Source organism: Hordeum vulgare, chromosome 5H (assembly GCF_904849725.1).
Source record: "Hordeum vulgare subsp. vulgare chromosome 5H, MorexV3_pseudomolecules_assembly, whole genome shotgun sequence".
Taxonomy (NCBI): Eukaryota; Viridiplantae; Streptophyta; class Magnoliopsida; order Poales; family Poaceae; genus Hordeum; species Hordeum vulgare.
Window position 1 is genome coordinate 177,993,205 of NC_058522.1, and position 72,089 is coordinate 178,065,293.

The 72,089-nt window shown below is 43.8% G+C and overlaps 1 protein-coding gene across 1 annotated transcript; it reads right to left on the reverse strand.

Annotated features, from left to right (window-relative positions):
• Window positions 1-18,291: 18,291 nt before the first annotated feature.
• On the reverse strand, window positions 18,292-41,215 carry LOC123395495 (phosphatidylinositol 3,4,5-trisphosphate 3-phosphatase and protein-tyrosine-phosphatase PTEN2A-like). The gene is made up of 13 exons (XM_045090498.1): window positions 41,114-41,215; window positions 39,975-40,559; window positions 38,935-39,036; window positions 38,798-38,854; window positions 35,223-35,288; window positions 34,891-35,067; window positions 34,695-34,781; window positions 34,556-34,620; window positions 34,386-34,462; window positions 34,211-34,257; window positions 23,554-23,684; window positions 23,297-23,366; window positions 18,292-19,063 (listed from the first exon to the last, which is right to left on the reverse strand). The coding sequence occupies exons 2-13, from the start codon at window positions 40,506-40,508 to the stop codon at window positions 18,512-18,514; spliced, it is 1,965 nt and encodes a 654-aa protein (XP_044946433.1). The 5' UTR covers window positions 40,509-40,559; window positions 41,114-41,215; the 3' UTR covers window positions 18,292-18,511.
• Between the last annotated feature and the right edge of the window lie 30,874 nt (window positions 41,216-72,089).

A 72,089-nucleotide genomic window follows, 5' to 3' on the forward strand; every position in this document is an offset into this window, starting at 1 on the left:
ATTTATAGAAACAAACACTTTGCTTCCGGATCTGAGATATGAGATGTACCCAACTATTTTGGGTATCATATGAAGATGCATTTATCCGCTTCGGGTTCGAGCTTATCAGACTGAAACTTTTTCACATAAGCGTCCCAGCCCCAAACTTTTAAGAAATGGCAGCTTGGGTTTCTCCAAACCACAGTTCATATGCTGTCATCTCAGCGGAATTACGTGGTGACCTATTTAAAGTGAATGCAGTTGTCCCTAATGCATAACCCAAAAACGATAGTGGTAATTCGATAAGAGACATCATAGTATGCACCATATCCAATAGGGCGCGGCTACGATGTTCGGACACACCATCACACTATGGTGTTCCAGGTGGCATTAGTTGTGAAACATTTTCCACATTTTCTTAATTGTGTACCAAACTCGCAACTCAAATATTCATCTCTACGATCATATCATAGACATTTTATCCTCTTGTCATGACGATCTTCAACTTCACTCTGAAATTACCTGAAGCTTTCAATAATTCAGACGTGTGTTTCATCAAGCAAATATACTAATATCTACTCAAGTCATCTGTGAAGTAAGAACATAACGATATCGACTGCGTGCCTCAGCACTCATTGGACTCCATGCATCAAAAATGTATTACTTCTAATAAATTACTTTCTTGTTCCATCTCACTAGAAAACGAGGCATGCAGTCATCTTGCCCATGATTTGCATGTCTCAAGTGATAAATCAAGTGAGTCCAAACGATCCATCTGCATGGAGTTTCTTCATGCGTTTATACCAATAGACATGGTTCGCGTGTCTCAAACGTTTCAAAAACGAGTGAGTCCATAGATCCATCAATATGGAACTTCTTCATGTGTTTTATACCAATATGACTCAAGCGGCAGTGCCACAAGTAAGTGGTACTATCATTACTACTTTGTATCTTTTGGCATCAATATCATGAACATGTGTATCACTACGATCGAGATTCAATAAACCATTGAAGGTATTTATTCAAGCAAATAGAATAACCATTATTCTCTTTAAATGAGTAATCGTATTGCAATAAACACGATCTAATCATGTTCATGCTCAACACAAACACCAAATAACATTTATTTAGGTTCAACACTAATCTCAAAAGTAGAGGGAGCGTGCGATGGTGATCACATCAACTTTGGAAACACTTCCAACACACATCGTCACCTCGCCTTTAACTAGTCTATGTTTATTCCGTAGCTTTTATTTCGAGTTACTAACACTTAGCAACTGAACCGGTATCTAATACTCCGGTGCTACTAGGAGTACTAGTAAAGTACATGTCAATATCATGTATATCCAATATACTTTTGTCAACTTTGCCAGCCATGTCATCTACCAATTAACTAGGGTAGTTCTACTCCACTAGCCGTTCCCCTCATTATAGAAGCACTTCGTCTCGGGTTTGGGTTTAACATTGGGTTTCTTCACTAGAGCACCAACTGGTTTGTTGTTTCATGAAGTATCCCTTCTTGCCCTTGCCCTTCTCGAAACTAGTGGTTTTACTAACCATCAAGAATTGATGTTCCTACTTGATTTCTACTTTCGCGGTGTCTAACATCATGAATAGCTCAAGGATCATCATCTCTATACTTGATATGTTATAGTTCATCACGAAGCTCTGTAGCTTGGTGGCACTAACTTTGGAGAACTATGTCAATCACTATCTTATCTCGAAGATCAACTCCCACTCGATTCAAGCGATTCTAGTACTCGAACAATCTAAGCACATGCTCAACGATTGAGCTTTTCTCCCTTACTTCACAGGCCAAGAAACTTGTCGGAGGTCTCATACCTATTGGCATGGGCACGAGCCTGAAATCCCAATTTTAGCTCTTGGAACATCTCATATGTTCTGTGACGTTCAAAACGTCTTCGACGCCTCAATTCTAATTCGTTAAGCATTACACACTGAACTATCATGTAGTCATCAAAAACGTGTATGTCAGATGTTCGCAACATCCACAGACGACGTTTGGGGTTCAGCAAACCGAGCGATGCATTAAGGACATAAGCCTTTTGTGCAGCAATGAGGACAATCCTCAGTTTATGGACCCAGTTCGCTTAATTTCTACTATCATCTTTCAACTAAGTTTTCTCTAGGAACATATGAAAAACAGTAGAGCTACAGCGCAAGCTACAACATAATTTGCAAAGATCTTTTGACTATGTTCATGATAATGAGTTCAATTAATCATATTACTTAAGAACTCCCAATCAAAATGACATCCCTCCAGTCATTCGAGTGGTACATGATCCAAATTCACTAACTCAAGTCCGATCATCACGTGAGTTCAGTTTAGCTTCAATGGTGAACATCTCCATGTTGATCATATCCACTATATGACTCATGCTCGACCTTTCGGTCTCCTGTGTTCCAAGGCCATGTATGTACATGCTAGGCTCGTCAAGTTTAACCTGAATATTCCGCGGGTGCAACTGTTTTACACCCGTTGTATGTGAACGTTGAGTCTATCACACACGATCATCACGTGGTGTCTCGAAACGATGAACTGTCACAATAGTGCACAGTCGGGGAGAACAAATTTTATCTTGAAATTTTAGTGAGGGGTCACCTTATAATGCTATCGTCGTCCTAAGCACAATAAGGTACATAAAAGGATTAACATCACATGCAAATCATAAGTGACATGATATGGCCATGAACTTGTGCTTCTTGATCTCCATCACGAAAGCACCGGCATGATCTCCATCGTCACCTGTGCCACACCATGATTTCCATCATTGTGATGCCATTGAGGTTGTACCGCTAACTATGTTGTTACTACTAAAGCTACTACTAGCAATAAAGCAAAGCATCACCAAGCGCAAAATAATTAAAGACAACCCTATGGCTCGTGTCGGTTACCGTAGCATCGACGTGCAAGTCGATATTTAACTACTACAACACGAACATCTCATACATCCAATATATCATATCATGTCTTTGGCCATATCACATCACGTGCATACCCTGCAAAAACAAGTTAGACGTCCTCTAATTTGTTGTTGCAAATTTTACGTGGCTCCTATGGGTATCTAGTATGATTGAATCTTACTTACGCAAAGCCACAACGGTGATATGCAAGTTGTTGTTTAACATTCTCCAAGGACCCCCAAGGTCAAATCCGATTCAACTAAAGTTGAACAAACATACACCTGCCTATCATCTTTATGCAACAAGTTGCATGTTAGTCGATGAAATCGGTCTCTCGTAAGCGTACGAGTAATGTTGGTCCGGGCCGCTTCAATCCAACAATACCGTCGAATCAAGAAAAGACTAAGGAGGGCAGCAAATTAAACATCAACACGCACAAACTATTTTGTGTTCTACTCAAGATGTCATCTACGCATAGGCCTAGCTCAAGATGCCGCTGTTGGGGAGCGTTGCATGGGAAACAAAAAAATTCCTACGCACATGCAAGACCTATCCATGGTGATGATCATCTACGAGAGCGGAGATCAGATCGACATACCCTTGTAGATCGTTAAGCGGAAGAGTATATAACACGGTTGATGTAGTGGAACATCTTCGCGATCCAAATCGAAGTCCGTCCCCGATCTCATCACGATTCGTCCCGCGATCCCATCACGATCCATCCTGATCTAGTGCCGAACGGACGGCACCTCCACGTTCAGCACACACACAGCTCGATTACGATCCCCGCCTTCTTGGTCCAGCAAGAGGTGCGGAGAGGTAGATGACTTCTCCAACACGACGGCGTGGTGGTGGTGTTGGTGAACTAATCCACCAGGGCTTCGCGAAGCGAAGTTGAACTAGACTAGAGGAGAAACGGGTCTAGATGAAGTAGAGGGAGCACATGGCAATTAAGGTTAGGGGCTGCCCTCAAAATCCCTCAATATATATAGGAGGAAGGGGATAGGAGGCAACCTTGGCCCCTACTCCAAGGAGGTTCGGCCGAACCAAACAAGGGAGGTGGAATCCTATTAGGACTCCTTCCTAATTTGGAAACTCTTTCCACCTTTTGGCTTTTTGCCTTATCCCTCCACTCTAGCAGCATGGGCCCTTAGGGGAGGCTTCGGCCAGCCCACCAGGGGCTGGTCTGCCTCCTCTCACAGCCCATGAAGCCCTTGGGTCGTCATACCCATCCCGGTGGTCCCCGGGTACCCTCTCGGCACTCCGGATACACTACCGATGAGCCCGAAACCTTTCCGGAGACCAAAACAGGACTTCCTATATATCAATCTTTACCTCCATACCATTTCGTAACTCCCCCTGACATGCGAGATCTCATCCCGGACTCCGAACAAATGTCGGTTACCAACACACATAACTCAATAATACCGAAACGTCACCGAACCTTAAGTGTGCAGACCCTCAGGTTCAAGAACTATGCACACATGACCTGAGACACTCTCCAGTCAATAACCAATAGTGGGACATGTATGCCCATATTGGCTCCTACATATTCTATGAAGATCTTTATCGGTTGAACCTCTATGTCAAGGATTCAGTTAATCCCGTATGTTGTTCCCTTTGTCCTTCGGTGTGTTACTTGCCCGAGATTCGATCGTCGGTATCTCTATACCTAGTTCAATCTCGTTACCGGCAAGTCTCTTTACTAGTTGTGTAATACAAGATCCCATGACTAACTCCTTAGTCACATTGCTTGCAAGGATTGTTGTGATGTTGTATTACCGAGTGGGCCCCGAGATACCTCTTCGTCATACGGAGTAACAAATCACAGTCTTGATTCACGCCAACCCAACAGACACCTTTGGAGATACGTGTAGAGCACCTTTATAGTCACACACTTACGTTGCGATGTTTGATACACACAAGGTATTCCATCGGTGTTTGGAAGTTACATGATCTCATGGTCATAGGAACAGATACATTGATATGCAGAAAACAGTAGCAATAAACTGACACGATCATACGCTACGTTTATAGTTTGGGTCTTGTCCATCACATCATTCTCCTAATGATGTGATCCTGTTATCAGGTGACAACACTTGTCTATGGCGAGGAAACCTTGACCATCTTTGATCTACGAGCTAGTCAACTAGAGGCTCACTAGGGACAGTGTGTTGTCTATGTATCCACACATGTATTTGAGTTTCCAATCAATACAATTCTAGCATGGATAATAAACGATTATCATGAAAAAGGAAATATAATAATAACTAATTTATTATTGCCTCTAGGGCATATTTCCCACATATATATCATCAATAATGATTGGGTTGGATAAGTTACCTCTCGTGCAAGAAGAAGCAAAGTGACCCTTCTCGCGACATAAGTAGCAACATCTACCCTTTACTTTCTTCCCAATTGATTTCTCAACTTGAGGAGTGTTGGATTGGGTGGAAGTGGCCTTTCATAAACTTGAAGTTTAGTATGTTATTGAACTTGTGGCCGATTCCCTTGTTGCTTGTGTCATTGGGGCTACTTCTTTAATGGGCAAGATCTAACATGGTGCCCTTCAATGTTGCACTTGAAGCAAACAATCTTGGCCGAATTCTTGACTTTTTCTTGGCCCTTCTTCTTGAAACTTTTGGACTTATTCTTCTTGTTGGAGTTGAATACAAGTACACCTTTGTAATTTGGGGATTTTTGCCCACACAGGACATTGTTGAGTGTGGACATCCCTTCATGACCCTTTTCCAAGTCTTTCTTCAAAGAACTGACTTGGGCCTTGAGCTCTTCGATTTCCTCTACATGGTTAGTATCAACACAAGTACTAAAGGAAGTATATGCTTTACTGTTAGAGCAACAAGGAAATGAAAGTAATTCATCACAAGATGTAGCAACATTATGAGTAGATGAATTATGAGGACTAGCACATGGCAATATGGCATTTTGACTAGAAGTAGTGCTAATGTCCACATGAGGCTCACTTGATGTTACATTGGTAGTAATAGCCTTATGAGCTAATTTTAGCACATTATGGGATACGAGAAAATCATCATGAGAGCTTGTGAGCATTACATGACTTTCTTCCAATTTCCCATAATTGCTAGATAGCAACTCAAGTTTAGCCCTTAGCTCAACATTCTCCTTTAATATGGGTGCTTCACAAGAAGTAGAGTTAGAAGAACAAGCATCATCATTAACAACAAGAGGAGAAGGCCACTCGGCAAGCTTTTTATCATATGAAGCTTCAAGTTGAGCGTGAGACTCGGTGAGTTCGATGAGCGAGCTCTTAATAGCCCTTGAGACATTTTTGAGGTGCTCATAGTCCTCAAGGAGTTTAGCATGTGCAACTTCAAGCTTATCATTTTTAGTTCTAAAATCATTACCCACCTCGAGAGCTCTATCATGGGATTCCTTTAATCTAGATAATTCTAGAGCAAAGGTCTCTTCAAGAGATTCCTTGGTGGCTTGTTCATTTTCAAGAGCTTGAGATTGCTCCGTGATCTCATCAGCGTAATCATCCCCATGACCTTCCATTGTCTCAATGCTGGCCTCATGCTCCTCGAGATGAGCTTCCAACTCCTCAATGTATTTCTTGCCCTCAATGGCAATAGACATGATTTCCATGAAGTTGGAACAAGCAAATTTATTCTTATAAAGAGATTTAAAAATCATTTCACCCTTAATTTCTAAGGATGCAATATTATCACTCTCTTCATATTTATCATCATCCTCATTATCATCAACGTCATCATCATGAGATATATTGGAATTCAAAGTAGGAGATACCTTTGAAGCCTTAGCCATAAGGCAAAAGTGAGAAACAATAGATGATGATGTAGGATCCCTTGAAGCATCATTCAAGGACACATCTAGTTCCATGGAGTGATGGATTTCCTCTACATTTTTAGCATGACAACTTGAGGAAATAGATACATTTTTATCATGGCAACAAGGTATAGCAAGCATATCATCATAAGATTTAGTCATGCAATTTCAACATGATATGCAAGGAGTATCAACACAAGCATGTAAAATATCTATAGTGCTCGAAGTGTTAACGCCCAAAGATGAAGCATTGTAATAATATAGCGATGAAGGATCATCAACAATAAGCCCACTATCATCATTGCAATGATCACCACTACTCACCATATCATTACCTTGTGTCAATACACATGTAGGTGAAGTATATGAAGTTGAGCAGACCACACAACCGGAGATGAAGGGAGAACGATCATCCCTACAAATCTTGGACACACCATATTTATCTTGAAGCTTCCTCCACAACTCATGATCATCCCGGAATGGCATGAGTTGAAATATAACTACATTGCTCCAAGCATCAAAAAGCACATTAGAAGCTTGAGAATTGAGATAAGAGTTTTTCTCATCCTCTGAAGATATGTTTTGAGAATCTTTTGGAGGAGAAAAACTCATATCTACTATTCGCTCTAAATTTGAGTCCATGACCCTAAAGAGATTAAGCATGCGAATTACCCAAACAACAAACTTCGTGTCATTGAAACTAAGAGTGTCAGAGAATCCTAATCCCCTAGTCCACATCCTTACTCTCTAGGTGGTCAAACCTAATAATAAGATACCTAGCTCTGATACCAATTGAAAGGACATGGATGTCACCTAGAGGGGAGTGAATAGGCGCTTTAAAATAATTACATTTTAGGCTTGAACAAATGCGGAATAAAACTAGAATTCAATTTGTCAAGCACAAAACCTAAAACAACTAGGCTCACCTATGTGCACCAACAACTTATGCTAAGCAAGATAAACTTGCTGTAAAAATAGGGTTTTTATTTACCCTAGATGGCGCGCACGAAGAACAGAGAAGAGTAGCAGGGAGAAGCTCTTAAGGTGCGTGTCCAATGCGCCCTAACCCGACAGCAGTGGACGTCTACGGCGGCGGCGGACGGGGATGGTCCGACTCCGGCGTGGTTTCGGCGACGGAAAAGTCAAGGCAGTGAAGCTCTTCTTCACCGGCATCGAGACTTCCCGCGGTGGCGCTAGGGTTTGGAGCTTTGCTGTAGCAGGAGAGCGATGGAGCGAAGAAGTGTTTACCAAGGGGGATGGGGACATATTTATAGCCAGGCAGTTACTGTTGGCGCGAGGAAATCGGACCAAATAGCCCCTACCTCTACGTCTCCGCGGGACACGTGTAGCTTACGAGCAAAGCGGTGGAGATCGTGGAGATCGTGGTTATCCGAACGAGGAAAGTGGGGTTCAGTTACTGTTCATTAAAAATATTTTTGAAGATTTGAGGATTTTGTTACAAAATCATCAGCTGACAAGGACGCAGTGAGGATTTCGAACAAAGTTTCAAGTAGAACGCATATGAAGAATTGAATAGAATGGATGAGAATAGCATAGAGGGAAAGTAGGGTCCGATCACATTCACTTAGATGAAATATCAACTTGAAGAAATAGATATAAGTGAATGTTGTTGAGGACTTGAAATCACAGTCTATCTAGGTAAACGAAAGTCCTCAAGTGTTTTTGAAGATTTGACTAACTTGAGGATTTTGTGATAAATCGTCACAATGATGAAATTCAGTTTTGAAGAAAAATAATTTTGAAGAACAACTGTTTTGAAGAAAATCAAATTTTGAGAAAATGGAACCTTGAAGAAAATCAACTTGAGGAATTTCACGTTGGGCGGTGGCGTGACCCACCATATAAGAATGTTGATTACAGACGCCGCGTACAATTATTGTAGGGCCCTGAGAATCAATTTCTTCGTTGATTTCTTCACACTCGCAATGATATTCTTCATTAGTTGAAGAAAATCAATTCATCATGTGTTGCACATCTAAGTCATCAATTTTGCATAAGTGTTAGGATGTGTGCATGTTTTTACAAAACATTTGAAGATGCTAAGATATTTAGCTCACACTGCAACTTGCAAAACCTTTTCTCATCCAAGGTCTTAGTGAAGATATTTGTCAGTTGATCATCAGTCTTCACATGGTCGATGAGGATATTGCCCTTGAGGACATGGTCCCGAAGAAAATGATGACGAATCTGGATGTGCTTGGTCTTCGAGTGTTGTACTGGGTTGTATGCAATCTTGATTGCACTCTCATTGTCTCAGTAGAGAGGCACATTCTTCATGTTGATGTCGTAGTCCTTGAGGGTTTGCTTCATCCATAGCAATTGAGCACAGCATGAACCAGCAGCAATGTACTCATCTTCGGCAGTGAAGAGTGATACGCAGTTCTACTTCTTTGAGGACCAGCAAACTAGTGATCTTCCGAGGAAATGACATGTGCCAGATGTTGACTTGCGATCCACACGGTCACCAGCATAGTCAGAATCAGAATACCCTACCAGATAAAGATTTGAGCCCTTGGGATACCATAATCCTAGTGTTGGTGTGTGAGCTAAGTATCGAAGAATATGCTTCACAGCCTTATGATGTGATTCCTTCGGTTTTGCTTGAAAACGTGCACACATGCAAACACTAAGCATGATATATGGCCTAGATGCACATAGATACAATAAAGAGCCAATCATAGAGCGATATACTTGCTGGTCAAATTCTTTACCATTTTCGTCAGTGCCGAGGTGGCCGTTGGTAGGCATTGGAGTCTTGGTACCTTTGCATTCATGCATGTCGAATTTCCTCAGAACATCCTTGAGGTATTTTTCCTGTGATATGAAAATTCCATTGCGTTGTTGACGAATTTGAAGACCTAAGAAGAATTTCAGCTCCCCCATCATAGACATCTGATATTCTTCACTCATCATGTAAGAAAATTCATCATTGTATCGTTTGTCAGTACAGCCAAATATAATATCATCGACATATATCTGGCACACAAATAGCTCATTATCATAGGATTTAGTGAAAAGAGTTGGATCGAGTGAACCAGGTTTGAAGCCTTTCTTCATGAGGAATTCCTTCAATGTATCATACCATGCCCCAGGGGCTTGCTTGAGACCATAGAGCGCCTTTTTGAGTCTGAAGACTTTGTCTGGATTCTTTGGATTCTCAAAACCTGGGGGCTGAGCAACATATACTTCTTCCTCAAGCTTACCATTGAGGAATGCACTTTTCACATCCATTTGATATAAGATGATGTTATGATGATTAGCATAAGCAAGTAGTATTCGAATAGCTTCAAGTCTAGCAATAGGTGCAAAAGTTTCATCGAAATCTATTCCTTCAACCTGGGTGTAGCCTTGGGCTATAAGTCGTGCCTTATTCCTCACCACTTGACCATCCTCATCTTCCTTGTTTCGGAAAATCCACTTGGTTCCGATGATATTGTGCTTGCGAGGATATGTTTGTTTGACGAGCTCCCATACGTCATTCAGCTTGAATTGAAGAAGTTCGTCTTGCATAGCTTGGATCCACTCCGGTTCCAGGAAAGCCTCAGCAACTTTTGAGGGTTCTGTGATCGATACAAAGGATAAATGCCCACAAAAGTTAACTAAGTGTGAAGCTTTTGAGCGAGTGAGAGGACCTGGCGCGTTGATGTCATTGAGGATTTTGTCAAGTTCTACTTCATTTGCAATCCTTGGATGAGCTGGTTGAGGATTTCGTCTGGGCTGAGGAAGTGGTTCTGGAGCAATTTCCTCAGGAGCACCTTCTTGATTTTCATCAGTGATGGGGATGGTTTCTTCATCAATTTCCTCAGTGGGAACAATGTCTTCAATAGGTTTGAGCTTTATTGCTTCCTCAGGAGACAACTTATCTGGATCAGAAGGCAATTGTTCTCTTTGCGAGCCATTAGTTTAATCGAACTGCACATCTACAGTCTCAACAACTTTGTTGTGATAGTTGTTGAAGACTCTGTAGGTGTGTGAGTCCTTTCCATAACCGAGCATAAAACCCTCATGTGCTTTAGGTGCAAATTTTGAGCTATGGTGAGGATCTCTAATCCAACATTTTGCACCGAAAACTTTGAAATAACTTACATTGGGTTTCTTATCAGTGAGGAGTTCATACGAGGTTTTCTTGAGGAATTTGTGAAGATATACCCTGTTGATGATATGGCATGCAGTGTTGATTGCTTCAGTACAAAAGCGACGAGGAGTCGATATTCTTCAAGCATGGTTCTTGCCATCTCAACCAGAGTCTTGTTCTTCCTTTCGACGACACCGTTCTGTTGAGGAGTATAAGGAGCAGATAATTCGTGAGTAATACCAAGTTCATCAAGATAATCATCAAGACCAGTCTTTTTGAACTCTGTTCCATTATCACTCGTTATATGTTTGATCTTGATGCCTAAGTTCGTCAAGGCCCTTGAAGAAAATCATTTGAAGATTTCCTGCACTTCAGTTTTATATAAGATGATATGCACCCATGTATATCTGGAATAATCATCAACTATGACGAAGCCATATAAAGATGTTGCATTTGTTGGTGTGGCATAGTGAGTAGGTCCAAATAGATCCATGTGAAGCAATTCGAATGGATGAGTAGTGGTCTTGATAGTCTTCGAGGGATGCTTGGATCTGGTCATTTTCCCAGATTCACATGCACCGCAGAGATGATCCTTGAGGAATTTGACTGATTCGACGCCGATGACATGCTTCTTCTTCGCGAGCGTGTGCAAATTCCTCATGCCTGCATGACCGAGTCTTCGATGCCACAGCCACCCTTCTGAGGTTTTTGCTAGTAAGCAAGTGGCTGGTTGAGGACCTGTAGAGAAATCAACAATGTACAAATCCCCTCTTCTGACACCTTCGAAGACTTTGGATTTGTCAGATTCCATGATGACAACACATATATATCTACCAAAGATAACAATCATATCAAGATCACAAAGCATCGAGACTGACATAAGGTTAAAACCAAGGGATTCAACTAGCATCACTTTGTCCATATGCCTATCCTTGGAAATAGCCACTTTGCCAAGTCCCAATACCTTGCTTTTACCTTTGTCAGCATATGTGATTTGCTTGAGAGGTGATGAAGTTAGTGGCATATTCATCAGCAAGTTTTTATCACCAGTCATGTGATGTGTGTAGCCACTATCAAGAACCCACTCAGTACTCTTGGGTTTGTCATCCTGCAGATGAATTAGTACAGTTTACCATCTAATATGCTTCAGACTTGAAGAATATGATATCAATTTCATCAGATAGGAATTTCATCATAACAGAATTATAAGGACGTGTGAAATATTTTTATTTCATCAATATTAGCTTGCGTCCTATCAAGTATTTCCTCAGGTCTCCAGCAACTTCTTCAGATGATGATTTTCATCTGGAGACCTGACCTGCAGAAGTGATTAGTTCAATTTCTTCACCACCCACATCTAAAGGGGTGGTAAAGCATTCATCATCCTGCGAGCACCATATGAGAAAGGAGGCATTGAAGCTAATGCACTTCTCTTAGCGGTAGGGGGGTTAAAGTACTCATATGAATATGCAGAGAACTGGTTTGAGGATTTATGAACATAATGATTTGAAGAGTAACGCTCATATTCATATTCCTTGTAGTTTCCCTGCATGTTAGAAGCATTAGCACGGGTACGAGCATACTTTTGACCAGTTGAGGATTTTGATCCTCTTGAAGACTTTGGTCCTCCTAAGGAATTTGATCTGGGGTTCAGATTCTTCATAGGTGGTGTCATGAGGACATTTACCTGAAGATTTTCAAGACAACTTTTGGGAACCCAGATTTTCCTTAGGGGAGGGCCATTCCTGCAGTTAGTTCCAACATATCGAGCAAATACTTCACCAGCTTGATTTATGAACAGTTTATAGTTGGAGTCAAATGACTCATCTGAGGAATAGGATAATTCATATGAAAAGCCAGTTAGATTGGATGGAATCAAAAGGAGGCCCAGTAGCAGCAACCCATGAGGTTTTTGGATACTGCTCAGGTTTCCAATAAGATCCATCAGCATTCAATTTCCTCTCAAAGGCAATTCCTTCTTTCCTCGGGTTCCTGTTCAAGATCTGCTTTTTGAGCACATCACAAAGGGTTTGATGTCCTTTGAGACTTTTGTATACGCCTGTCACATACAATTCCTTCAGCCCTGCATTTTCATCAGTGACATGTGTGTTTTCCTCAAGTGAGGAATTTGACACTACAGGAGCAGTTGAAGAATTTGTAGCAATAGATGCATTTGATGATTCTGGTGAAGAATTAGCAGTTTCACGTTCAATGCATTTAAGACATGGAGGAACGAATTCAGCTTGAGCAGCGTTGATCTGTTGAGCTAGTAATGAATCATTTTCCATACAAAGATCATCATGAGAAATACTCAACTGCTCTAGATCAAGCTTCCTTTGAAGAAATTCATAGGAAAGTTTTTCATGATCAGCCAGGAGTGTATCATGACGATCTTGAAGATTATCAAATATAGACTGAAGACTTTTCACATCTTCAGTGAGGATTTGGGTAAGATTCATTTCATCATTCAATAGATCATCGCTTCTATCTAGCAGTTTCTGAAGCTTTTCCAGGGCAGTTTGTTGTTTAGTGGCAATGATAGCAAGTTTATTATAACTGGGTTTTTTATAATCATCAGGTTCACAGTCACTTGAATCAGAGGAGGAAGCATCATTCGGTACCTTTGAACCTTTTGCCATGAAGCAATAGGTTGGAGCGAAGTCATCAGCATAGTCATCAGTGTGGATGGTGTTATCATCTTCTTCAAGGTTGAAGATTGACTTGCTGACGAAAGTGGTTGCAAGTGCAAGACTAGCCTGTCCGGATTCTGAGTCTTCATCAGAACCCTCCTCTTCATCACATTCCTCTGATTCTGCCTCGGAATCCATTTCCTTGCCAATAAGTGCCCGAGCCTTTCTGAAACTAGTCTTCTTGTGCGATGAGGGCTTTGAAGATGAGGATTTTGAAGATTTCTTCTTCTTCTTCGAGTCATCAGAACTGTCATCCTTGCATTTCTTCTTCTTTGATTCCTTTCCCCAACGGGGACAATCAGCAATGTAGTGACCTGATTTCTTGCATTTGTGGCAGGTTCTTTTCTTGTAGTCCTCAGATGAAGATTCTGATTTCCTCATATCTCTTCTTGAAGATTTACCGAACTAGCCACGTCGTGTAAACCTCTGGAATTTCCTCACGAGCATTGCAAGCTCCTGTCCAAATTCTTCAGGATCACCAACGCTATCATCCGAGTCTTCTTCTTCAGATGAGGAACTTGCTCTAGCCTTCAGTGCACGTGGTCTATAATATCTTGGTCCATATAGATCTTTCTTTTCTTCTTGCTGGAATTCATGAGTATTGAGTCTTTTGAGTATATTAGCTAAATCAAGCATCTTGTAGTCTAGTATTTCTTGAATCATCAGGACTAAAGTATCAAATGAAGAATCCAAAGATCTTAGCAGTTTCTTCACAACTTCGTGATCAATAATGTCTCGAGCTCCCAGTGCTTGCAGTTCATTTGATATGTCAGTGAGGCGATCAAAGGTATCTTGGCAACTTTCATTGTCAAGCCTCTTGAAGCGATTGAAGAGATTGCGAAGAACATCAACACGAGAATCACGCTGGGTTGTTACTCCTTCATTTACTTTGCACAGTCTCTCCCAGATAAGTGTCGCTGAGCCCAAAGCACTCACTCTTCCAAACTGGCCTGGGCTCAGATGGCCACAGATGATATTCTTCGCTTGAGAATCAAGTTGCTTGAATTTATTCACATCAGCAGCAGAGACACTAGCAGAGATGATGGGGACGCCATGTTCCACAATATACCAGAGACCATTGTCAATAGCTTGTAGATGCATCTGCATCTTGGTCTTCCAGAAGGGAAAGTTCTTTCCTTCAAAAGTAGGACATGCTGCAGTAACCTTAATCATGCCTGCAGTCGACATAACTAAAACTCCAGGTGATTAAACCAAAATCACAGAGAACAAGGGAGTACCTTGCTCTGATACCAATTGAAAGTGCGTTATATCGACTAGAGGGGGTGAATAGGAGATTTTTAGAATTTCATCACTGAGGAAATTCCTTTTGAGCAAATTCCTCACTGATGACTAACTTACAGCGGATACAGTAAAGGATCAGGAGTGCAAAGTTTCACTACAACAGTTTTTCAGTATGAGGAATGTGAAAACAGATTGCACAGTAAGCAGGCACGCAGAAAACAGATGAGGATTAACTTGCGTGAAGAATTTGGGGTTGAGGAATTTCAGATAAAGTCCTCAGCAAATTCTTCAAATAGTGACAGTGAAAATCATCAACACATAATCTGAGGAATATAAATAGTTGAGGAATTAGAACCCGTTTCACAGCGAAGACAGTAGTTGATGACCCAGTTCCAACTGATGTGACAGTTGTACATCTCGTTTGGAGCGGCTTGGTATTGAAACCAAAAGATACACAGTCCCGGGACACACAGTCCCTAGCGTATTCTCCTTGGGCTAAGAACACACAGTCCTCGTCCAACACTCGTGGTAAGTCTTCAGGGCAGACTTCCAAACCCTCACAAACTTGGTCACCCAGCGATCCACAATTGACTGCTGGATTGCTCTAGACCATGACGACTAACCGTCTCGAGGATGCACAGTCCTAAAAGGTAAAAGGCTTCAGTCCCACACAGGAACAACTTCTTCAGTGATGCTCAATCACTTGGTTCTCGGTTTGTGGTTTGGTGTTTGGGGTATTTCCTCACTGATGAATTACTCTCGAAGACTCTGAGGAATTTGGGTTGCTCTTATGACAAGTGTCAGTTTCTAACGGAGCAGCCAACCAGCTAATGGTTGTGGGGGGTGGCTATTTATAGCCTGGGAGCATCCCGACATGATTTGACACTAATGCCCTTAAATAATATGACCGTTGGTGTGGATAAGACCAATGATGTGGCGTGGATATCGAAACAGTCGGGACCCTCAACTGTGAGAGTCCTCATGTCACTCATATTCCTCACTTGAGGCTTTTGGTAGGATTAGGCTTGGGTTGAGCATCATGAGGAAATTCATTCCAATGTGTTACCTCGACCCCCTTTAACAGTACGGTGTTCCTATTACTCAAGTGTGAAGAAAACAAAACAGAAAGAGTAAATCTTCATGCTTCAAAGTCTTCAGAATGATTTTCTTCAGGACACACCAAATTCCTCAATTTCAATATCTTCATGAGGAATATCAATTTCATCGCAAATTCTTCGCGATTCAAATCTTCAACTTCACACAAATTTCTTCAACCGAAGATATACATTTTTAGGGGTCGATATTCATCGAATATTTCAAACTCCTCAGCGACTTATAGATCATGTGTACACTCATGAACACATTAGATACTTAACCTATAAGTCTTCAAACCACCAAAATCACTAAGGGGCACTAGATGCACTTACAGTTGGATTGATGAAGACTAGTTGATTTTTCCCACATACTCACTACGGGTGAGCCACTCTTCAGCACATCTTCACAAGTCCATTGCCACCACAATGGACGGCAAGCTTCAAGCATGATATCTTCGTGATGCTCTACTTGAACTTGCACACCGCAATCTTGATGACGATCACCACTTGATGTCATCCACTATGGGTTGTATGAGATCTTCCTCTTGACGCATGCCCATGGAAACACACCTAACCCCACACAGAACTCTCACGAAGACATGGATTAGTACACAAAGCATAATGGACAATGCTTGCCATACCATGGGATCACTTGATCCCTCTCGGTACATCTTGTACGCTTTATGTGTTAATCAACTTGATTCACTCTTTGACTTAGTCTTGATCAACCTTGTTAATCAACTTGATTCACTCTTTGACTTAGTCTTGATCAACCTTGTGTATTTGTGACCATTCTTTGGATAATACCTTGACTACCACCTTGGTCATCATATAAACTCCTTGAAACCAACAGAAGGACTTCAAGAAGTGCATATGGACAAATTCTTCAAATATAACTTAAGGCAACCACTAATCCATAGGGATTGTCATCAATTATCAAAACCGCATACGGAGAAATGTGCTCTAACACTCAATAAGACTGAGGTCTTCCCTGATCTAGAGGATAGCCTGAATGGCGGTCGACTCCATTCCTCTCGGTGTGTGTGTGCCTTATGGGAGGCAAATCCAGCTATAGTGGAGGCTATGGTATGTAGGTCAAGCGACCATGGTGATTTCATCATGCCAAGTGGTTAATCCCCGACAACAACGGGATTCAATCCGGGCAGCGAGGTTCTCCAATCAAACGGACCGTTGGATGTGAGAAACTACACATACAAACCGACATCTGCAGAAGTGTGGACCAACTCACTTTCGTAGTTAAAGTTGTCCCCTTAGCATTAATCTATACCTACTAACAAAGAAAATATGTATTCTTGGTCCGTCATACTATTTTGCAGAATCCTTTAATGTTTCTGTTAATCAACACACAGTCCACATTTAAGTCAGATTTTCGGTTTTGCACGAAAAAAACTGATATTTCTATCGTAAGCCCGTTTTAAGTCAGTTTTCCAGATTTTTCATAAAACTCCCTAATAATTGGGTTATCAACCCGCAATAAGATCATATGCTCTTTTTAAATGCTATTTAGGATGCTACTTTAACCAATAGCGCATGATTTGTCTTTCTTTCATATGGGTGCCGATCTAGATTGATATAGACACCTCAACAGAACGAGGATTGAAGACAAAATAAATCTTCTAAAACCTCGCCAAAAAAATCTTTTCTTGTGTCAAGAGAAACGCCTTAGGATTGATAATATCATAGTGAGCCCATCGTCAACGAGGATGAAAAAGAGGATAAGTGACGACACCAATGGAATGCCATATGTTAAAATAAAGTATGTGGATCATTTTCGATAAAACAGAATCTTTCGTTACAACACAACGACATTTTACTAGCTAGTATATACCAATATAAAAAGACCAAAGGGGCAAACCAGTTAATCTTGGTCATCAAATCATGTCAATCCAACAAATAGATTACACCAATGGATACCATACAAAATATTGATGACTATGCTAATCACATAATTAACTCGTAACTAATATCCTACCTAATATCAATTTAAGATTATTATTTTCTTTATATCAACATGCATTATGCGTACGGATTTATTTTTATTAACACAGTATAGACGCGAGCACTCATATACACACATATACACTCACCCCTATAAACGCACACACTATCCCTACGAGCATCTCCGAGAGACTAACCCAACATATTATCTTAAGATTTACGAAGTCATCATAAACACGCCTCGTCCTCAACAAAAACATCTTCTCCCACTAAAAATGTATCATGCATCAAAACTTGAACCCTAGTGAACCGAAGATACCAATGTTCCTCCAACAATCCAACCACATGTTGGTTTGCCACGTACACGTTTACTAATGACATACGCCCTCTCCGTCTGCGGGTCTGCACGATCAAGCGTGCGGAAATAACAACCCATCTATTAACACGAGATTTGTGCATGAAAAGAAACAACCTGATCTGGCTCGGAGAATCAAATGGCTATGACATTTTTAGTCGCTACTGTCGAAGTTCAGATATGGTCAAGGTATAACATTGCACTTGATTAAAGGGCTATAATAACACAACGCAAAGATAAATCAATTCTTCCCAACTATGCTTTGTAGTGACATTCCATCATGGGTCTTAGATGAGTGAAAATGTACACATGACAAATCAAACACCTGCAAAAGCAAAGGGGCCTATTCGCTTTCGTAGTCATCTTCGTCTCCAAATGAGAAGACCGAAGCGTCTGCGGCAATGGCCTTGAACTCGCTCAAGCTGGATGATTCCATAGCAGGAGGCTGTGCTTTGGTGGAGTCGCTCTTGCTGCTAGCTTCAGTTTTGAGAGAGATACCGTCAGGTGCCGTTGCAATTCCTTGATCGCCTGAAATGGTTATTTTCTCGATTCCGCTAGCAGCAGCTGATGGCTCCTGTTGTGCAACACTTGTTTCAGAAGCTTTGGCTCTATTTGCTCCACCTTGACCACTGCTGGAGACGTCCTCCTTCCTGCCCTTGGATGATCCATCTTCTGCTTCATTGTCAGAAAAAACATCATCCTTATCATCACTTCCAGTTTCTTTGTTGGACTCTGCAGGTGCAGCATTGCTGTCCTTGGCATTGCTGCTCGTAGAGGAATCAGCATCACACTTCTTATCAGCAGATCCATCAGCAGGTTTTTGTTTTGGTGGTTGTGAACCACTATAATCTACCAGAACGATCTCAACCTGGAACCCTGGTGACGGCAATTTTCTCTGGATACCATAATAGTTAGTTAAGAGTCTGAACAAAGGGCAACAAGGTGAACTCAAGATAAATGACTCATCACTGGGCAACATATTTTCTTCACTTACTAGTAATAAATCATTTCCATCCATGACAAACATAAAATGTACCAAGTCTGCTACAGCTCAACTAGAGCCAAACCTTGAATTACACAGGGCAACTCATGGAATAAGGGTGCATTGGGTCCATAGGAAATCTGCAGGAAAAAGGAACATTTGTTCCTGTGGGGAAATTTTCCAACCTAATGTTTGGGACAAAGGAAAGGCGTGTATCTACTTGATGCCAGTGCCAAAGGCAAATAAAATAATCATGGAACCGTGATTAATAACAGGTGCAACAGTACAATTCCTTGTTTCTCCTGCAACCACCCAAATCGCGCGCTCCTTCTGTTTTCCTGTGGTTTTTCAGTTCCTTTATTTGGCAGGTATCCTCCCTATTCCTACACTTGCTCATATTCCTATGTTTCACACAACCGTGTCCCGAATAGGGCCTAAAACTGCCATGTGGAAGGTTGAAGCAAATTCCACATAAGATTCAACAATATAAAGTAGGTATTTGGCATTCATCTTATTGACTAGTTCAATATTTTTATTTTGAAATAAACTTCCATTAATGTACTAACAACTTTGAATATTGGACGTTGGATGAAGCCAATCCGACGATACAGAGGTGGTAAATCCGAGCACTATTGGCCGATGGATATCATCTTCACTCCATCTGATTCCACCACGTGCACTAATGAGGACATGCCCTACTACAATTACACCCACAGATCTCACAGCCACACCTGCTCAAGTAACAAAAAGACAAGGACCAATCACTAGAGTTCGCACACGTCATTTCAGGACTTCGAGGATGCCATAATGACACATGAAGGCATGGACAGAACACACACGATAACAATTCATAATTTCATCCATACTCATCCTTAGGTCCTTAGGTGTTGTGCCACCTCCCTTTTGGGCCAGACCCAGGTAAAATCGAAATAAAGGGCAATAGGCAGTTTCTCGAGTTCGTATTAGTGGAGAAACCGACTTAGGGTTTATATTGCAAATCATAGTTCTTGCTTATTCTTCGACTGCTTACAGGGACCGGAACTTTGTTGTCAGGTCAGGTTGACCGTGCCCTGGTGTGATCAATAACAACTCCGGGATTGATTTAGCAATTACTCCCTCTGTCCGGCAAAAACTGTGCATCTAGCACTATAATTTTTTCCCATAAAGAGTGTGCATCTACACTCCCTATGTGCTTAGCCTTTAATTTAACCGGTATTAAATGACTAATGTACAACTTGCGCTCTAGCTATTGGCTGCATGCCTAACCTTAATTACTGCATGCAGCAACCTTCATTTAATCTTCTTCTCTCAATGGTTGCATGTACATATAAATCTGCTACTCCCTCCGTCACGGTTACACAGTTAAACTTGCGTGCGTTTTCAAAATAGACAAGGTTTAAGGCGCGAAAGCAATTACTCTTATTAATTAGTACTATTATTAGTCATGCATGCGCCCTCCCAATTTGGTGCTCATGCATTAGTACTAGTATTTTCTCAGTTGATTAGGCACATTAGCATCTACACCTGCTACATCTCACAACCAATCGATGACTACCTTGGTCCTAGAGATTTTCAAGCATGCCTTCTAAACCGTGACGAAGGGAGTACTTTTGAGCATTAATTATGTCATGAAGATTTCTCTTGGTCTACGTGCAAATCTCTATATGCACAGTTTTTGGCGGATGGAGGGAGTACATAGGAACAACCTCGTCACATGTTGTAGTTTAAATGTTTAATTATCCAAAAAAAAATCTTTTAGATGAATTGTCATTCCTTTTTACTTTATGATTTAGAGTGCATAATATGCACAAATTCTAAAACACCCAAGCACTTTTTTGTTCTAGAATCTTCCATACTTTAACTATCCAAACTTTTTTTTCAAATGAATTGTCCCGTTTTTTTACTACTCCCACGGATCCGAATTAATTGTTGCAGCTTTAGTACAATATGATTTACAATGCGCAATATGCACAAACCTCACTTCACAGGCACTTCTCATTTGTTTTAGATTCTTCCATACTTTAATTCCCCCAAGTTTTTTTCCCTTCTAAAATAATTCCATTCACTCTTTACTTTTTTTTGTTTTTGCTCAAAGTTATGAAAACGCGTTCATAATTCCATTTATCTTTGAAGATGCAATACTAGCTACTCAAAACTGCAATACGAGATACCCAAGGACAAATGTGCTGGATATATTTGAAATTTTCATGTAGTACTATACCTTGCAGTCTTCGAATATTCTGTAGTTATAATTTGATTTTCAATGGGATGAACTACGATAACTAAATCTACATCTACGCCATGCATATTACACTCTTCAAGAGCGGAAGTCAGGACGCACTCTCGGCGTGTCCACGTAGGCAGCATAGGAACGGTATATCGTGCTAAATAAAAGCAAGAAAAAAAACACAGCGATTGCAATGAATTTTCATGCGACTTTGTTTCCTTTGTTAGGAAGGCAACCCCACATCACACGCAACCGTCCCCTCATCTCTCGCATCAAGCATCACCTCCTCCTCTCCCTCCCCGCCTTCCACGCCGTCGGCCCATCACCGTGTTGCCGAGGATCGGTGGAGGAAAAGCTAGCTGGCGGCGGTGAGGGCCTTTTGGAGCCGGATTCAGAGGTGGAGGACTGCAACCAGTGTCCATCGATGGGGGGAGGGGGAGCAGCAGCAGCTGCATCAGTCGGCGAACGAGAAAGATGGCTCCGCCCGGCCGCCGATGACCACCAGCCAGTTGTGCTCGGCGTCATCCTATTCTTTCTTCGCTCGCCCTGATTTCTCCAGGACCGTCACCAACAGCAACAAGAGGAAGGTCAAGCCCTGCACCTCCAGGTTCCTCTCCCTCACCCCATCGGCTCTCACGGTGCCGTCCGTCCAACCGAGAGGTCAGTCCCGGCTCCCCGTGTCCTCGCCTCCATCCTCTCTCACTGTCATGCACGCCATCTCATCCATGGGTCCATCTGCTCACGCACGTTCATTGATAAGCAGTTTCAAGGGTCAGACATGGAACAAGAATAATGAGGCAGAGCCATCGCTACAGTCGTTGTAAGTGCTTCTGGTGTCCCTCTGTTCAACGAACTGAATCTGTAAGTCTTCTACTGCTTGTTGTTCCTATGTACAAGTCAAATAAGCAGCTAAGCACGATATCCGCGTTTCTACTAACTGAACTTTGTTCTCATTGCAGGTTTTTATTACTGCAAACCAGTTGTCTGACTGTAAGAATTGAGTGAATTTATATGTGCCCTGCAGTTTACAGCAAGTGTTGGATATCAAGTTATCAACAAAACATCATATATATTTTTTTGTCAGAGTATATGGTAATCATTGGAGTATATGAATATTGTTGTTTGCAGTTGCATTAAGAAACAGATCATCATTTCATCCAAAGAGCATGTTCTGGAATCTGGATTTTTATCTGCAGGTCCTGATTGTTATCCTTGTTCGATACGAAGCATTTTTCCTTCATTACCAAAAATTCATGGAGAGAATGCAGTGCAGTTTCTGAAGATTTATATGTTTTTCCTCCATGCCAGGGAGCTATGTGAGTAGTGCAGTCCCATCTCTACTATTTATCCATAAATTTTAACATCATGATACTGTTAAGAAAAATTGTAATGTAGCGCAATGAACAATGCCCAGATTAAATTAGCCATCAAAGGTACTTGCCTTTAGAATTATTTCCACAAACACCTCTCCAGATGGTTATTCGTTCTTGAAGAGATTGGGAAAACACAAAATAGAATCTGAGCCTCAAGACAGCCAGCCCCCATAGCAACCTTAGTTGAGTACATCGATCATTTTGGACTAACCGAATGAGGCCTTACCAATCTAATATATGTACTTCTACCTACGAAAGACTAACAAGAGTTGAGTGATGCTATATTAATAATAATTGTGCTTCTCTAATACGCATATGCACGTTGACAGCTGCACCACCAAGACAGGTGCGCATAGGACTGCCCAGGAGGCGCGCCCCTGCCACTAGTATAACTCCAAACTTACATGTTTACCTGTTATCATGTGGTATGTCGATATTCATTCATACTTTGGTTATCTATAAGCTCCTACGTGCAATTTGCATGTGTACCTACCTAGTCAAAATAATCAGTTACCTTGTGAAAATCAGCAATGAAGCATCGGTTACCTTATCAAAATCATCAAAATCAGTTGGATTCAGTGTCACTCTGTTCTCCATCATTGTTGTATTTAGCCAGCTGAAAAAGACAAGTTAACTGTAAAATATAATTAAGAATATAATTTATTTCCAGTTTCCCATGTAAGATTTTGATGTCATCAGATATATATCATATATAGAATTATAGATGTCGATTTCTGCAACTAAAGCAACATACTTATGTAAAGGAACGATACATTATTAGAAGAAGAAAAAAAGGAGCTTACCAGTAGAAATCGCCTTGCCGATCATGAAACTGAATCTTAAAATCACCAGCTACCTCGGTTAATCCAGGCTCCCCGGGCAACGCAAAAACCATAATTCCCTTCTTTGGTGCAGTAAACCAGAAATCTTCTGGCTGAAAATGGGTTAAAAATTAAGTTTCCAAATGAAAGCAGAGTGAGACTTCCCACACATTTAGAGAATAGATCAAATATATAAATAATTAGAAACAGTTTCTCTAGGTCATAGTGAAATAAGAGTTTGGAATATCTTTTGATGTTTTTGGTACTTTGTTTTACGGAATGTCATGTTGTGGGCCTTGGAGAAACACAAAGTCCCAATAAAGTACACTAGCCTTTGGTGAACCTGATTTGAGAATCCTACAACAATAATGGGCAAGTTCCTGGTTTTCAGGCAGAAGGATCCTTTTGGTGGAAATCCATTCTTGGTTTGGTAGATTGGTACAAAGCTATGGCAAGATGTCATGTTGGTGATGGAAAGAGAGTTCTCTTCTGGACAGATCTTTGGCAGCAAAGATGTTTACACCAGATGTTCCCACATTTGTTCTCTTTCACCAAAAACCAGCTTATTTCTGTTGCAAATGCCCTGCAATTTGAGCACATGGAGGACATGTTTCACCTTCCACTATCAATCCAGGCTTTTCAAGAATTTAATCAAATGGAAGCTACATGTGATACTTTGAGAGCATCTCCTGATACTGATTGCACAGGTACCTGGTCTTATATTTCCTACTTCTAAAGATTTGAGTTGGTGATGAGTTCACTCATCCATTCAACCTCCTCCTACATGTGGGACCCATCAGATTAAAATAATGACAATCTCCACCTCACCAGCTTCCTAAAGAAGAGAATAAAAAAAGCTTCCTAAAAAAAGCGTGGACCGCTCCTATTACCCAATGACCATAAAGCAAGCCTGCTGTCCAATCGGAAGCGCTCCACCACCGCCATCCTCTTATGGATGGCAGCGAGCCAGCGACGACTGCTCCTCCTAATCAAAACCACATGTCAAGTTACCCAATCGTACCAAGCAGCCAAAAGCTCGCCGATGACTGAGCATGGTCGGGCTCAGCTTGGTGCTACGGTGAGCGCCAACAAGAGGCTCGGACGGATCAACTCTCTAGCCCGAGCTGGCTCGCCGGCGCCGGCGGCGCTGGTCAATGCTAGGTAGGCACGGAACGTGGTCATGGAGGCGGAGCACTAGAGCATCCTGGAGGCGTGCTCATGGACATAGTCGTCAAGGAGAAGTACCACGACGGCGGTGCAGGTCGACAACGCGGAGCCGCGGACACCATGACCATGAGCAGGATAGGAGCTTGGCGACCGTGCGTGCGTGCGCAGGGCGACAAGGGCATAGGTGGGAGGTGCGGTCTGCGGCATGCGTGCATGCATGCGCTGGCGCGGAAGCGGCAGTGCTGAAGTACGTGTGCAGCCGCAATGCATGGCCGAGGAGCCGAGGAGAGGACGGCGTGGGGACAGCTCCGGAGGACTACGACGATTCTGTGGATTAGTTTGTGCGTGCAGTGTGCGTACGCTAGCGGTGGCACCGTGGATGGATGCAAGCGAGCGTACGTTTTTCTTTTGATGAGTGGTATGCGCGCTTACAATGTTGCTTAGGTCAAGCTTCTCACATAATCGGGTTGTTTACTTAGCGAACCAAATTGGCTACTCTCACTTAGATGGGTTTTGTGCTCTTCCCTAAACAAATTTGCTGTGTTCAGAAGAGAATTGGAGCTAACGAACCGGGACAAAAAAGTTACCGAATTTGAAAAAGTTTGTGAATTTGAATAAAGTTCACGCATTTCAACAAAAAATCATGAATATGGAAGAAGTTTGCAAATTTAAAAAAATGTTCATGAATTTGAAATAAGTTTGTGAATTTTAAAAATCTTCAGGAATTTGAAAAATGTTTGCAAAGTTAAAAAAATCAAGAATTTGAAATCATTCTTTTGTGAAATTAAAAAAATGATAAAAGCATCCTAGAAAACCTCAGGAAAACCCTAATATAGAAAACCGAGGGTTCCCAAAATAGGTGGGAGAACTAAAATGGGCCGGCCCAGCTACGTAACTAAGGGAAAAGCTACCAGCTACCGATAAAGCAAGCGCCTTAAGTGTTGAATAGGAATTGGGTACTTAGATGACTCGACTTGCTCTTATCCCCCCGGCCCGAGCTGGAACGAGCCCAAGAGCCTGGTCGGACCGTCCAGCTTTGTCCAGCTTTATCCCGAGGAAATCTAACAATAGAAGTGCAGGAGGAGTGTCGCCACTCTAGGCGACAACGACCAACGCGTCCTGGACGGGACTGCAGTGCTTCACGAAGTAGTTTCGTCTAGATGCAGGATCGACGACATCGGGGAGACGTCAGTGTGTAGGCTCAACGACGCTGGAGAACAAAGGCGATGTGTAGGCGGTGTCGAGCGCGAGCACCCGGGCTATGTAGTCATGCACATTGGCCTTGGTTGTTGTCATCGATGCGATCACTTCATGGAAGTCACACTCAAGCTCCCTCCAGAGCTATGAAGACCGTTAGGGCGGCCTTCAACACGACCACGCTCCATGTATCAGAGGTTAGATAGTAGATGCAAATGGGTCCTCCTCCAAAACAAATATCTGTAATCACTAAAACTTTGATTCATTGACCCTTGGTGGTAGCATGTTGAACATATATCATACTCTCTCCCGCAAAAAATATATAGCATACACTTTCGATGGAAACTTTCATGTGTGGACTAATAATCTTTGGGTACCATCCAACGCCTTGCATTAACGTGCTCTATCCTTCTTCCTCTATCCTTCTTCCTTTTTTTCATTGCATATTTTATCAATCTTCCAGTGCAACCTAGGGTGGCAAATGGTGTGAAATAATATGATAGGCACTAAATCTTTGAGATGTATTAAACCCCCGCTTATTATCTCATCTACCCGTCCTTAAGTTCTTTTAACTATATTCAGACATCCCATTTCGTAGATTGCAGCTTGGCTTATGTTGATTCAAGTCCGCTCACATATGTAAGCATGGCTTTAGAATGTAAGCATGGCTTTAGAATGTTGTCAATATGACGCATACCATTTTAAATGGGATATAGTAATATGTGGAGAAATCTCAAATGTTGATTCGAACGCACTACAATTCTAAATTCCGCATTAGAAATATAGGACAAAGATAAAAATTATGATGTGATATGCTCATATGCAACAAGTAAACATATAATTAGTATTTTGGCCTACCTTGCAAATAAGAATAATGATGTGTATAGTAGCATCATTAGTAGAAATGTTTGTTAATAGATGTGATAAGAAATGAAATAACTGGTTGTTTCTTTTGTTACTTTAGAAGGTCTTGACCAAATTTATTTGAATAACCGAATCCGGCTAAATCTTGTTTTCATGTGGCTCCGTAGCGTAGCACGGGCATATAACTAGTATCTGGGGAAATTCCTGATTTTTTTTCGAGAAAAGGCAAAGAGTTGCGTTTCTTTGTATTGAAAAGAAGGGGAATTACAGCCTCCTAAGAGGTGATTACAGCAGGTTACAAGGAGTTTAATGGACATCCCAGGATGGGGGCAAGACTACCCTAAGCCCCTTGTCCCCGGCTCTAGCCCAACACCTCATCTCATCTTTGATCCTATCCGAGAGCTCGGAGAGCGACGGAGGAAATTCCTGATTCTCTTCTACTAAAGCATACAAGGTCCTTCTGGGTACACAAGTTATTCCACCCATTTTCAGTAGATTCGGAATAGCTCCTGTCAACCTAAGCACAAGGTCTTTTTCTGGATGTTGCTGCATGACAGACTGAATACTAGGAATCTGCTAAGAAGGAAAACGTTTTACCTGCAATCATACCTTTGTGCTACTCTTAATTGTCAACTAGAAGAAACACTTCATCACCTTTTCTGGAGCTGTCCTTTTGCTGCTGCTTGTTGGTATTTTGTGTGCCCCAACCGAAACCCCAACCTCTCAATCCTTATGCTTTTGCTGACATCAAAGAGAAACTTAATGTGCCTTTCTTTATGGAAATCATCAATTCTTGCTTCATGGGGTATTTGGATCACCGGGAACAATTACATCTTCCAACACATTCCTCCATCATTCCAAAGATGGAGAAGCACATACTTTGCAGAATTGGAATGGCTGAGATTCAGAATCAAGAGGAAATATGCTAACTTGTATAATGATTGGTTGGATACTCTTTCATTGTAATTTCTCTCTGTTTTTTTTTCTTCTTTCTTCTTTCTTCTTTCTTCTTTCTTCCTTCTTAGCATAGTGTAGTCTTTAGTTTTGGGCTTACCCCAAGCCTATCTGTAGCTACTTGGTTTCTATGATTCATTAAATAGAAATTGCAGTGGGTACCCTACTGTTTATAGTCAAAAAAAAGTACATTAGCCTCATCAAGGACATGTACAATAATGTTGACAAGTGTTTGAACAAGCGATGGCGACATTGATGACTTCCCAATTAAGATAGGTCTGCACCAAGGGTCAGCTTTGAGCCCTTATCTTTTTTGCTTTGATAGTGGATGAGGTCACAAGTGATATACAAGGAGATATCCCATGGTGAATGCTTTTTGCGGATGATGTGGTGCTAGTCAATGATAGTCGGATGGCGGTTAATAGAAAGTTAGAGCTATGGAGACAAACCTTGGAATCGGAAGGTTTTAGGCTTATTAGAACTAAAATTAAGTACATGGAGTGTGGTTTCAATACTACTAAGCACGAGGAGGAGGTTAGCCTTGATGGGTAGGTGGTACCTCAGCCAAACACCTTTCGATATTTGGGGTCAATGCTGCAGAAGGATGGTGATATCGAAGATGTGAGCCATCGGATCAAAGCCGGATGGATGAAGTGGCGCTAAGCTTCTGGCGTTCTCTGTGCCAAGAGAGTGCCACGAAAGCTAAAAGGCAGGTTCTATAGGACGGCGATTCAACCTGCAATGTTGTATGGCGTTGAGTGTTGGCCGACTAAAAGGCGACATGTTCAACAGTTAGGTGTAGCGGAGGTGCGCATGTTGAGATGAATGTGTGGCCACACAAGAAAGGATCGGGTCCGGAATGATGATAAAGGGGATAGAGTTGGGTTAGCACTGACTGAAGTGAAGCTTGTACAACATCGTCTCAGATGGTTTGGACATATTCAGTTCAGGCCTTCAGAAGCTCCAATGCATAGCGGACAGCTAAAGCATGCTGATAATGTCAAGACAGGTCGGGGTAGACCAAGCTTGACATGGAAGGAGTCTGTAAAAGTGATCTGAAGGGCTGGAATATCACCAAAGAACTATCCATGGACAGGAGTGCGTGGAAGTTAGTTATCGACGTGCCAAAACCATGAATTGGTTTCGAGATCTTATTCATGGATTTCGGCTCTAACCTACCCTAACTTTTTGGGACTAAAGGCTTTGTTGTTCTTGGTGGTGGTACTTTGTTTTACGGAAACAACAAAACTGGAAACCTACTAAATTATGCTAAATAAAGCCTGAAACAAAGAAAAAGGAAAAGAAAAGAGAGAACAAAGTAGGCTGCTCAAGTAGCAACCACACAAATTCCAGATGAACTTTCTTTATAGCATTGTTCTTGTGTTTAGTTTCACTAATTCAAAATCCATAGTAACACACAAGATACATAAGGTAGAGGCCAACATATCTAGATTACAAAAGTATTATGCTCTTTTAATCATAAGAGGTCCTGAATAAGATAGAAAATAATAATTAGTCAATCTGAATTTGACACAATTTCTGATGCTAGTTGGACTAAAGTCTACAAGGATATGAAATGGTTGGCCTGGGTTCAAAGCCTGAAGTGTTTCTCTCTAGTAAAATATAGTATTCTGCTTTGAGGCATCCTCACACCGACATAATCCTTTTCTATTGCATGCATTGCAGAACTGGAGAGCAATGCTGACATAAAATTGAACCTAAAAAAAGGTTTTTTGTTATCTATAGGACGGCAGTTCGACCCACAATGTTGTATGGCGTTGAGTGTTGGCCGACTAAAAGACGACATGTGCAGCAGTTAGGTGTGACGGAGATGCGCATGTTGAGATGGATGTGTGGCCACACAAGGAAGGACCGAGTCCGGAATGATGACATACGAGATAGAGTTGGGGTAGCGCCGATTGATGAGAAGCTTGTCCAACATCGTCTGAGATGGTGTGGGCATATTCAGCGCGGGCCTCCAAAAGCTCCAGTGCATAGCGGGTGACTAAAGCGTGCTGATAATGTTAGAAGAGGTCGCGGTAGACCGAATCTGACACGGGAGGAGTCCGTAAAGAGAGATTTGAAGGACTGGAGTATCACCAGAGAACTAGCCATGGACAGGGGAACGTGGAAGCTTGCTATCCATGTGCCAGAACCATAAGTTGGTCGCGAGATCTTATGGGTTTAACCTCTAGCCTACCCCAACTTGTTTGGGACTAAAGGCTTTGTTGTTGTTGTTGTTGTATATAGGAAAATGGAAGCTTCTAGTATTGTGTCCTGGGTCTTGTTATGGATGCAGTTTATCTCTATTGCATAACCTAAGGGACAGATGTATATTACACAAGACTTCGGGTACAAGGAAAGAGGTATAGCCTGATAAGAACCAATACTAATAAATGCAAAGCGTCTGCAATAGCATTGCATTTGAAGAAGCGTAACACTAGAAAAAAAATGATGATCCAAAATCCATGTCTTGAGAGTATCATTGTAACATGAAGAGTCAGAAACATGTCAAGTCAAGCCAAAGGAGATAACGAAGAAGATGGTGCATCAGAGGAAGACACCGCATAAGGAAGACACCGCGTAAGGAGAAGATACTCCCTCCTTAACTTTATATTATGTGTATTTGTTTCTGATAAAATTCCACAATGTAAGGTGCATTTCTTCTAATTTCTCGTAATTCCATTTATAGCCCTCCAGAAGAAAGGGAAGCATCTCTCCTTGTAGAAAAAAAGGAAAGAATCTCTCTCCCGAATGCATGTATCTCTTCCTTTTCTGGCCTAATTGATTTACTTGCCACTAACTGAAAAATTAGTCGAGGATAATTTCCTTCTAAATTCTTTATAATTTTGTGCCTTGGTCACCGTGCCTAAAATAATATACCTTACGTAAAGGAACGAAGGGAGTACAAGAGAAGATGGCACATCAAGAGAGCATTACGCACAAAATCATACCGCCCCAGAAAACCAACAACAAAAGAAGCTCAGTGGCAAGACAATGGGCGTAGATCAACAATGCAAGAAGAGGCCACAAAAATCCTATAGAAAAGGACAGGGACCAGAAAAAGGTTGACGGATAAAGGTAGGTGGACTTACATGACATGAGAAACACGAAAGAGAGCAATGGACTTGGTGAACTCAGCGAAAAATATAAAACCTAGAAAGTACTAGACTAGGCAATGACAGCGGAAGATAATCATGGCAAAGAGGGCCAAAACCAAGCAAAGCTCTCGTGACGTGTTCCTGACTGTGAAGAGGGTGGTCTCTCTAAGGTAGAAGAGTCGGCAGCAAGACCAGCAGACCTTGTTGAAGAAGAACCCGAAGCAGCGACTAGACGCTTAAGTCGCATAATATCCTGCCCAATCAGGAACACTGCTGAAGGGGTCAAAATAGAAGCACAAGTCCTGAAGTCGCTATGCGCACCTAGGGTAGATGTTGCTTCTTCAAGAAGCAATCAGACTCGGGGTGACCATCCTTGTTGCAGTAGCCACAATGAGTATCAGAGCGATCCTCACCACCACCAGGAGGAGTGGGCAGGACCGCGGGAGTGACGGAGCGCTGGAGCGGGAAAAAACCGGTGCAGCAGACAGCATAGCACGAGCTCGAGCAACGAGCACAGAGGGAACATAAAGTAAACCTGCACCATGAAGGTGAGTCTCCTCAGCCCGAATCTCGAAAAGGGTCTCCATAAACTCCTAACGAAGTCGAGACAAGAACTCGTAGACGCGATGAAACTTCAAGTCTGACCGCACAGCTGGCAACACCAGCAAGTACGACAACCAGCAGTGCGAAGAGAGTCAAGCTGGCGCCAGATAACAGAAATATGTGCGTAGAAATCATCAACACTGGAGTCACCCTACTGAAGAGCATACTCTTGGCAAACCACAAACAAATATAAGACATCACCAAAGGGCTGATAGCACTGGCATAAACAGGTCCACATCTCGAAGAAGGGTAGCGAGACCCATAAACTCATAGGTAGCACGACTATCGGCACCAAACCACTGAGTGCAAGTAAAGCGGGAACAGAGCCTCCTCATAGGCCAAAACCTGCTGCTCACAAGTACAAACTGCAGTCTCATCAGCAAGCTTAGTTGCGCCCTTGACGGCCTGAGTAGCATCCCCAGCAGGAGCCAATGGTGTCAGCGGAGTACAAGACACATGAGAAACCAGGCGAGGCCGACAAGAGACCTTGCCAGAAAGAACACTCCAGGGACGAATGCCACACATATGAATGCGAAAGAAGGCAACAAAATCAGCGTAGTTAGTACTATAAAAATCACCGGGCACCGGGGAACGACGACATAGCCCAACGACATAGGCATTGTACTTGTTTTTTGGTTCTGAATAAATCGACGTCAATGCTCGCACCAGCAAACCAGACAGCTGGAGGCTACCGATCTGTCAAATCAGCCCGCAGCTTACACGGGATGGAGGCGGCGGGGGCTTAACAGCAAACCGAGCCCATCGAGTGGATCGGGAGCCGAACAAGTACAGCTGGTCAGCAGGCCGGCAGATCGAGGCGGAGGGTCGACGAATTGGGGTGGAGCAGAGGCCGGCTCGGCGAAGCAGAAGCCAGCGGGACAATGGTTGGGCGGTCTGCAGTGGGACGTGGTAGAGTCGTTGACTAAGGGGAGCAGCACGTGAGCGTGAGCGGGAGCAGCAGCGACTAGAGGCAGGCACGCGTGTGGACAGGAGAAGAAAGAAATCAGCAGCCAGCCAAGAGGATTATGGCGGTGTAAGATTGGATGGGAGCACGAGTTGTGCGTGCGATTTTTTTTACCTAGGCTCTTATACCATATTTTGGATGCGCCTTATCTCTATTGCATAGCCCAAGGGGCATATATATATATATATTACACAAGAGTTGGGGTACAAGGAAAGATGCGTTGCCTAATAAGCACTCCTAGACCAATACTAATACTCCTTAACATGTTTGTCCTTTTTTATATAGGAAAATGGGGAGCAATGCGGGACCACTTAGTTAAGCAAGAAATATTTTACAAAATATTACAAGCCATCGGTATATTAGAGGAACCAAAGAATCAACACAAAAAATAGTGCTTAATATTTGTTAGTTGGAAAAATCTAATTGATAGCGTGCGCATGGCTGCCTTGCCGTGCGGCGGGAGGACAACGTGCGATTCTTTTTTATGTTTAAAATTCAAAAAGTTTTATCTTCAAAACCATTAATTCAATCGATGATCCGTTTTCATCATTGGCTTTCTCGCGACGAGTTCTTCGAAACTAGATCCCATATCGATATGTTTCGTCAACTTTTTTTTTCTATTTAAACTTGCCACATTTTTTGAACCCACTTGCCATATTATTAACCATTTACTTGCCTCAAAAAAATAACTTGATTGTCACTTTTTAATGTTGAATCGTACAAAAGCCTTGTAACAGATTTCATTATATATGATATAAAAGTATGTCATTTGAGTAGAATTTAACTGACCAACACAACAAAACACTACCACAACTACGTTTCAGAACAATCAAATGTCCTTTTATTACCACACAACATAACAATTGAGGATAGAATTCAAAAGATAAATACAGCAAACACCGTGACAACTATTTTTTTTTTACAATGACTGACAGGTTGTATGGGACAATATGATAACGAGGTAGGATTAAAAGGACAAGCACAAAAAATATATGTGGAACTGTGATTTTATAAGCACCTACAAGCTTTATGAGACCACATGACAACTTAATAGAATAAAAATGACAAGCACATCAAAACATTTTGGGGACTGCATTTATAAGCATCAACAATCTTTGCACGAAACGACATCAAGAAATATGGCAATTAAGTTATTTTTATTGAGCAAGTAAGTGGTTAATAATATAGCAAGTGAGTGAAACAATGTGGCAATTACGGAAGAAAAAAAAAAGTTTGTCAAAACATGTCGACATTGGATCTAGTTTCGAAGATCTTGTCGCGACAAAGCGAACGGTGAAAAGAGATCATCGATTGAATTAACGGTTTTGAAGATAAAACTTTTTGAATTTTAAGCATTAAAAAGAATCTTTACGTGATGCATGTGCATGCGAGCCGCTGCATGGGAGCACCAGCATGCGGCGCCGCTGCATAGTTAAATCCTTGTTAGTTTCATTTCTTCTTGGACCTAGTATCATTTACAGTATAATATAACAACCGTTACATTTCTTTACCAATGTATCACCCCTTGGTACTGAACATGTTGGGCATACAACTGCTTCAAGCTATAGAAGACGGTACTAAGCTATGTTGATACAACTGCTTCAAGCTATAGAAGACGGTACTAGGCCACTGATTTTTCTAAGAACCTTCTTTAACACTATGCGGTTTCCACTACGAAGTGGGTGCAATCAATAACATAAACAACCAAAAAGCCACAAACTACTGAACATAAACAAGAATGGTTAATTGAAGAACAAAAACTAGAGTGGTTATTGATGGAAAGGCATACCATTAGTTCTTTCGTTCTTGGATGCTTCTTTGTAGAAAAAAGAACACCTGCATAAAAGATTATTACTCGATGCAGGAGAAAAACTGCTAATCATAGAAAAAAGAACAACAAGCTACACTTTTACTATATGATATGTGAGATGAACATTTCAAGTTCAATTCATGATGTAAGATACCATTGTGATTAGACACAGTAATTGATGGCCTGATCCAATAGGGGCACCTATGAAGCCGAAATCCCCTAAGCATGCACCTGGAAAGTGTGACACATGCACACATGCTTAACTATTAACATATGAGATACATGCAGATCATACTGAAATCATGGAGGAAGTAGTGTGAACACCTGCGAGGCGGCTGATTTTCACCATTGAAGTAAGTTAAGATACGCTCGAAGTACTTCACATATCTCTGTAATTTTTTCTAGCGGATTAAGAATAATGCACTGTTATATAAATAAATTAAATAATCCAAGGGTTACTCACAATCTGGCTTGGAAGAATAAGCCCTTTTCCATCTACACATCTTTTCTGATTGTAGTATTCAATGGACTCCTCTGCAGTAGGAAAGAACTGTCCACACATATGATGCACAAGCTTCCAATCTTATTAATCCTCAAAATTGGTAGGAGAATTGGCATGGCTAATTTTAATTAGCATGTAATGCAAATAATGATTTTACCTTTAGGTATACTAGAAGGCTGGAGATCATCAACCCTGTTCTTGCTTTCCCAGCTTTGCAATGGACAACCACCACATTTTCTATGTCTTCCTTCAACCATGAGTATGCACTTTGGCAAAATGATATGACAAGTTGTATCGGAGGACAGTTATGATCGTCAAAAGGAAAGCATGCAACCTAAAATATACACATCAAATATGAATATCGAACAAAAATTATTGTTTCGTTATCTAACTGTGTGAAGGAAACTGAAGCAGGTGATGGGAAAATTTTAAATTATTTCTTGGCGGTGACAGGGCAGGGACCTAAACAGCAATATAAGCTGCCCATACCTTTCCCTCAAAAAGAGATGCATCATACAGCCTTTCTGAGCAAAGGTTATACACCTTATATTTCCCCTGTAACATAATGATAAATATGGAGGTTAAAAGGCGCAAATAGTTCATGTAACATTCATAACTGAACTTTGTAATTGATGTGAAACAAATCAAGTGGAAAACGCAAGTGTATATAGTGATATATTTGCATATATAGCATGTGTATATTCTGGCCTCTTTGCCCAATAGCAATACGGGGTCCAGGGAGGACGCCGTCGCGGCTGCTTCCTCATTAGATGAGGACACCCAGGCAGCTGCCTCACTGGACTGCATCGCCTCTACTGTCACCTCCACTGTCTTGTCTTGGTCCCCTATGGCCTGATTGTGGAGTATGCTGCTGTTGCTCCTAAGCTAGTAGCACCTCGTGCACCCCAGTCTGCTCGGCTCTCCAACTCACCATGGCCTCCCATAGCGAAGAAGAGAGCATTTGTTACCAACATGTCAGCAAAACGCAAGTCCGCTGCTGCTGCTGCCAATAATTCCAAGCCAATTGCTCACATGTTTTAAAGAACACCTGAGGATCTTGTGGATGAAAGGCGCTTTGGGTGCTCTAAAAGCATTATGGAGTCCAACACAAAGACTAAGGAAGAGAGGCACTATGTGAATATGCAGTGAGCAAAGACTAAGGAAGAGAGGCACTAAGGAAGAGAGGCACTATGTGAATATGCAGTGAGCAATTGTTCTTCTGTGAGTGTGGCATACCATTTAATGCTACAAGCAGTGGACAATTTAAGATTGTAAATGAAGCCCCTTGCCAATATGGTTCAGGGTACAAGCCTCCTAGTGCCTATGAACTGAGACCTGAGAGAGAGCCACTGCTTAATGATTGTGTCAAGGAAACAAGTAGGAAGCAACATGAGGCAGCATGGAAACAATATAAAAGGAAACTCATGTCGGATGGCTGTTGGGTAGAAGGGCACTTTCTTCTTGGAGTTGGCTGATGTGTCACTCAATCTGGGCGTTGCACGTTGCGTTGTAGCTCGAATAAATAGAGAACAAAGTAGAAAAGTCGCAAGTATGCACGTGGCGCAAAACATTGTCTGTGTGTGTGTTGAGTTCATCGCGCTCAGCTCCGATGAGCTCTTCTGGCCGACAATTGGCATCAGAGCCTTGTTAACCAGTGACCGGTGGACATGTCGAGCAGCGAAGGGAAGACGGACTCTCCCTCCTATGCCTCCAAGTCGCACTGAGGACACGGGACGTGAGCCGCGACAATAGCCGAGTGCGGTGAGGGGGGAGATGGACATGCAGCAGGTCGTACGGAAGACTGGCGGCGACGGCAGTGGACTCTCCTTCCCATGCTGAACAGGACAAATTACACCGATTGGGCCCTGCTGAATATGCAAGCGTATGTGGGACGCCATCGAGGACAACGACATCCCGCACTATGAGGATCAGCAGGCGATGGTGGAGCTCCTTCTAGGATGTGTGCCATGGCAACATTTTCCATGCTGCCAGCATGGCAGCACTTTTAGGCGGCCAAGACAGCATTTTGGTTTTTTTTCTTTATTTCCCGTTTCTGTTAGAGTTTAACTCGGATTTCTAACAAACTTTGAGCGAATCTTGTGCTCAAGCACGATTCATTCGTGGGATGGCCCGAACGCCACGGATCGTGGGTGTTGCAGCTCGAATAAGTAGAGGAGAAAGAAACACAGATATCGCAAGTTTGCACGCGGCGCAGAACATTGACTTCATCGTGTTCAGCTCCGGTGAGCTCTACCAGCCAACAGTAAAGAGAAAATGATGTTGCCTTAGTTATCAAGCTAAGGAGCTGCTTTAATAATGTACTTAACAAAATGCTTGATGTCAATCTTCGAAACAAGATTGATCAACATGGAGAAAAGAAACCCTTGCAAGTCATGTTAAATGCAGCATGTTAGTTCTTGCAAGGTAATTCCAGCAACATAATTTATATACAAAGTTGCAAACTACTCATATCATATGTGTTCGTTTTTACACGTTAATTGTTTGGTGATGTGCATATTGTGGTTAGGCCATTGAGCTACAAAGGTTTGAAAAGTGTATTGTTAGTCTTTGTGCTTCATCATTCGGTTGTGAGAGAAATTGGAGCACATTTGAATTTGCGAGTCAACTAGTAAACTCTTTGTGTTTATTCAATAGTAATTTCAGCAAGCTAGTTGTTCATTTTATTTGCTATCTGTAGATCCATATAAAGAAAAGAAACACGTTACAATGGAGAAGATTGAATGATGTGTCTTTGTTTCATACAACCGGAAGAAGATGCATAGGTTTCAAAAGAGGTGTGAGAAGGTGGGCGACAAAAGCTGAGGGTTTTGATTGGGGCAATGAATGGGTTGACGCAACAATGTCACCACCAAAGATGCTCGAGAGTGTCTGATGACATTACATGGGAGAATGTTGATGTGGCTATTGGTGCATCTTTGAACTTTTCGAGGTCGCAATCTTCCTAGGACAGCTACTACATTTCAGAGGGGGCCGTCAAGTGTCCATGTGGCATACATAAGGCAGCACAAGAGACCTACACCAATATGGCCAACAATTCTTGCAAAAGACGAGGAAGAGGAGTTAGAGCAATACTCAAGTATCCCCAACGAAGAGGAGGAGGATTCAGACTCTGATTGATGATGATAATGTGAGCAATGATGATGATCCAACCAATGTTGACCAAGATGGTGGAGAAAACACCAATGTCACCATGGATGAGTTTGATGGTGGTTATTGAGACTTGGAGATGGAAGTTGAGAGTTGAGAGACATGAGAGAGTTGACCAGCCTTAAGCCTTTTGCTATGCTGGTATTATGTGGACCTTTTTTATGCCATTGTAGTAATGTTTAAGAAATAGGATTCATGACTAATGTCATGTGGTTAACTGGTTGTGTAAAATATAAGGCACTGCAGTCATGCTAGTTATCTTGTTTCTCGCTTTTGCTCACGTTTAGTTCTCTGTTTTTTTCATTATTTGTGGACGCGGCAAGTTATTAAGTTATAACATATTTGTTCATGTTCATGCAGCTTTCTGTTTTGGAGAAGAGCAAGTGCAAAGTGGATGGGAGGGATGGATGCTACGTGGGCTCTACAACCAGCAATTTCAAGGTGTGTATCTACCAAATTCTTCTCTATTCTGCTGCACATAGTAGTTCAGAATTGTCTACTTGTGTCGCCTCACCTTACGCTTTAAGCGACTAAAAGGTGAGGCGGTACTAGGGCGCCTCGTCTCGCCTCGCCTTACCGCCATAAAAACATTGATCAAACCCTTGATATTTAGATACTTGATGTGAACAAGTTATCAACTGTTCTGGCACTAGTAAGTTTCTTCGAGAAATTGTTCCCGTGTCATAATCAGAGGGCATACCTACACTGAAGCAAGCTGCTGCTTTTGCGAGAAAGAGAATCAAACTCATGTTATTATGTTAGTGCAGCATGGTCAAGGTAGCAAGGAACATATGGAAGCATAAACAAGTAAAGATCAGACATATATCTGTAAGGCGCTCTTAAAAGCCTGAAATGTATCGTGTATGTTAAGAAACTTAATAGATGGTAAAAGCTACCTTGTGATGCATTTCAAAGAACCTGATGACTTCCTCCATGTGGTTGCGATAGAAGCCCTGCAGTACAGGTATTGACGTGTTTAATTATAGAGACAATACAAAGGAGCTCAAACTTCAAAGTTCAAAGTGACACTGACCTCAAAATATCCAAAAATCCCTGAGCTCAAATCACCGGCAGGAAAACCCATAGCAATTATGTTCTCTGTAATATATGTCATGTCTAAATCAAATCCTCCTTCCTATTGTAAGAACGAGAAATTTGTCAACATCTATTGTCTTGCTGCTATAGCCACAAAAGCTTAATTATTGAGTGAAACCATCCTGCCTATTGTTTTCCATATACTTTCTTAAGGTGTTCGAGAAAATAACTGACTTCCCACGATCTTCTAAAGATAAAAACACAGATCATTACTCTAATTCTCCAAAATAGTAAAGTTCAATCCTCCTCTCCATATACCATTCCTAATTGTCCTTGCTAAGTTGCTATTATATCAAAGTAACAAAAGACTGATTATCATAATCATGAGGCATGGCACTGCTTACTGAACCCAGCTAGGAACATACAAATATGAACCTTGTTTGATCCAAACAACATGTGACTTGTGAGAAGATGCATGCTAAATATGCACATATTAATGTCTAAAGACTCCTAACATGGATGACTTGGTGCTGGAAGAAGGCATTTTCAACAACACACATCATCATTTTTCATAAGTCAGAAGCGAGCAATTGAGCGAACTTAATGAAAGAGGAACAAAATTGTTGCTCAATTAGAGGCATGTATGCTTGTCCTGATCATGTTAGTGCGATACTATCTATATCTATACCTAATAATAAAGCGGCTATTGCTTCCGTCGGAAAACCCACCACGCCATTTTTATAAAAAAAAAACTGTAATTTTTGTTATTCAACCCGCGCTTCAATTTCTCATTATGGTGGAATTAACAATGGACGGGTTGATTTTTCAACAAAATAGGATAGGACTAACTACATTAGTTTGTTAGCTTATTATTTTAATAAATCAAAATAATTATAAAAAGATTAAAAGCGTGTGATATTTTTTTCTCCCGTTGCAAAGCACGGGCTATTTTGCTAGTAAGAACTGAAAAAGACAAGGAACGCATTTGAAAGATTAAAGGTTCACCCAAGATTTCAGATCAAACACCTATAAATGTACCTGATATCGTCTCTTATTCTGTGAGACCATGTGGCGAGCCTTAACTTGCACTGCCTTTACAGCATTCTTAGAGGAATCCACAATGCCTCTTGTCAAGGAACCAAAGACACCAGCTTGTGCAGTCGTTGGGGTTGTGCTGCCTTCAGCAGTCTCATCTTGCTGCGGATCTTTTGGAGACAAGCGCAATCCAAGGCCACTAGCGAGACGGGAAACAGTATTTTTTCCTGTTGGTGATTCTTGACCTGAAGAAGGCTGAGGGATTTTCAGATTTTTCGCCCAGGAAGATAAGCCTGACGTAGAAAACATGGATGATGGTGTCTCGCGTCCTGCAGCATCTTGTGTGGTGGCAGAAGTTGGAGCAGAAGGAGATGAAGGGGCAACAGGATTTGGACTGGCAACCTGTGTTGCAGAATCATTTGCAGGAGCACGTGGAACAGGATCAGCAGTAGTAACGGCAGGAGGTGGAGATGAATCCTGGTTATCCATAGGAGTATCAGACGGGGGGAGGGATGGCTTGACTTGTTGTTGTTCCATGATTGACTAACAGAGTTTATTAATCCCAGGTGATCGAATGACAAGCAACATCTGCAAGACCATCATCATACATGGTTATAAGAAAGCAGCTCAATCTGCAACTACAAAGCATGTCCTCGACTAACTGCATATATTCTATTTACACATAATTTAAGTGCATAAATACAATTTCACTCTTAACAAACGCAAAAGATCTCATTTTCAACAATATGTTATGTTGCGTCAACACATCAGCCAATGAGCCAAGCAATGTATCACTTTACACATTCACATATCTAAAAAGAAGACAACTTGGAATAATTATCATCTTACCGATATCACTGATTACTTGCAACTGTGCAGGTTATTCCACGTGTACAATAACTGCAAATACAAACAAGAGCTCGTCCACACTAAAAAAAAAACTAACACAAAAACAAGAACCGCAACCTGAGCTACCACGGTAGCAAGACGCGCAGCTAACAAGAATCTTTAAGCCTGACATAACAAGAAATTCACGACGAGCTCGGATAAAGCTACGTGTGAAAGGACCGCTCTGAAGGGGATCTCTGGGGCTGGCTACGGACTCAAGAACTTAATAATAGATGAGAAGCGGGGGTTGGTACCAGCAAGGTCCGGATCTGTGTGCCGTTCCTCCCCTCGAGGCTTGACGAGTTGGCGCCGACGGCGAGGGCGCGGGGGGGGGGGGGGGGGGGGGGGGGGCGAGATGGGGATCGCGGCCCGGGTTTGGTGGGGTGCAGCGGGAGGAGACGACCCTCGAGGGGGTACAGGTGGGTTAGGCTTGTTTGTTTCAAAAGTCCCGGGACTTTCTTTAGTCTCAATTTAAAAGTTTCTAGTTCCTATCCGTTTGTTTCTAGGGATTAGAGGTCATTAAATGATATGTAAAAAGACCATGTTACCCTTAGCAGTGTAGTAGTAGTTATTAAATGACATGCTAAAAGTAGGGGCTTTGTTAGAAAAAGTGTCAAAAAGTCCCAAAAAGACCCTCTCATAGTGACTTCTCCAAATAGTCCCAAATACCCTCTTCTAGTCCCTAAAAGTCCCTCCCGTTTGTTTCACATGGGACTTTTTAAGACTTTTTTTAGTCCCTACACCAAAAAGTCCCTGGAAACAAACACCCTCTTAATTGGATCTGTGTACAAAAAGGTAATTGATGTTTCAAAATGGGCGGCCGGTCTGGTGCGTGCCTCGGTCGCTCCCACGCTCGCCAGTCCGTGGGCCCCATGCACCGACCACCACATCCCCTTCTTATCATTTTTCCCTCACACGTGCGTCTTTTCCTAGACTTTTTCATTGTTTTGACTTTATTTTAAAACTATAGCACAAAATAAACTATGTATGAAACTCTTTCATGATCTGATCCTTTTAGAAATGTCAGTCTATCATGGCGTTTCTGTTCTATATTCACACGCCTAACTAGCTCGCGTTGCTACCCACGCGGCCAACGCCATGGACCATGGCGTTTCCAACGACACGGACCATGGTGTTTCCAACAACACTGACAGTGGAGTTCCCGCATAAGTTATTCCTCGGAGTAACAATGTTATCTCTTCTCAATCCTAAGAAAAGAAAGTATTATTGCCTAATACTTGTGACAGCGGTGCATGTGAGACAACAAAGCCACGTGAACGCAAAAGGCTACTACCTAATTAAAACGTAGAAGTACCAGCTACGCTATGCCTATTGCATGCCTAGACTGTTAAATAGGTGTATGGCTTCAAGACCAGCCACTGTGAACGCAGCAGGATAGCGCCTAAAACGTACCAGCTATACTATGCCTACTGCATGCCTCCCATGTTGTTGTTGTCTGTGATGCTGCATTGCTCGGCGAGCGATGGACGTCGTCGTCAAGGGGTAAATCATGAGAGAGAGATGATGCTGATTTCTAGACGGTGTTGGAATTATGACCTAGAGGCAATAATAAATATAGTTATTATTATAATTCCTGTATCAAGATAATCGTTTATTATCCATGCTATAATTGTATTGAATGAAGACTCATTTACACGTGCGGATACATAGACAAAACACTGTCCCTAGCAAGCCTCTAGTTGGCTAGTCAGTTGATCAAAGATAGTCAGTGTCTTCTGATTATGAACAAGGTGTTGTTGCTTGATAACTGGATCACGTCATTAGGAGAATCACGTGATGGACTAGACCCAAACTAATAGACGTAGCATGTTGATCGTGTCATTTTGTTGCTACTGTTTTCTGCGTGTCAAGTATTTGTTCCTATGACCATGAGATCATATAACTCACTAACACCGGAGGAATACTTTGTGTGTATCAAACGTCGCAACGTAACTGGGTGACTATAAAGATGCTCTACAGGTATCTCCGAAGGTGTTCATTGAGTTAGTATGGATCGAGACTGGGATTTGTCACTCCGTGTGACGGAGAGGTATCTCGGGGCCCACTCGGTAATACAACATCACACACAAGCCTTGCAAGCAATGTGACTTAGTGTAAGTTGCGGAATCTTGTATTACGGAACGAGTAAAGAGACTTGCCGGTAAACGAGATTGAAATAGGTATGCGGATACTGACGATCGAATCTCGGGCAAGTAACATACCGAAGGACAAAGGGAATGACATACGGGATTATATGAATCCTTGGCACTGAGGTTCAAACGATAAGATCTTCGTAGAATATGTAGGATCCAATATGGGCATCCAGGTCCCGCTATTGGATATTGACCGAGGAGTCTCTCGGGTCATGTCTACATAGTTCTCGAACCCGCAGGGTCTGCACACTTAAGGTTCGACGTTGTTTTATGCGTATTTGAGTTATATGGTTGGTTACCGAATGTTGTTCGGAGTCCCGTATGAGATCACGGGCGTCACGAGGGTTTCCGGAATGGTCCGGAAACGAAGATTGATATATAGGATGACCTCATTTGATTACCGGAAGGTTTTCGGAGTTACCGGGAATGTACCGGGAATGACGAATGGGTTCCGGGAGTTCACCGGGGGGGCAACCCACCCCGGGGAAGCCCATAGGCCTTGGGGGTGGCGCACCAGCCCTTAGTGGGCTGGTGGGACAGCCCAAAAGAGCCCTATGCGCCATAGGAAGAAAAATCAAAGAGAGAAAAAAAGAGGAGGTGGGAAAAGGGGAAGGACTCCTCCTTCCAAACCTAGTTGGACTCGGTTTGGAAGGGAAGGGCTGCCCCCCTTGGCTCGGCCGAAGCCCTTAGGGGTCCTTGGACCCCAAGGCAAGGCTCCCCCTCTTCCCCCTATATATACGAAGGTTTTAGGGCTGATTTGAAACAACTTTGCCACGGCAGCCCGACCACATATCTCCACGGTTTTACCTCTAGATCGTGTTTCTGCGGAGCTCGGGCGGAGCCCTGCTGAGATGAGATCATCACCAACCTCCGGAGCGTCGTCACGCTGCCGGAGAACTCTTCTACCTCTCCATCTCTCTTGCTGGATCAAGAAGGCCGATATCATCGTCGAGTTGTACGTGTGCTGAACGCGGAGGTGCCGTCCGTTTGGCACTAGATCGTGGGACTGATCGCGGGACGGTTCGCGGGGCGGATCGAGGGACGTGAGGACGTTCCACTACATCAACCGCGTTCACTAACGCTTCTGCTGTACGGTCTACAAGGGTACATAGATCACACATCCCCTCTCGTAGATGGACATCACCATGATAGGTCTTCGTGCGCGTAGGAAAATTCTTGTTTCCCATGCGACGTTCCCCAACAGTGGCATCATGAGCTAGGTTCATGCGTAGATGTCTTCTCGAGTAGAACACAAAAGTTTTTGTGGGCGGTGATGTGCGTTTTGCTGCCCTCCTTAGTCTTTTCTTGATTCCGCGGTATTGTTGGATCGAAGCGGCTCGGACCGACATTACTCGTACGCTTACGAGAGACTGGTTTCATCGCTACGAGTAACTCCGTTGCTCAAAGATGACTGGCGAGTGTCAGTTTCTCCAACTTTAGTTGAATCGGATTTGACCGAGGAGGTCCCTGGATGAGGTTAAATAGCAACTCATATATCTCCGTTGTGGTGTTTGCGTAAGTAAGATGCGATCCTACTAGATACCCATGGTCACCACGTAAAACATGCAACAACAAAATTAGAGGACGTCTAACTTGTTTTTGCAGGGTATGCTTGTGATGTGATATGGCCAACGATGTGATGTGATATATTGGATGTATGAGATGATCATGTTGTAATAGATTATATCGACTTGCACGTCGATGGTACGGCAACCGGCAGGAGCCATAGGGTTGTCTTTATACTAATATTTGTGCTTGCAGATGCGTTTACTATTTTGCTAGGATGTAGCTTTAGTAGTAATAGCATGAGTAGCACGACAACCCCGATGGCGACATGTTGATGGAGATCATGGTGTGGCGCCGGTGACAAGAAGATCGTGCCGTTACTTTGGTGATGGAGATCAAGGAGCACGTGATGATGGCCATATCATGTCACTTATAAATTGCATGTGATGTTAATCCTTTTATGCACCTTATTTTGCTTAGAACGACGGTAGCATTATGAGGTGATCTCTCACTAAAATTTCAAGACGAAATTGTGTTCTCCCCGACTGTGCACCGTTGCTACAGTTCGTCGTTTTGAGACACCACGTGATGATTGGGTGTGATAGACTCAACGTTCACATACAACGGGTGCAAAACAGTTGCGCACGCGGAACACTCGGGTTAAGCTTGACGAGCCTAGCATGTGCAGACATGTCCTCGGAACACATGAGACCGAAAGGTCGATCATGAATCATATAGATGATATGATTAGCATAGGGATGCTTACCACTGAAACTATACTCAAATCACGTGATGATCGGACTTGAGCTAGTGTAAGTGGATCATGAACCACTCAAATGACTAGAGAGATGTACTTTTTGAGTGGGAGTTTAGCGAATAATTTGATTAAGTTAAACTCTAATTATCTTGAACATAGTCTAAGTCCACTTTGAATATATTTGTGTTGTAGATCATGGCTCACGCGACAGTCACTCTGAATTTTAATACGTTCCTAGAGAAAGCTAAGTTGAAAGATGATGGAAGCAACTTTGTAGACTGGGCTCGTAATCTTAAGCTAATCTTACAAGCTGGGAAGAAGGATTATGTCCTTAATGTTGCGCTAGGAGATGAACCACCCGCTACAGCTGATCAGGATGTTAAGAACGCTTGGTTAGCACGTAAGGAGGACTACTCAGTAGTTCAATGTGCAGTCTTGTATGGCTTAGAACCGGGACTTCAACGTCGCTTTGAGCGTCATGGAGCATTTGAGATGTTTCAGGAGTTGAAGTTTATCTTTCAGAAGAGCGCCCAGATCGAGAGGTATGAGACCTCCGATAAATTCTATGCTTGCAAGATGGAGGAGAACTCGTCTGTCAGTGAACATGTGCTCAAAATGTCTGGGTACTCAAACCGTCTAGCTGAGCTGGGGATTGAACTCCCGCAAGAGGCTATCACTGACAGAATCCTTCAATCATTGCCGCCAAGCTATAAAGGCTTTGTGTTGAACTACAACATGCAAGGGATGAACAAGTCTCCCGGCGAGTTGTTTGCGATGTTGAAAGTCGCAGAGTCTGAACTCCGTAAAGAGCATCAAGTGTTGATGGTGAATAAGACCACTAGTTTCAAGAGAAACGACAAAGGCAAGAAGGGTAATTCAAAGAAGAGCGGCAAGCCTGTTGCCAATCCGACGAAGAAACCCAAAGCTGGACCTAAGCCTGAAACAGAGTGTTACTATTGCAAGGGTATGGGTCACTGGAAGCGCAATTGCCCCAAGTATCTGGCTGATAAGAAGGCGGCCAAAGAAAAATCAGGTATATTTGATATACATGTTATTGATGTGTACTTAATCGGCTCTCGTAGTAGTGCCTGGGTATTCGATACCGGTTCTGTTCCTCATATTTTCAACTCGAAACAGGAACTGCGGAATAGACGAAGGCTGGCGAAAGATGAAGTGACGATGCGCGTAGGAAATGGTTCCAAGGTTGATGCAATCGCCGTCGGCACAGTTTCACTTCAGTTACCATCAGGATTAGTTATGAACTTGAATCATTGTTATTTAGTGCTTGCATTGAGCATGAACATTATATCTGGATCTTGTTTATTGTGAGACAGTTACTCTTTTAAGTCAGAGAATAATGGTTGTTCTATTTCTATGAGTAACATCTTTTATGGTCATGCACCCAATGTGAGAGGATTGTTCATATTGAATCTTGATAGTGATACACACATACATAACATTGAGACCAAAAGAGTTAGAGTTAACAATGATAGCGCCATATTTTGTGGCACTGCCGCTTAGGTCATATTGGTGTAAAGCGCATGAAGAAACTCCATGCCGATGGACTTTTGGAGTCACTTGACTTTGATTCACTTGACACGTGCGAACCATGCCTCATGGGCAAGATGACTAAAACTCCGTTCTCCGGAACAATGGAGCGTGCAAGTGACTTGTTGGAAATCATGCATACCGATGTGTGTGGTCCGATGAGCGTAGAGGCACGCGGCGGATATCGTTATTTTCTCACCTTCAGTGACGATTTGAGTAGATATGGTTATGTCTACTTAATGAAACATAAGTCTGAAACATTTGAAAAGTTCAAGCAATTTCAGAGTGAAGTTGAAAATCATCATAACAAGAAGATCAAGTTCCTACGGTCTGATCGTGGGGGTGAATATCTGAGTTTCGAGTTTGGTGCTCACTTAAGACAATGTGGAATTGTTTCACAGTTAACACCGCCTGGAACACCACAGCGTAATGGTGTGTCCGAACGTCGTAATCGTACTTTATTAGAGATGGTGCAATCTACGATGTCTCTTACCGATTTGCCATTATCATTTTGGGGTTATGCATTGGAAACAGCTGCATTCACTTTAAATAGGGCACCATCAAAATCCGTTGAGACGACACCATACGAACTGTGGTATGGCAAAAGGCCAAAGTTGTCGTTTCTTAAAGTTTGGGGATGTGATGCTTATGTCAAAAAGCTTCAGCCTGAAAAGCTGGAACCCAAAGCGGAAAAGTGCATCTTCATAGGTTACCCAAAAGAGAACGTGGGTACACCTTCTATCTCAAATCCGAGGGCAAAGTGTTTGTTGCTAAAAATGGAGCTTTTCTCGAGAAGGAGTTTCTCTCGAGAGAATTGAGTGGGAGGAAGATAGAACTTGACGAGGTTGTCGAACCTCTCATCCCTCTGGATGGTGGCGCAGGGCAAGGGGAAACCTCTGTCGTTGTGACGCCGGTTGAGGAGGAAGTTAATGATGATTATCATGAAACTCCGGTTCAAGTTTCTGTCGAACCACGCAGGTCGACGAGACCACGTGCTGCTCCAGAGTGGTACGGTAATCCCGTCTTATCAATCGTGTTGTTGGACAACAATGAACCTGCAAATTGTGAAGAAGCAATGGTGGGCCAGATTCCAACAAATGGCTAGAAGCCATGAAGTCCGAGATAGGATCCATGTATGAGAACAAAGTGTGGACTTTGGAAGTACTGCCTGAGGGCCGCAAGGCTATTCAGAACAAATGGATCTTTAAGAGGAAGACGGACGCTAACGGTAATGTGACCGTTTATAAAGCTCGACTTGTGGCAAAGGTTTTTTCACAAGTTCAAGGAGTTGACTACGATGAGACATTCTCACCCGTAGCGATGCTTAAGTCCGTCAGAATCATGTTAGCAATAGGTGCATTTTTCGGTTATGAAATCTGGCAGATGGATGTCAAAACGGCGTTCCTTAACGGTTTCCTTAAGGAAGAGTTGTATATGATGCAACCCGAAGGTTTTGTCGATCCTAAGAATGCTAACAAGGTGTGCAAGCTCCAGCGATCCATTTATGGACTGGTGCAAGCATCTCGGAGTTGGAACAAACGCTTTGATGAGGTGATCAAAGCGTTTGGGTTTATACAAGTGGTTGGAGAATCTTGTATTTACAAGAAAGTGAGTGGGAGCTCTGTGGCGTTTCTAATATTATATGTGGATGACATATTGCTGATTGGAAACAATGTAGAGTTTTTGGAGAGCATAAAGGATTACTTGAATAAAAGTTTCTCTATGAAGGACCTAGGAGAAGCTGCTTACATTCTAGGCATTAAGATCTACAGGGATAGATCAAAACGCCTGATAGGACTTTCACAAAGCACATACCTTGATAAAGTTTTGAAGAGGTTCAAAATGGAACAGTCCAAGAAAGGGTTCTTGCCAGTTTTACAAGGTACGAGATTGAGTAAGACTCAGTGCCCAGCAACTGATGAGGATAGAGAGCATATGCGCACTGTCCCCTATGCTTCAGCCATAGGTTCTATCATGTATGCAATGCTGTGCACTAGACCGGACGTTAGCCTGGCCAAAAGTATGGCATGTAGGTTCCAGAGTAATCCAGGAGTGGATCACTGGACGGTGGTCAAGAATATCCTGAAGTACCTGAAAAGGACTAAGGAGATGTTTCTCGTGTATGGAGGTGATGAAGAGCTCGCCGTAAAAGGTTACGTTGATGCAAGCTTTGACACAGATCTGGACGACTCTAAGTCGCAAACCGGATACGTATTTATTCTTAATGGGGGTGCGGTAAGCTGGTGCAGTTCCAAGCAAAGCGTCGTAGCAGATTCTACATGTGAAGCGGAGTACATGGCTGCCTCGGAGGCGGCTAAGGAGGGTGTCTGGATGAAGCAGTTCATGACGGATCTTGGAGTGGTGCCAAGCGCACTGAACCCAATAACCTTGTTCTGTGACAACACGGGTGCCATTGCCTTAGCAAAGGAACCACGGTTTCACAAGAAGTCCAGACACATCAAACGACGCTTCAACCTCATCCGCGACTACGTCGAAGGGGAGGACATAAATATATGCAAAGTGCACACGGATCTGAATGTAGCAGATCCGCTGACTAAACCTCTTCCACGGGCAAAGCATGATCAACACTAGAACTGTATGGGTGTTAGATTTATTCCAATGTAATTCGCATGATGATGTGAGGGATAGATTATTGACTCTAGTGCAAGTGGGAGACTGTTGGAATTATGCCCTAGAGGCAATAATAAATATAGTTATTATTATAATTTCTGTATCAAGATAATCGTTTATTATCCATGCTATAATTGTATTGAATGAAGACTCATTTACACGTGTGGATACATAGACAAAACACTGTCCCTAGCAAGCCTCTAGTTGGCTAGCCAGTTGATCAAAGATAGTCAGTGTCTTCTGATTATGAACAAGGTGTTGTTGCTTGATAACTGGATCACGTCATTAGGAGAATCACGTGATGGACTAGACCCAAACTAATAGACGTAGCATGTTGATCGTGTCATTTTGTTGCTACTGTTTTCTGCGTGTCAAGTATTTGTTCCTATGACCATGAGATCATATAACTCACTAACACCGGAGGAATACTTTGTGTGTATCAAATGTCGCAACGTAACTGGGTGACTATAAAGATGCTCTACAGGTATCTCCGAAGGTGTTCGTTGAGTTAGTATGGATCGAGACTGGGATTTGTCACTCCGTGTGACGGAGAGGTATCTCGGGGCCCACTCGGTAATACAACATCACACACAAGCCTTGCAAGCAATGTGACTTAGTGTAAGTTGCGGGATCTTGTATTACGGAACGAGTAAAGAGACTTGCCGGTAAACGAGATTGAAATAGGTATGCGGATACTGACGATCGAATCTCGGGCAAGTAACATACCGAAGGACAAAGGGAATGACATACGGGATTATATGAATCCTTGGCACTGAGGTTCAAACGATAAGATCTTCATAGAATATGTAGGATCCAATATGGGCATCCAGGTCCCGCTATTGGATATTGACCGAGGAGTCTCTCGGGTCATGTCTACATAGTTCTCGAACCCGCAGGGTCTGCACACTTAAGGTTCAACGTTGTTTTATGCGTATTTGAGTTATATGGTTGGTTACCGAATGTTGTTCGGAGTCCTGGATGAGATCACGGACGTCCCGAGGGTTTCCGGAATGGTCCGGAAACGAAGATTGATATATAGGATGACCTCATTTGATTACCGGAAGGTTTTCGGAGTTACCGGGAATGTACCGGGAATGACGAATGGGTTCCGGGAGTTCACCGGGGGGGCAACCCACCCCGGGGAAGCCCATAGGCCTTGGGGGTGGCGCACCAGCCCTTAGTGGGCTGGTGGGACAGCCCAAAAGAGCCCTATGCGCCATAGGAAGAAAAATCAAAGAGAGAAAAAAAAGAGGAGGTGGGAAAAGGGGGAAGGACTCCTCCTTCCAAACCTAGTTGGACTCGGTTTGGAAGGGGAGGGCTGCCCCCCTTGGCTCGGCCGAAGCCCTTAGGGGTCCTTGGACCCCAAGGCAAGGCTCCCCCTCTTCCCCCTATATATACGGAGGTTTTAGGGCTGATTTGAAACAACTTTGCCACGGCAGCCCGACCACATATCTCCACGGTTTTACCTCTAGATCGTGTTTCTGCGGAGCTCGGGCGGAGCCCTGCTGAGACGAGATCATCACCAACCTCCGGAGCGCTGTCACGCTGCCGGAGAACTCTTCTACCTCTCCGTCTCTCTTGCTGGATCAAGAAGGCCGAGATCATCGTCGAGCTGTACGTGTGCTGAACGCGGAGGTGCCGTCAGTTCGGCACTAGATCGTGGGACTGGTCGCGGGACGGTTCGCGGGGCGGATCGAGGGACGTGAGGACGTTCCACTACATCAACCGTGTTCACTAACGCTTCTGCTGTACGGTCTACAAGGGTACGTAGATCACACATCCCCTCTCGTAGATGGACATCACCATGATAGGTCTTCGTGCGCGTAGGAAAATTTTTGTTTCCCATGCGACGTTCCCCAACAGATTTCTAGGCGGCAACGCCAACCTACATGGTGTTTGCAGCCTGCACAGAAACGTCAAGGCCCATGGCGTTTCTCGTGTGGTCTATAACGTCAATGTGGACTGACGTTTGAATGTGAAGCTGAAACGCCACGATAGACTGATGTTTCTAAGTGCAGTAGCAACGCTATGGACTCTGACGTTTCTAAAAGGGTCAGATCATGAAATAATTTCACGTGGAGTTCATTTTGTGTTCATGTTTACTTATAAGGTCAGAACAGTGATTTTTCTCTCTTTCCCTTCTTCGTGCTCGCCCCGTCATCTCATTTAGGCGTGTGTCAATATATCGTCTCTTATCACGTTGTTATAAAAGCATTAATAATTTAAGATATAACCATGCCAATCCATTGTTTCTTATGAGTTGCATCTACATTTAATAATTTAGGGTAATGCATGCATGTGATTGGACTAGAACCATTTTTTATCTATGGCCACGTGCAAGGGTTGTATGTTAAGATACAACCTCACTTTCTTTCTTCATTAACTAGTATGCCACATCAACAAGATGCCTATGAAACCGCGCTAAGAAACTAGCATTGGCACGGGCCTTAGAACCACGAATTATTTGACAACCGTTCCGGTGCAACCTGGCTCAACCAATCCTGTTTACCAGAAGCTGGGTGAGAAAATGCAGGTTAAAAACTAACATATGTACATTGTGCCCGCATCTAGGTCTTTCGTTTTAGGAAAGTAATTTTGGCATAGTGTTTGGTTACATGCATTGGCTCCGCTGACACAACTATACGATGTTTGATTGTATACGCGGAATATAATTAAGAGCTAATACTTATACTTAACACACAGTTACACTGTGCCTCACGACTGCGATGGACAGTAGTTGCAGTGCCACGTCCAACACGACGAGCACGGAGTCTCAGGCGAGCATTCCAGCCGGCGTCGCGGTAGACTAGTTGCTAGCGCCGCCACTAAGAGAAAGTTCGTACGGAGGAGCGTTGAGGCAGAGGACGGCGGAGGAGAAATGCAATGTGTGTCGGACCATGGCGACTGCGATGGACGGTGACTGCGACATTGCGTCCGACATGACGAGCATGGAGTCTCGGGAAAGCGTTCGTGCCGGTGCCGCAGTGAACTAGTTGCTAGCATCACCGCCGCAGAGAAAGTCCTGTAGGAGCGCTAAGGCATAGGATGGGAGAGGATAACGTAGTGCGTGTCTGACCATGGCGACTTCGATGGACAGTGTTCGCGGCGCTGCGTCCTACACGATGTTCACGGAGTCGTGCGCGAGCGACTTTGGCGGAGACACGACAAAGTAGTTGCTAGCCTCGTCGCCACAAAGAAACCCTGCATGGAGAAAGTGGACAGAGGATTACAAATGTAATGCACGCGCGATGACAACAACAGTGCAGTAGGACGAGAGAGAAGGCCAAGATGGCTGATGCCGGAAATGACTCCATTTTAGTAGGATGCAGGCAAGGAGGTCAAGAAGAATGGTGCTGGCATCGAAGGGGACAAATAGGAGGGCTTTGAGACAGAGGACAGGGGAAAAGATATATAGTATACGCGTAATGACGCCATCACTGCAGCAGGATCGTCAGAACGAAAAGTTGCAACACGGATGTTGTGTGGAACTGTGTGATTAAGCTACCGGTCAAAGGAATTTTCAAATGGTCGACCGTGCACAACGAATTTGATAAAATTCATTCAAAATAGCTCCAAACATGAACACAAAATTAATCATTTACGGTCGACGAAACTATGAACGAATCGCATAACTAAAATTGTAACATAGATGTGCATCTTTTTCATGTAGATCTTATCTCGAATCGAAGCAGTGTTGTGTAGATTAGAGGGGAGAAGGAAGAAAGGAGATTAGAAAGGAACTTAGTGGAGTTAGAAGAAGAAATGCGTACACAGCTTACATCCCTCCTGCCTCCTCTCATGCAAGGGCCCTACCCATGTGCGCTCGTTGTGCTTCGCTCGGCCTGGCTCTGGAGAAACTATTGATTCATACGTAACTCTTGGGCCTGGATCGGGGGTGCTTTAAAGTTCGCACTATGCGGGTCGAATAGTGTATGCACGCAACCAATGAGCCCAGTTTCTTCCCGCATGGGTCTGATTGGCCTTATGTGGGCAACCAAACACGTCATAGATGACCCGTTGCACCAAATGACGCATAGGCCCTTTTAAAACCACATCTGGGTTAAAAAGTTGTATTTTTGCAACAACTTTATGTTTGAGCAAGTGCAGAGACTATGTCATACTCGAAGTGTTTCGAAAATATTTGACTTTGTTAGTAGAAGTAGGTTTTAGAAACCACTTAGGATACTAATTCAAATCCTTGTTAATGAATAATGAACGGTAAATTGTCTTGAAAAATATATAGTTGAGCATGTATATTTTGTTATCTTACTCGGATAACATAAAGCCAAAAATTTGGGCAAGGTATATGATAGGCAACTTTACTTTATGTGACAATGTGTTGCAATATCTTCCTTGAATTGATTGTGTTCAAGCACGTTTGGGGATCAAAACCATGATTTACATAAGACATGGCTATCCAAACTTGCAGACTATTTCATCAAGGTGTCACCTCCCAAATTTGAAACCCAAAACACCTTTCTTGTGCAACATGGCCTTTTTCAATTAGGAACACAACAGTAACTATCATAGACAAAAGAAATTAAGCATTAGTGATCGCTTCAAAAACACCAACCCGAGGCATATCATGTATAATAGAAAGATCGTTTGTATGCTTTATTCAACCGCTCTACTACCTATGCACCACAGGGCGCAAGACTACCTGCGTCCCCGGGCTTCTCCAAAGAAGAAGGTTCGAACACTGGGGGGCTTGGCTTGGCAACCTGCAACACGATGGTAAACACAACAAGATCGATGGGGCATGCGAGCTACTCAGGTTCGGGCCACTATGCGGTGTAAACCCCTACCGACGGGCCTATGGGACTGGGTGTACCCAGGCCCGTCGTCCTGCGGCCCCGGGTGCGAAGCGGCTGGGCAAGCCTGGTTTGGCCCATTGGCAAGCTCGGCAAGGAAGACCCTCGCGAGGGCCCGTGCCTCGCGAGGCAAGGGCCTAGGGATCATTGTCGAGGACCACGTGGGGGCGCTCGCTGGAAGGGCTCGTCCCGAGGCTACCCGTGAGGCTCTCGTGAGGCAGGATCATCGGGGGTGACATGATAGGGCCCCATGGCCTTGCGCTCTGCGTGGGCCATGTAGGATGCGCACGCGGCGCGCGAGCGGTGCCAGCGGGCACGGACACGGTGGATTTCCACTTACGTGCTAAGGAAGCGAGGCGAGTTGGCGGTCCTATCCTCATTTTGGCGCGAGGGCCTCGACAGGGATAGAAACGCATCTCGTCGTTTCACAAGAATGAATATCGTTACAAGTACATGTACTGAAAAGATGAGTATATGGAATTAGCTTACACTCGCCACAAGCTACATCAGAGTCACATCAGTACAATACATACAATCATCATGAAGAAGAGCAGGGTCCGACTACGGACGAAAAAAAAACCGATAAAAGAACGACGTCCATCCTTGCTATCCCAGGCTCCTGGCCTGGAACCCATCCTAGATCGACGACGAAGAAGAGGAAGAAACTCCAAATAGCACAATCAACGCGCTCATGTCGAAGTAACTTTTACGTGTACCTGCAACTAGTGTTGTAGTAATCTGTGAACCACAGAGGACTCAGCAACCTCATTTCCAAAGGTATCAAGGCTAGCAAAGCTTAATGGGTGAGATAAGGTTAAGTGGTGAGGCAGCAGCAAGCGACTAAGCATTTATTTGAGGTGGCTAACTTACGAGTACAAGAATAAGAGGGATATGATCTACGCATAGCGAACGTGAACTACTGATGATCAAATGAATGATCTTGAATACCTACTTACGTCAGACATAACCCCACCATGTCCTCGATCAAAGAAGGAGCTCACGAAAGAGACAATCATGGTTACGCACTCAGTTGGCAAGTTTTAAATTAATTTAACTTCAAGTTATCTAAAACCGGATGTTAAACAAAGTTTCCACGTTGCCACATAACCGCGGGCACGGCTTTCCGAAAGATTTAACCCTGAGGGGTGCTCCAACTAGTCAATCACAAACTAGCACACACTGCGACGGAATGACCTCGATCGGGGAAACCCGTGATCTCCTTGGGTTCCTATTGGAAAACCTTAACCTTGAGATATCCCAAAGCATCCTCGGAATCCCTCGCACAAGACGCTCAAAAAAGGTAAAACAAGTCCAGCAAGGCCGCCCGACGTGCCGACAATCCCGATAGGAGCCGCATATCTCGTTTTCAGGGCACACCGGATGAGCTATGGTTACCACGCCAGACGCCGAGTTGCCCCGGGTAGTGTTAATAAGCTGCTTTGTTTGGGACCAACACGATCACCACTGGCCCCCTGTATTATGTTGAATTACTCCTCGGGTTCATGACGCCCTATGCTTTCACTATTATCAGTATTATTATATTGGGCAAATATAGTACCAATGTTGGGCCATGCCAGACGAGCTTTATCCCAAAACAAGAAACTATGGGGTCCCCATAACAACCCCAAGCATGTTAGGAGCGCTCATTTATGGAATGTAACACCGGTAGCCAAAACTAAGGCAGCAAAGGTGGAACAAAACACCAAGCTAGAAAGGTCGAGCCTTCCACCTTTTACCAAGTATATAGGTGCATTAAATTAATTAGCAATAATATAGTAATATAACAAGGAACTGTCGGCGTTCTGGGATTGGGGGTACCCATACTTGCCTGCCTGTGGCTCGGGGCGGGGCCACCTCACCGGAGCAAACCAACGGGCCTAACACCGTTCAAGGTAAGGCCCTCATGAGGGGCCAAGCCTCACGAGGAGGAGCAGCGTCAAGACTCGCAGGGGGCCTCCTCAGGACTCCTCCGGAGCGGCGGATATTCCGAGGCAAGGTCGAGCCCCAGGAGTCAAGGGTGATGCCAGGAAAGGACAGGCGAGCAGTAGATGGCAGGACGGTGTGGTTTCCCCTTTGGTGTAAAGAAGGCGGGAGCGTACAGGGGTTCCAAAGGCATCTTCCAAAGGTTTTCCTTCTGGAGCAACAAAGCGGCAGCCACCCGCTAGTAGGGCAAACGTCACCCTTGGGCCCGACGCTACAGCGCGAACAGTTACTTTGCAGGCGAAGACCACCTTTGGGCAGGGGAGCATGTTCCCCTGTTCCCCTTTGAAATTGGCCGTTGTGGCATCCCTTCCCGCCGAAGCTATGAGGGAAGAGGACCCGGGCCTCCGCTATAAATAGAGAGGGTAGGATACTTGAGAGGGGGAGGTCATTCGGACGGTAGAACAATACACCTAGCCACTTGGCCTCTGGAGGCTCGAGAGCACTGTACTAATTCATCCACCACCTCCGCAAGAGGCAATCCACCAAAAGCAGGAGTAGAGTTTTACGCTTCGCAGCGGCCCGAACCTGGGTAAGCTGTTGTGTCTTGTGCAACCCTCGCCATCGAGTGAGTCCATCGTCGTTTCCATCGAGTAGTGGGCTAGGCGAGGTCGAGCCGAGACAGATCGCCGCACACACCCCTGTGTTCGAATCCTTAGGGTTTTGCGGAGCCCGAAATCCGACATTTGGCACACCAGGTAGGGGTGTGTCGAGGTTTCCTCCAAGCTCCTCCATCACCAAGCTCCACGGCTCCGATGGATGACGCTCGTCGGGTTCGTGCAGAACACCGCGCCATCCACATTGCCCAGACCGCACCCGTCGGTGTTGTCGGCGCGCCGGTCGCCATCACCCGTGGTGAACGCTGCCACCGGTCCTGAAGTTCAAGAGCAACAAGGCTCCTCCCAGCCGGTGACCGAGCTAGTCGACGGCCGCACTGCCACTCCGTCGCTCGTCAGGCCTTCGGGATCGGTATCGCGCGCCCGGCCAGAGATGCCCCACGGCCGGCGCGCGCTTGCCATGGCCACCGAGCTGCTCTGTTACCGACCTGCTCCTAACCGCCACGACGACTGGCTCCATCGCATCGAGGAGTTCATCACTGCCGCCGGTGACTCAACGACACTCTCCTGCTCGCTTCGACCCCAACCGTCTCTGGCGAACAACGAGGAACAAGACGCGCCACCCCACCCCCATGGCATGTTGCGGACCCCGAGCCCGAGCAGGAAGCGCGACCCCACGCCCAGCCTCGTGAACCCAGGGCAGGGCCCGGAGATGAAGCGAGCTGCCAGATGATCCCCCGGCCCCGCGCCAATGTATGCGCACCCCCGGCGCTGCAAATTCCACATCATGAGCACGCCTCGCTCGAAGCAGACCCCGTGGATCAACAAGACCCGGTGGCCCCCACGCGTACCGTACCCGTTGGACCGGTGGGGTGCCTCGCTATCGCCCCCGAGCTCTACCTCGCCGCGTGTCCCTGCAAGTTCAAGTCCACCTGCCCCCACGTTACGATGGCACCCAAGACCCGGCTGAGTTCCTGCAACTCTACACGTTGAGCATCAGGGCGGCAGGAGGGGGCGACAACATCATGGCGTGTTGGTTCCCAATGGTGCTCAAGGGCGACGCACTCTCGTGGCTCCTCAACCTTCCGAAGGTGTCCATCACCTCCTCGGACGGCCTACGCGAGCGCTTCGTCGCCAACTTCCAGGGCACTCGTGACTGCGCCCCCACGGTGAACGACCTGCGGCGCATCAAGCAGCAGGAGGGAGAGACCCTGTACAAGTTCATACAATGCTTCATGGTTATGCGCCTCAAGATCCCCAAGGCGTCGGACGAAGCCGTCATCTCGAATTTCTCCGACGGAGTCACCGGCCTCAAGATGAAGGAAGAGCTCGCCATGAACGATGAAATGAGCACCACACTGGAGATGTTCAACTCGGCAAGCAAATGCGCCAAGGCTGAAGAAGGACGCCTCTCGCTCCTCGGGCCCCAAGAGGCGGACCAAGAAGAGAAGAAAGCCAAAGCCAAGGAGGTGAAGTGCAAGGCCATTGTGGTGCTCGCCGCCGAGCCCGAGGCGAAGCATGTCCGAGGGGGAGAGCGTGTTGGAAATAGGCCCTAGAGGCAATTATAATTAGTTATTATTATATTTCCCGTTACAAGATAGTCATTTATTATCCATGTTATAATTGTATTGAATGAAAACATAGATACATGTGTGGATACATAGACAAAACAATGTCCCTAGCAAGCCTCTAGTTGGCTAGCCAGTTGATCAAGGATAGTCAAGGTTTTCTGGCTATGTGCAAGTGTTGTCACTTGATAACTGGATCACATCATTAGGAGAATCATGTGATGGACTAGAACCAAACTATGAACATAGCATATTGATCGTGTCATTTTATTGCTATTGTTTTCTGCGTGTCAAGTATTTATTCCTATGACCATGAGATCATATGACTCACTAGCACCGGAGGAATACCTTGTGTGTATCAAATGTCGCAACGTAACTGGGTGACTATAAAGGTGGTCTACAGGTATCTCCGAAGGTGTCCGTTGAGTTAGTATGGATCAAGACTGGGATTTGTCACTCCGTGTGACGGAGAGGTATCTCGCGGCCCACTCGGTAATACAACATCACACACAAGCCTTGCAAGAAATGTGGCTAAGTGTAAGTCACGGGATCTTGTATTACATAACGAGTAAAGAGACTTGCCATTAAGGAGATTGAAATAGGTATGCGGATACCAACGATCGAATCTCGGACAAGTAACATACCGAAGGACAAAGGGAATGACATACAGGATTATATGAATCCTTGACACTGAGGTTCAACCGATAAGATCTTCGGACAATATGTAGGATCCAATATGGGCATCTAGGTCCAGCTATTGGATATTGACCGAGGAGCGTCTCGGGTCATGTCTACATAGTTCTCGACCCCGCAGGGTGTGCACACTTAAGGTTTGATGATGTTTTAGTATAGTTGAGTTATATGTGTGGTTACCGAATGTTGTTCGGAATCCAGGATGAGATCACAGACGTCATGAGGGTTTCCGGAATGGTCCGGAAACTAAGATTGATATATAGGATGGTTTAATTTGGTCACCAGAAAGTTTCGGGCATTACCGGAAGTGTACCGGGAGTGACGAATGGCTTCTAGGTGTTTATTGGGAGGGGCCCACCCACCCGGGAGTGATCCCAAGGCCCTAGGGTGGCGCACCAAGTCCTTAGTGGGCTGGTGGGGTCAGCCCAAGAGGACTATGGTTCCACATGTAAAAATACCAAAGGAAAAGAAAAAAAGGAAAGAGGGAGGTGGGAAGGAAGAGGAGGACCCCTCCTTCCCAAACCGAATTGGAGGAGGAGTCCTCCTCCTCCCTGGCGGCCAGCGCACCCTTGGGGCCCTTGTGACCCGAGGCTAGCCCCTCCCCTCCTCCTATATATATTGGTGGTTTAGGTCTTTTTGAGACACAACTTTGCCACGTGCAACTCTAGCCTTTTCCACATAGTTTTACCTCTAGATCGGATTTCTGCGGAGCTCGGGCAGAGCCCTGCAGGAGTAGATCATCACCACCACCGGAGCGCCGTCACGTTGCCGGAGGACTCATCTACTTCTCCGTCTCGCTTGCTGGATCAAGAAGGCCGAGATCATCGTCGAGCTGTACGTGTGCTGAACGCAGACGTGTCGTCCGTTCGGCGCTAGATCGGGACGGATCGTGGGACGGTTCGAGGGACGGATCGTGAAGACGTTCCACTACATCAACCGCATTTCTTATCGCTTCCCACTGAGCGATCTACAAGGGTACGTAGATCTAATATCCTCTCGTAGATTGACATCACCATGATAGGTCTTCGTGTGCGTAGGAAATTTTTTGTTTCCCATGCAACGTTCCCCAATAGTGGCGTCATGAGCTTGGTTCATGCGTAGATGTTATCTCGAGTAGAACACAAAAGGTTTTGTGGATGGTGATGTTCGATTTGCTGCCCTCCTTAGTCTTTCTCGATTCGGCGGTACTGTTGGATTGAAGCGGTGATACGTCCATTTTGCATCATGCTTTCATGCTGATATTTATCGCTTTTTGGGATGTTATTACACTTCACGGTACAATACCTATGCCTTTTCTCTCTTATTTTGCAAGGTTTACATGAAGAGGGAGAATGCCGGCAGCTGGAATTCTGGCCTGAAAAAGGAGTAAGTTTGAGATACCTATTTTGCGCAACTCCAAAAGCCGTGAAAATCAATGAGGATTTATTTTGGAATTTATAAAACATACTGGGCCGAAGAAGTACGAGAGGGGAGCCAGCAGGAGGCCACAAGCCTGCTAGGCGCGCCCCCTGGCTACGCCGAGGGGGCTTGTGGGCTCCCTGGTGGCCCTCTGGCCCCCCCTCTTTTGCTACAAGAAGGGTTTCGTTCCAGAAAAAAATTAGGAGGAGGCTTTCGGGAGGATTCGCCGCCGCCACGAGGCGGAATTTGAGCAGAACCAATCTAGAGCTCCAGTAGGATGATCCTGCCGGGGAAACTTCCCTCCCAGAGGGGGAAATCATCGCCATCGTCATTACCAACACTCCTCTCGTCGGAGGGGACTCGTCACCATCAACATCTTCATCAGCACCATCTCATCTCAAAACCCTAGTTCATCTCTTGTAACCAATCTCCGTCTCGTGACTCCGATTGGTACTTGTAAGTGAAAGTGCGTTATATCGATTAGAGGGGGGGGGGTGAATAGGAGATTTTCAGAATTTCATCACTGAGGAAATTCCTTTTGAGGAAATTCCTCACTGATGACTAACTTACAGCGGAAACAATAAAGGATGAGAAGTGCAAAGTTTCACAACAACAGTTTTTCAGAGTGAGGAATGTGAAAAAAGATTGCACTGTGAGCAGGCACGCAGAATACGGATGAGGATTAACTGGCATGAAGAATTTGGGGTTGAGGAAATTCAGAGAAAGTCTTCAGCAAATTCTTCAAACAGTAGCAGTGAAAGTCATCAACACATAATTTGAGGAAAGTAAGGAGTTGAGGAATTAGAACACGTTTCTCAATGAAGACAGTAGTTGATGACCCAGTTCCAACTGCTTGTCAGTCGTACATCTGGTTTGGAGCGGCTTGGTATTGAAACCAAAGGACACACAGTCCCTACCGTGTTCTCCTTGGGCTAAGAACACACAGTCCTCACCCAACACTCGTGGTAAGTCTTCAGGGCAGACTTCCAAACCCTCACAAACTTGGTCACCCGGCGATCCACAATTGACTGCTGGAAAACTCTAGACCATGACGCCTAACCGTCTGGAGAATGCACAGTCCTCAAAGGTAAAAGGCTTCAGTCCCACACAGGAACAACTTCTTAAGTGATGCTCAATCACTAGGTTTGGTTTGTGGTTTCGGTGTATGGGGTATTTCCTCACTGATGAATTACTCTCGAAGACTCTGAGGAATTGGGTTGCTCTTATGACAAGTGTCAGTTTCTAACGGAGCAGCCAACCAGCTAATGGTTGTGGGGGCGGCTATTTATAGCCTGGGAGCATCCCGACATGATTTGACACTAATGCCCTTAAATAATATGACCGTTGGAGTGGATAAGACCAATGACTTGGCGTGGCTATCGAAACGGTTGGAACCCTCAACTATGAGAGTCCTCATGTCACTCGTATTCCTCACTTGAGGCTTTTGGTAGGATTAGGCTTGGGTTGAGCATCATGAGGAAATTCATTCCAAAGTGTAACTTCGACCCCCTTTAACAGTACGGTGTTCCTATTACTCAAATGCGAAGAAAATAAAACAGAAAGAGTAAATCTTCATGCTTCAAAGTCTTCAAAGTGATTTTCTTGAGGACACACCGAATTCCTCAATTTCAGTATCTTCATGAGGAATATCAATTTCATCGCAAATTCCTCGCGATTCATTTCTCCAGCTTCAGACCAATTTCTTCAACCGAAGATATATATATATTTTTAGGGGTCGATATTCATCAAATATATCAAACTCCTCAATGACTTATAGATCCTGTGTACACTCATAAACACATTAGATACTTAACCTATAAGTCTTCAAACCACCAAAATCACTAAGGGGTACTAGATGCACTTACAATCTCCCCCTTTTTGGTGGTTGATGACAATTAGGTTAAGTGTTCAACACGGATCAAAAATATGAAGTGTAAATATTCATTTGAGGAATTTGAAATCAAGATTCAGAGAGACTTCCCCTGAAGATGTGCATATCTTGAGGATTTTGCTTTTCACAGCAAATGCACATTGATGATTTATATCATGGAGATCTCCCCCTGAGTCTTGTAAATCATGCATACATGTAACATATCATATGAAGAAAATGAAGATGCATGATGGCAAATGGTATCTGGCAAATTCCAGCATGCGTGCATTAAAACTTGAGGAATAAGCATGCGAAGAAAAACGTTCAAAAGCGTCAGAGTACCATCGGGCTTAAGTTACAACTCATTACATAAAAACTTCAGAAGAGCCAAGAGTTTGTAGCTTAAATATAGTTCATAAGCCCCAAAATATCCCGCTTGAAGACTAACTCTCAAGTTTCTCCCCCTTTGTCATCAAGTGACAAAAAGGTACAAACTAAGGACTAACGCCCATGAAGACTTCACTTCTTGGCGGTTGATGAAGAGCCGTGATGCTTCTTGGGAGTAGTCTTCTTCCTTGGACCGGTAGCAGTGTCGAGCTATTCTTCATCAGTTTCAGCAGTGCGGAATGAAGAAAAGGAGATGTCTTCAAGGTGTGGAACTGGAATGGGCGTGAACTTCTTCTTGGGAGGCCACGACCAGTCAAAGTCTCGCTCAAAGTACATTTCTTCAAGTTCTGTCTGAGTCTTCAGATGTGCAAGTGTAGCCCAGGTGCGATCAAAAACCTCATGCAGATAGTGATGGTTGAGCTTCACAGAGTTCTGTGTTTCAGTGAGGGTTTTCACAATTGCGCCAAACTGGCATTTGACGCACTTGTGATTGCGATCCACCTTCTCGTGAAGACTGAGGAGGATCTCTCTTGTATTCATCACGCGAGGAGGAATGGGGTTTGCCGGACGAGTCTCAGTATCATCCCATGAAGAATAAGCTCCTGGCTCTCTGAACTGGCCATCAAGGGGCCTACTGCCTTCTTCAATCACTGATTTGCCTTTTCCTTCAATGGGCTCGAAAGTCTTCTTGTTGACCCGGATAGGAGGCATATAACCAACATGGTTTTGGCACTCAGCCTGAAAGTTGATGCCTGTCCTTGTCCTGATGAATCTCATGATCCATGGGGCATATATCTTGTGATCAAATGGACACATAGCATTGTCGGCCAAAGTCCTCAAGAAGAAATCATGGATGTTGATAGGAATACCATGGATGATGTTGAAGAGGATATTCTTCATGAGGCCTACGACATCTTCTTCATCATCATGGCCTTTGATCGGCGCGAGCACACTACAGAGGATTCTGTAGACAGACCTTGGTGTGTATTTGAGCTCGTGGACGAGGAATGTTTTTCTCGGTGATTTTCCTTCAGCCAAAGGCTTCATGAGGACTTCCATCATCCCATTGGGCAGCCCACGCTCACCATAAAGCTTCACAGCCTCCTCTGAAGGAATTGGTATAGGCAGTTCACGGAGGAGCTCAGTAGCAGGAGCCTTGTAGTGAGTGTTTTGTGTCATCCAGTCAAACACCCAAGTGTTAATGTCTTCAGGGTTGCCAGAGATGTGAAGAGTGGCATAGAACTGAAGAATGAGCTCACTGTTCCAGTCAGAGATGTCGGAGCACATTGGCAGCAAACCAGCATCATGAAGTACATTGAGGACTGGCTCTAGGCACGGTATAGCTTCAAGTTCAACGTGAGGAATATGCATGTGCTGGAATATCTTGTTTCTTCCACACAACACAGAGGCATAGTAATTCATCTGTGTCCTAGTCTAAAACTTTAGATGCCTCGTTTGAGGCTTGTCATAGGGGTACTCTCCAATGAAGTACATGCGTTCTTCAAAGAAATTCTCCTTTTGAAACTTTGGTCGCTTGGAGAATGGCTGACGCTGAACTGGCTGAAGATTTTGCTGAGGAATAGGAGGGGAGACAACAATTGCAGTCTCGGGGTTGAGCACGACGAATGCATTGTCTTGGTCAAGTGCATTTTCCTCAGCATTTTCCCCAGGGTGAGGAATTTCAGCAGCTGGGGCTTCAGGCTGAGGAGATGGCTCTGGCTGGGCGTCAGGCTGAGGGGCTTGCTCTGGCTGTGCATTAGGCTGAGGAATAGTTTCATCTTGCTCAGGTGGAGGAGTTGGGTCAGCCTGTTCCTCATCTTGAAGATTTTGCTCAGAGCTTTGGATTTCATCAGTTTGAGGATTTTCAGTTTGTTCGTCCTCAGCTGGCTTGGTGGCAGAGGCAGTTTCATCAGCTGGTGCAGCTGATCCTTGAGCAGTGTCTTTCTGAGGAATGAAGGTCTGAGGACTGTCGTCAATACGAATTTCTTCGTCAGTGTGTTCCTCAGAGGCGGCATCCTTCATTTCCTCATCTGCCCTTTTCGCTTGATCATCAAGAATGACCATTTCATAAGAAGGAGCGACATTTAGGGGCACAGGGTCCAGAGGAGCAGTCTCTTCAAGCGCTTTGAGGCGCTTGGCCTCTGTTTCTTCTTCTGCTGAGGAGGCCTTTCTCTTTTTGGCTTCCTTCTTAGTAGCCCTGGTTTTCTTCACGTCTGATGCAGACGGAGTCATCTTCTTCACCTTTGAAGCTTTTGGTGAAGGGGTTTTCTCGACAGATTCTTCAGTTGGTTTTGAGGAACCAGCTGGAGCAGAGTCATCAGCTTGCTTTGATGAAGCAGCTGGGTCAGGGGCAATCTCATCAGCTGCAGCAGATTCATCAGCTGGAGCTTCCATGATGATTTCTTCAATAGCCGGTACATCTACACGGCTTTCTTGGTGTATTTCCTCAGCTTGAGGAGTTTCCTCAGCTTGAGGAGATTCATCTGTTGGCTCCTCAATCAAGGGCTGGGAAGTTGGTGCTGGAGGTGCAACCTTCTTGTTGTAGTCATCAACAGCTTTAGTGGCCAGCTTGATGAAATTGCTCTTGAGACTTTTATGATATGACAACTTGGAGTACTTGTCAGTCAAATTCTTCAGCTCAGCCTGTGTTGACACCAGTGCATCAGGCGTCAAGCTGAGGAGATTCTGCTTGAGGAATTTCTCCTTTTTAAGCTTTGCAACCTTGACCTGCTTGGCCTGCTGTTCTTTCCACTTGGCTTCATTGATGAAAGTGGCCACCATGTGGCTGATGCCAGGGGGAAGTTTCAAATCATCAAGCAGAGTGTTTGGGTCCTCATACCAGATGTTGATCTAGTCTAGGAGGACCTTGGGGTCCATGGCTAGAAGAAATGGTGTTGCCTAATGCTTGAGCTACTCTTTCCTGCTTGTTTCTGATTATGGCTTGCAGGGTTTGATCATCATATTCATCACCACCCTCTGATGCAGACGGGACGGTGATGATTTTGCTGGGGCTCGGCAGAGTTTCTCTTTCAGCAGACACCTGAGTCTCCATCGGAGGTGGTGAAGACTTTGTCTCCGAGCTGGTTGTAGCCGGGAGTGAGGAGCTGGAGGTGGCGGTCATTGGCTTCATGACTGGCTTCTGTATTGGTGTTTGTTTTGGAGCTGAGGGTTTTGGAGCTGAGGGTTTTGTAACTGATGCCTGAGCAGACTTCTCTTGAGGCTTTGGAGCCCTTGGCTTTGATGGCACAAAATGCGGTTGAGGAATTGCTGAACCAGAGGTCTCAGCGGCAGAGGAAGTAGCTGCAGCTGAGGCAACATCTGAGGATTCATTGAATTTCCTCACTGCAGCTTCTGCTTGCTTCTTGAGCTTAGCCAGATGCTTTTCCTTCTCATCTAGATAGTCATCAAGGGTCTTGAGGCTTGAGGGATGCGCTACTTGATGGGCCTCAAGTGGGGCCCGTTTTCCAGGGGGCTTTAGAGCGAATTTCTTTGCATACTTGGCAGTTACAAACTTGTATTCCTTCCATTCCTTCGCCCATCGGCGTTCTATCTTCTGTAGCCGGATCTTTCTCTTGGCCATTGTCTCATTTTCATCAAGTGTGCAATAGTCCAAGTAAATATCCTCAGGGATATCCGCAGTTGTGTTTTTCTCAAGTTTCTTTCCTCCCTTCTGTTTTCTGTCATCCTCCATTTTCTTCAACTGAGGATTTTGCTGATGAGATTGAACTCTTGAGGATTCTGATGAGATTTAAGATTTTCTTCAAGAAACGCTGCAAATGAGTTAATGAGATGAGAACCGAGAGATTCATCACCTGACATGTGTGTACCTGTGAACAGAGTATAGTTGCGAGGAATTTGGAGAGGTCATATGCGTTCTCAGATTTGAAGAAAAATGAAAAAAATTGATAGTTGAGGAATTTAACCAGTGGTTGAGGAATTTGCCTAAGCATACTGTTCTTGGGTTCCAGAGTTGTACAGATCCGAAAATTCGAACAATTGAGGAATCTCGTGAAAATCTTAGATGCTTAGTGTAGTTCATCAATGACGTGGTGATAGGCAGCGTTTGAGGAATCAAGTGCTTATCGATTCTTGAGCAAAAACATATTTCACATAGAAGATGTAAAATAGTAGATCTAACTTGTGGTAAAAATGGGATTTTATTTACCCTTGAAGGAGCACACGAAGAACACAGGGAAGTTGTGTAGAGAGGCTCTTCGGTCGCGTGTCCAGTGCGCCCTAACCCGGCGATAGAGGACGTCTACGGCGACGGCGGACGAAGATGGTCCGACTCCGGCGTGGTTCCGGCGACGGAGAAGTCGAGGCAGTGAAGCTCTTGCTTACCGGTGACGAGACTTCCAGCGATGGCGCTAGGGTTCGGTGATGTTTGCTGTAGCAGGAGAGCGATGGGGCAAAGAAAAGTTTGCCGAGGGGAATAGGGACATATTTATAGCCAGACAGTTACTGTTGGCGCGAAGATTTCGGACCAAACAGCCCCTGCCTCTACGTCCCCGCATGACACGTGTAGTTCCCGAACAAGGCGGTGGAGATAGTGGAGATCGTGGTTATCCGAACGTGGGAAGTGGGGTTCAGTTACTGTGCATTAAAGAAACAATTTTTGAAGATTTGAGAATTTTCGTTACAAAATCATCAGCTGACTAGGACGCAGTGAGGATTTTGAACAAAGTTTCAAGTAGAACGCATATGAAGAATTGAATAGACTGGATGAGCATAGCATAGAGGGAAAGTAGGGTCCGATCACATTCACTTAGAAGAAATATCAACTTGAAGAAATAGCTATAAGTGAATGCTGTTGAGGACTTGAAATCACAGTCTATCTAGTCAAATGAAAGTCATCAAGTGTTTTTGAAGATTTTGTGATAAATCGTCACAGTGAGGAACAACTGCTTTGAAGAAAAACTCATTTTGAGGAAAAGGAACATTTGAAGAAAATCAAGTTGAGGAATTTCACATTGTGCGGTGGCGTGACCCACCATATAAGAATGTTGATTACATACGCCGCACACAATTGTCGTAGGGCCGTGAGAATCAATTACTTCGTTGATTTCTTCACATTCAGAGTGATATTCTTCATCAGTTGAAGAAAATCGATTCATCATGTGTTGCACATCTAAGTCATCAATTTTGCATAAGTGTTAGGATGTGTGCATGTTTTTACAAAACATTTGAAGATTCTAAGATATTTAGCTCACACCGCAACTTGCAAAACATTTTCTCATCCAAGGGCTTAGTGAAGATATCTGCCAGTTGATCATCAGTCTTCACATGGTCGATGAGGATATTGCCCTTGAGGACATGGTCCCGAAGAAAATGATGACGAATCTGGATGTGCTTGGTCTTCGAGCGCTGTACTGGGTTGTATGCAATCTTAATTGCACTCTCCTTGTCGCAGTAGAGAGACACATTCTTCATGTTGATGCCGTAGTCCTTGAGGGTTTGCTTCATCCATAATAATTGAGCACAGCATGAACCAGCAGCAATGTACTCAGCTTCGGCAGTGGAGAGTGATACGCAGTTCTGCTTCTTTGAGGATCATCAAACTAGTGATCTTCCGAGGAAATGGCATGTGCCAGTTGTTGACTTGCGATCCACACGGTCACCAGCATAGTCAGAATCAGAATACCCTACCAGATGAAGATTTGAGCCCTTGGGATACCATAATCCTAGTGTTGGTGTGTGAGCTAAGTATCGAAGAATATGCTTCACAACCTTATTGTATGATTCCTTCGGTTTTGCTTGAAAACGTGCACACATGCAAACACTAAGCATTATATCTGGCCTAGATGCACATAGATACAATAAAGAGCCAATCATAGAGCGATATACCCGCTGGTCGAAATCTTTACCATTTTCATCAGTGCCCAGGTGGCCGTTGGTAGGCATTGGAGTCTTGGCACCTTTGCATTCATGCATGTCGAATTTCCTCAGAACATCCTTGAGGTATTTCTCGTGTGATATGAAGATTCCATTGCTTTGTTGACGAATTTGAAGACCTAAGAAGAATTTCAGCTCCCCCATCATGGACATCTGATATTCTTCACTCATCATGTAAGCAAATTCATCACTGTATCGTTTGTCAGTACAACAAAATATGATATCATCGACATATATTTGACACACAAATAGCTCATTATCATAGAATTTAGTGAAAAGAGTTGGATCGAGTGAACCAGGTTTGAAGTCTTTCTTCATGAGGAATTCCTTCAATGTATCATACCATGCCAGAGGGGCTTGCTTGAGACCATAAAGAGCCTTTTTGAGTCTGAAGACTTTGTCTGGATTCTTTGGATCCTCAAAACCTGGGGGCTGAGCAACATATACTTCTTCCTCAAGCTTACCATTGAGGAATACACTTTTCACATCCGTTTGATATAGGATGATGTTATGATGATTAGCATAAGCAAGTAGTATTCGAATAGCTTCAAGTCTAGCAACAGGTGCAAAAGTTTCATCGAAATCTATTCCTTCAACCTGGGTGTAGCCTTGGGCTACAAGTCGTGCCTTGTTCCTCACCACTTGACCGTCCTCATCTTGCTTGTTTCGGAAAATCCACTTGGTGCCGATGATGTTGTGCTTGCGAGGATCTGGTCGTTTGACGAGCTCCCATACGTCATTCAACTTGAATTGAAGAAGTTCGTCTTGCATAGCTTGGATCCACTCTGGTTCCAGAAAAGCCTCAGCAACTTTTGAGGGTTCTGTGATGGATACAAAGGAAAAATGCCCACAAAAGTTAACTAAGTGTGAAGCTTTTGAGAGAGTGAGAGGACCTGGCGCGTTGATGTTGTTGAGGATTTTGTCAAGTTCTACTTCATTTGCAATCCTCAGATGAGCTGGTTGAGGATTTCGTCTGGGCTGAGGAAGTGGTTCTGGTGCAATTTCCTCAGGAGCATCTTCTTGATTTTCATCAGTGATGGGGATCGTTTCTTCACCAATTTCCTCAATGGGGACAATGTCTTCAGTAGGTTTGAGCTTTATTGCTTCCTCACGAGACAACTTATCTGGATCAGAAGGCAACTGCTCTCTTTGCGAGCCATTAGTTTCATCGAACCGCACATCTACAGTCTCAACAACTTTGTTGTGATAGTTGTTGAAGACTATGTAGGTGTGCGAGTCCTTTCCATAACCGAGCATAAAACCTTCATGTGCCTTAGGTGCAAATTTTGAGCTATGGCGAGGATCTCTAATCCAACATTTTGCACCGAAGACTTTGAAATAACTTACATTGGGTTTCTAGTCAGTGAGGAGTTCATATGAGGTTTTCTTGAGGAATTTGTGAAGATATACCCTGTTGATGATATGGCATGCAGTGTTGATTGCTTCAGGCCAAAAGCGACGAGGAGTCTGATATTCTTCAAGCATAGTTCTTGCCATTTCAACCAGAGTCCTGTTCTTCCTTTCGACGACAACATTCTGCTGCGGAGTATAAGGAGCAGATAATTCGTGAGTAATACCAAGTTCATCAAGATAATCATCAAGACCAGTGTTTTTGAACTCGGTTCCATTATCACTCCTGATATGTTTGATCTTGATGCCAAAGTACGTCGAGGCCCTTGAAGAAAATCGTTTGAAGATTTCCTGCACTTCAGTTTTATACACTATGATATGCACCCATGTATATCTGGAATAATCATCAACTATGACGAAGCCATATAAAGATGCTGCATTGGTTAGTGTGGCATAGTGAGTAGGTCCAAATAGATCCATATGAAGCAATTCGAATGGACGTGTAGTGGTCATGATAGTCTTCGAGGGATGCTTGGATCTGGTAATTTTCCCACATTCACAAGCACCGCAGACATGATCCTTGAGGAATTTGACTGATTCGATGCCGATGACATGCTTCTTCTTCGCTAGCGTGTGCAAAATCCTCATGCCTGCATGACCTACTCTTCGGTGCCACAACCATCCTTTTGAGGTTTTTGCTAGTAAGCAAGTGGCTGGTTGAGGACCTGTAGAGAAATCAACAATGTACAAATCCCCTCTTCTTACACCTTTGAAGACTTTGGATCTGTCAGATTCCATGATGACTACACATCTATATCTACCAAAGATAACAATCATATCAAGATCACAAAGTATCGAGACTGACATGAGGTTAAAACCAAGGGATTCAACAAGTATCACTTTGTCCATATGCCTATCCTTGGAAATAGCCACTTTGCCAAGTCCCAATACCTTGCTTTTACCTTTGTCAGCATATGTGATTTGCTTCAGAGGTGATGGAGTTAGTGGCATATTCATCAGCAAGCTTTTATCACCAGTCATGTGATGTGTGCAGCCACTATCAAGAACCCACTCAGTATTCTTGGGTTTGTCATCCTGCAGATGAATTAGTACAGCTTACCATCTCATATGCTTCAGGTTTGAAGAATATGATATCAATTTCATCAGATAAGAATTTCATAACAACAGAATTATAAGGACATGTGAAATATTTCTATTTCATTAACATTAGCTTGCGTCCTATCAAGCATTTCCTCAGGTCTCCAGCAAATTCTTGAGATGATGATTTTCATCTGGAGACCTGACCTGAAAAAGTGATTAGTTCAATTTCTTCACCACCCACATCAGAAGGGGTGGCAAAGCATTCATCATCCTGCGAGCACCATATGAGAAAGGTGAAATTGAAGCTAATGCACTTCTCTTAACAGTAGGGGGGGTTAAAGTACTCATATGAATATGCAGATAACTGGCTTGAGGATTTATGAACATAATTATTTGAAGAGTAACGCTCATATTCATATTCCTTGTAGTTTCCCTGCATGTTAGATGCATTAGCACGGGTACGGGCATAATTTTGACCAGTTGAGGATTTTGATCCTCTTGAAGACTTTGGTCCTCCTGAGGAATTTGATCTGGGGTTCAGATTCTTCAGTGGTGGTGTCATGAGGACATTCACGTGAAGATTTTCAAGACAGCTTTTGGGAACCCATATTTTCCTCAAAGGACTGCCATTCCTGCAGTTAGTTCCAACATATCGAGCAAATACTTCACCAGATTGATTTTTGAACAGTTTATAGTTGGAGTCAAATGACTCATCTGAGGAATAGGATAATTCACATGAAAAGCGAGTTAGATTAGATGGATCAAAAGGAGGCCCAGTAGCAGCAACCCATGAGGTTTTGGGATACTGCTCAGGTTTCCAATAAGATCCATGAGCATTTAATTTCCTCTCAAAGGCAATTCCTTCTTTCCTCGGGTTCCTGTTCAAGATCTGCTTTTTGAGCACATCACAAAGGGTTTGATGTCCTTTGAGGCTTTTGTATATGCCTGTCACATACAATTCCTTCAACCCTGCATTTTCATCAGTAACATTTGTGTTTTCCGCAAGTGAGGAAATAGACACAACAGGT

Coding starts and splice junctions, on each gene's coding strand:
- LOC123395495 (XM_045090498.1), bottom strand. CDS start 40,508: ATGGAACAACAACAAGTCAAGCCATCCCTCCCCCCGTCTGATACTCCT. Junction 34,782..34,890: donor GCCTTCTAGTATACCTAAAG/GTAAAATCATTA, acceptor ATGTGTGGACAG/TTCTTTCCTACTGCAGAGGA. Junction 34,258..34,385: donor TACTGTGTCTAATCACAATG/GTATCTTACATC, acceptor TCTTTTATGCAG/GTGTTCTTTTTTCTACAAAG.